A 60,948-nucleotide genomic window follows, 5' to 3' on the forward strand; every position below is an offset into this window, starting at 1 on the left:
TAAAGTGTAGTTTTTGCTTATAAATACAGCTTCATTTCCTTCTAACTGAGTTGGTCTGGCAAAGTTAATGCTGGGGGTGAAATTTCAACCCACCACACACATATGTGGGAATTTTGCTTATTTGTAACATTTGTTTAAGTTATGAAACAGTCATATAAGAATTTCCCAGAACCAAGCAGCATTAGACTGAAGAAATAATGTTGTCAGGCTTGCAGAACTTCAGAGAGGAATGTGGCTAATGATAACAAGTTCAAGACTTCATGAAAATTTATGGAGCTACTTTCTGAAGCCTCACATCCAGGGAGATTTTTCCTGTCTCCAAACAGATGTTTGTAAAAAGGAAACTGGAGTTATAATTTGGTTGGATAAGCAAATGTCTTCTGAACTGGGAAAGGCAGTCTTCATGCAACAAAGTCCCAGCTTGAAAAGCAGATGTGCCACTTAACCACAACTCCATTTAATTGTTCCAGATGAAAGGTCAAGATGTTTTAATGCCTGAAGTAGCACTGGGTAGCACTTGAGCATTCTGCTGTTACACCAGTTAAGCAAAGAATTAAATTTTCAGTCTCCGGTCTTCAACTGTAATGCGTGTTTCTTCTCAGGAAATAACTAAAAGTAATTGCACAAATCTGATTGTGTTTTGCTCTGACCTAGCTTCCTAGTTTCACACAGACTCATGGCGAGGCTGCAGTTGCCAGTAGCCCCAGGGGATTCATATGCAGTAGTTCATCCAAAGCAGTGAATATATTTTGTCTCAATCACATCCTCTGTAGAGGGATACAGAAAATACATGGGTGTATACAGGAGTTTAGGAGCACACACATTTTCCCTGGCTTGAAGGCTTATTTTTTTGTGTGTGTGTTTTTGTTGTGTTTTGTTTTGTTTGTTTCTTTTTTTTTTTTTTTGTTTTTTTTTTTTTTTTTTGTTCTGCTGCTGTGGTACAAACACTCAATAAATGGTCAAACTGAGTCCTCATACATGCCAGTTGAAAGAGGGCAGATATGAAAATATGTCTGTTCACAAAGTTACTTCTAAGGTTTGCCTACACGCGTAAAGAAGTCAACGAAGGGTCAATAAAGTGAAGACTTTGTTGAATAATTTTGCTTAATCCAAGTAGAGGGGTTCACATGAAACTGTGCTACAAAGTAGATGTTTGGCTTGAATGGTAACATTTTCAAATCACTTCATCAAGACAGTCACTAGCTGAACCTCTGATGTTACTATGACACAAAACTTGTTTTTGGATCTATAAATACAATACATGGCAGCTTACTCTAGGAGAACTGGAATCATGGATCCAGCGTCATCTGCTGATACAAAGGAACCAAGAAATTCTGGTGGGGTTGTTTTTTGTTTGTTGTGATTTTTTGTGGTGTTTGCTTGATTTGTTTTTTTTTTTTTTAATGCATATCTTAGAAAGCATTCATTTCTTACTATAATTTGGCAGTTGCAGAGAGGGATGACAGGAAAGGATGGAGATAATAAATTACTTCTCCACTTAGCACTGCTCCAAGGAAAAGGATCATAAGTGTTCAGTTAGCACTTGGTCATCAAGCCATGCATGTCTGCTGCCTGGAAGTTTGGACATACTCTTTGCCTGCAATCCATAGGCTCTTTAGTTACATCTGCTCTTGAGCCACATCTTCACCTTTGGCTGCTTATCACAGCACAAACTGGGGTCTTGGTGCACTAGTCCCCCACGGCACCTGACACAAATTCTGTGGCTTCCATTTGTGCTGTGTCAGGCACCTAAAAGTAAGCAGTGCTCCCAAGTTCTCTAATGTAGACTTTTGCTACACCCATGTTTAAGTTTAAGCCTGAGATATATGAATAGTTTCTATCTGGTCTATATCAAGCAATGCTGCCTGCATTAACATTGTCCACACTGGGCTTGACAGCAAAGTGCAGCCAACTGTGAACCATGTATTAACATGCTAAGGGATGTTTATAGGTAAATTCCATCATTTTATATATTTAAGGGGCACCAAACTCTGCAACTGTTTATTACAATTTTCTGGTTTCTCCCTGTGGCTCTAAACCAAATCTCATGTACAACTGGCAATGTGTTAGTTAGCATAGTGAATGTGTGGCCTTTTGTTTCTGCAAAGTAATTTCCAGAAACATGTAGTGCCACTGACAGTGTGACAATGCAGCTTTTAATATGCATATTTTCTTGGGAAAAGTAGTTGAAAAATAGCTGCAGGAGCCCAATTAAACTTTATCACCTGATGATGCATGCCCACAATAACAAGACTGTATATATTAATATGACCATGACCCCAACACATGCAGAGCTGGTCAGAGTTATACATATTATGGGCTACAACACTTCCTCCAGCATGAAACACTGCTGGAGGGAGGATACTTAAAGCAAATAAATTTCTGGAGTGTGGTGGTAATGGAACCTAAGTGCTGTCCTGATAGGGACTGCACTAATGTATTGTTTAAATGTCTTGGTGAATTAAAGCCCTAGGACTTTTTATTCCATGTTTATGCTTAACATTTCCCTTAATATTTATTTTGCTATTACATAAAAATATCTCTGATGATTACCTGTATTTGGCTGCAACTCGGACATTCATTTAATAACCATCACAACATCGGAAGTACTGTTCCTATTACACAGATACCTGTAGGATTGTTCTTGACAACATGACAGCCAGGAGTCTATGACAGGACACATTTGTGATTAACTCTAGATGTGTCCCACAATCCCATTGCCTAAACCTGCCCACCAACTGATAGTCAGGCCAGTTTAATTCAGTCACAAAGAGCTGAACGCAGACAACAATCTGGAAAATTCAAGAAGTCTGAAAGGGAAACTTTGGTCTGTCCAGAATGCTCTTTCATTTCTCCAGAGTATGCATTATTCTGAATGAGGAGTACAGGTTAGGATCTAAGGATTTCAATAGCTGTCAAATATGACGTTAAATACAAAAGATTTAAACAGCTTTTGGAATAAAGTTGATGTTTAATCCAGCAGAGGGAGACTGGAGTTATAGAGAAATGTAATGCAAACACTAAGCATAACAAGGGAAAAATATTCAACTCAAACGTATCAGCTACAGATTTTAATTTATAAGACTAGTTCCTAGATCATGAAGGCACCTAAATTTAGGCAAAATCTGATGAAAACATAAAACTTAAACCATACTGTAGTGCTCAATACTGATGTCGGATTTGTAGACTTCATCCCACTTCAAGTCTGATCCTGTACAAAGAAACACCACACTTATTCTAACATGATTTGAAAGTCCTACTGTGATTATTGATTAAATTTTAAATGCAAAAATATTCAAATCCAGCAGAAAAATTAGAACAAAAGCAGCCTTCTCTGCCTTTAAATTGTTTATTATTCATGTCACTAGCCTGAGACAGATTTCTTGTCCAACACACATTTCTGTCAGATGTTTTTAAAACCCCAGGTAATATATTCAGGAAGTGTTCAAGTTACTCACATCCTCACAGAAGTTCTTTCTCTATAGACAAATGATCCCTGAAGCCCCTCATTGCAGAGAGAGTAAAAAGAAATGTAAGGGGTTTTGATTAGTTAATAAACTAGAACCTTTAGCCAGAGATATCACTGCAGAATTATCTTCAATAAGAAATGCTGTACTAATGATTTTTTTTTTTTAAATAAAAGTTTCAGATAGTAATAGGTAACATTTTTACTCTTAGATTATGTCTTTGGTTTTGTTTTGTTTTGTTTTTTAGAAACTAGAAAAACCTGAAACCGATGCATTTAACAGGAATAAAATAAGATCTTTTAAAGAAAGTCTCACTTGAACAACAGCAAAAAGCCCATAGATCCAGGAGGTCTTACAGAAGAGAAATCATAGAATCACAGAATCAATAAGGTTGAAAAGACCTCAAAGATCATCAAGTCCAACCTGTCACCACAGACCTCATGACTAGACCATGGCACCAAGTGCCACATCCAATCCCCTCTTGAACACCTCCAGGGATGGTGACTCCACCACCTCCCTGGGCAGCCCATTCCAATGGCTAACAACTCTCTCTGTGAAGAACTTTTTCCTCACCTCAAGCCTAAACTTCCCCTGGCGCAGCTTGAGACTGTGTCCTCTTGTTCTGGTGCTGATTGCCTGGAAGCCTGACCAACCCCCTCCTGGCTACAACCACATTTCAGGTAGTTGTTGAGAGCAATAAGGTCTCCCCTGAGCCTCCTCTTCTCCAGGCTAAACAATCCCAGCTCCCTCAGCCTCTCCTCATAGGGTTTGTGCTCGAGGCCTCTCACCAGCCTTGTTGCCCTTCTCTGGACATGTTCAAGAGTCTCAATGTCCTTCTTAAGTTGAGGGGCCCAGAACTGGACACAGCACTCAAGGTGTGGCCTAACCAGTGCAGAGTACAGGAGCACAATGACTTCCCTGCTCCTGCTGGCCACACTATTCCTAATGCAGGCCAGGATGCCATTGGCCTTCTTGGCCACCTGGGCACACTCCTGGCTCATGTTCAGCCAGCTGTCAATCAGTACCCCCAGGTCCCTCTCTGCCTGGCTGCTCTCCAGGCACTCTGACCCCAGCCTGTAGCACTGCATGGGGTTGTTGTGGCCAAAGTGCATCACCCAGCACTTGGACTTGTTGAATGCCATCATGTTGGACTCTGCCCGTCTGTCCAGCCCCAGTCGAGGTCCCTCTGCAGAGCCCTTCTGTCCTCTAACTGATCAACATCTGCTCCCAACTTGGTGTCATCTGCAAATTTACTGATGACTGACTCAATCCCCTCATCCAGATCATCAATAGAGATATTGAACAGGATGGGGCCCAGCACTGATCCTTGAGGGACACCACTAGTGACTGGCTGCCAGCTGGATGTGGCACCATTCACCACCATTCTCTGGGCTTGACCCTCCAGCCAGTTCCTAACCCAGCGCAGAGTGTTGTGGTCCAAGCCATGGGCTGACAGGAGTTTGCTAAGGGGAACAGTGTCAAAGGCCTTGCTGATGTCTCTTTACCTGTTTGCTTTCTTCTAGTTTTGACTCCATTGTAGTGCTCTTTATGAAGTGACATAAAATAAAATGTAATAAATTAAAATAAACTCAGTGTGTTTTACATGAGGGAACACTTGCTAGCAGATTGTGCTTAGGAAAAAGTCAATGAATCCATCACTGCTGCCTGCTTTGAAAGCATTTTTTAAGCTGTAGGCAGTGTTTTTTGACCTCACTCCAGCTTATCTGGCACAGTGCACTGTTCATAGACTACTCAGATTCACAGCTGCAATAAAAGAAAACCACTCGATAAGCAGCTTTTGAGTTTTTCTTTGCTCAGAAACACCAGTTGATGTTTGGGGGAGTTACTGCATTATCAGAGTGGTTGCACAACTGAAAGGGGGATGAATGCTGTTTCACGCCAGCAAATGCCAGGTGCAGGTCTGAGAAGAACAAACAGAATGAGAATGGGCTTAACACAGGGAGGAAATCAGCAAATCCTCTCATGATGGACCTTGAAAGTAATGGTCACATTAAAAAAAACCCACAAAACCACAAACAGAACAAGAAATAGTATACCTTAACCACATATTCTCTACTTACTCAGTGTTATTTGCTAGTTCTGGTGTTGCCAGCCTTCAGGAGAAAATCTGGGTGTCAGAGAAAAAGATTAAGTGATTGGCTTAAAGCAAATCAAGTGGTTTTCTTGGGTTTAATGATTCTTTTTAACTTTCCCTGAAATTGTACAGGGAACACTGTATCAATTCACTGACTCCCACTGCTCCTCAGTGGGAACCCACTGCCTCTACACTGTGAATTGTGTGAGAGAAGTCATCACCCGTATGTGGTGGACCAAAGAGCAGATGGTAGTGATCCTGACCAGGAGACCATTGTACATAGAGGAGTCAGAGATCCACATCAGCATTTATCTGAGTAGGTGCAGCCTATGCTGTGCTCTACAGATCGATCCACTGCACAGCTTAGCGTAATTGGAACCTGCAGGCAGCTCCCACTTGATACCAGCGATCACGCCTCCTGCCAGGCCTTACCTTTGTCTAAAAGGGCAACAAGTTCTCCTGTGAATGTCCTTCACGAATAGACTTGTTTTCCTGTAAGAAGATTATATAACAGCTTGCATGGCTGAAAAGGAAGAGCTTCTTTCTACAGACAGGGCCTCAGTGTGCCCTGGGAAATACCCACCTGGGCTCCACGTGATGCTGCAAAGTCCCCACCATCTGAATAGACATGCAATTTACTTGCTACCTACATGACTGCAGATCTATTATGTCATTTGCGTTACTGAAACATGGTGGGTTGGCTCTCATGACTGGAGCATAGGAATAGATGGGTGAAAGCTCTTCAAGAAAGTCAGACAGGGGAGAAGAGAAGGAGCCATTGGCCTCTGCATCAAAGACCAACTGCAGATCATGTAGCTCCACCTGTGGATAGATGAAGAGGTAACAGAAAGCTTATGGGTGAGGGTTAGAGGGAAGGCAATGGAAAGTTACATCACAGTGGGGGTCTGCTACAGGCCACCTGATCAATGGGACTGAGTGGATGAGGCCCTCTATAAACACATAGGAGCAGCTTCATGTTCACAAGCCCTGATCCTCATGAGAGAGTTCAACCACCTAGATATTTGTTGGAAGGACAGTACAGAAGGGCACCAGCAATCTAAGAGGTTCCTGGAGTGTATTGATGATAATATTCTCCTCCCAGTGGTAACGGAACCCACAAGAAAAGGTGCTAAGCTGGAACTTGTACTCACCAATGACGGGCTGTTGAGCAATGCAAAACTTAAGGGCACCCTTGGCTGCAGTGGCCATGAAATTATAGATCCTCAAGGCATAAAAGAAGGTGCAAAGCAAGCTCACTACTCTGGATTTCATCCACTTCAGGGATCTGCTTGGCAGAGTGTCATGGGATAAAGCCCTGGAGGAAAGAGGTGTCCAAGAAAGATGGTCAATATTCAAGGACCATCTCCTCCAAGACCAGGAGCAGTACATCCCAAGAAGGAAGAAGGCAGGAAAGAATGCCAGGAGGCTGATGTGAATGAACAAGGTGCTTCTGGACTTACTTGGGATAAAAGGAGAGTCTGGAAGCAATGGAAGCAAGAATGGACCACATGGGCCACATGGAAGGACTAAAAAGAGGTGGTCTGAGCAGAGAGGGATCAGGTTAGGAAATCAAAAGCACAGATATAATGAAAATTGGCTAGGGACATAAAAGGAAATAAGAATTTCTTCAGGTACATCGGTGACAAAAAGAAGGTTAGGGAAGAGGTATGGCCTATCTGAAAGTAAAATGGAGACCTGGTCACGAGGGATATGGAGAAAGCTGAGGTGCTCAATGACTGTTTACCTCAATGCTCACCAGCAAGGGCTCTAGATGTACTGCCCAAGCTCCAGAAAACAAAGGTAGGGAGTGGGAAAAGGAAGATCCACCCAGTAAAAGTGAAGATCGTGTTTGAGACAATCTAAAGAACCTAAAGGTACACAAATCACAGAATCACAGAATTAACCAGGTTGGAAAAGACATTCAAGATCATCAAGTCCAACCTATCACCCAACACCATCTAATCAACTAAGCGATGGCACCTAGTGCCTCATCCAGTCTCCTCTGAAACACTTTCAGGGACAGTGAATGGAGCCTGACAAGATCTACCCATGCATCCTGAGGGAACTGGCAGATGAAGTTGCCAAACCACTGTTCATCGTATTTGAAAAGCCTTGGCAACCTGGTGTAGTCCCTGATGACTGGAAAAGGCAAAACGTGAAAAAAGGAAGACCCTTGAAATGATAGGCCAGGCAATCTCACCTCTGTGACTGGCTAGATTGTGGAGCAGATCCTTCTGAAGGCTTTGCTAAGGCATTCAGAAAATGAAGAGGAGGTGACTGGTGGTAACCAACATGGCTTCACCAAGAGTAAATCATGTCTGGCGAACTTGGTGGCTTTCTGTGATGGAGTTACAGCATAGGTGGATTAGGGAAGAACAATTGAAGTCCTCTACCTGGACTTGTGTAAAGCATTTGATACTGTCTCACATGACATCTTGGTCACCAATTGGAAAAGTATGGACTTGTGGAGTGGACCACTTGCTGAATAAGGAATTGACTGGACAGCTGCACTCAGAGAATTGTGGGCAACAGCAAAATGTCCAAATGGAGACCAGTGACAAGTGGTATCCCTCAGGGGTTGGTACTGGGCCCAGTGCTGTTTAACACCTTTGTCAGCAATATAGACATTGGAATTGAGTGCACCCTCAGCAAGTCTGCACATGACACCAAGCTGTGTGGTCCAGTTGACATGCTGGAGGGAAGGAATGCTGCCATCCAGAAGGACTTGAACAGGCTTGAGAGGTGGACCCAAGCCAACCTCATGAAGTGCAAAGTCCTTGTGACAGTTTTAGGCTGTGCCTTTATGAAAGGACAGTTACTGAATTCTCTAGCTGAATGTTTTGGTGTAGAAAAGGAAAACAAAGATAATTATAAACAAATTTCATTGGTAGATTAGTAGCAATGTAACTTTAGGGATTTTTAGTTTTAGTTCAGTCTGTCTGTGCAGTCACTCTGGACAGCTGCTGTCTTATCTTCTGCTCCTGGCAGTTCTGACCTTGGACTAATGAGATAAGAGACTGATTTTTTTTTTTTTCCTTTCCTTAACAACTGCTTTGAACTAACAGAATTTCCCTTAATATCCATTTCTCCATTTAAGGTCCCTTCCAGACCAAATCGTTATATGAATATTCCTCTTCTTATTCTCTCTTTCTATAGCAGCTGTTTTATTAAGCCATTTTTGTGTCAGGCCTTTCTTACAGAGATCCAGAAGAGCCCTGAATCAGCTTACTCACCCCTCACCCAGGGCAGAACATTTGTACTTCCCCACTGTGCCTTAAAATATAAGTGAATCTTCACAAGCTAGACATCTGTGCTCCTCCTGCATTCAACAGAGAGCAGCTAGTCCAGAGTTTATGGACTTTGTAAAGCAAATCAACACATTTGGCTAATTGAATCACTTTCTAGACTCACCTAATCATGCTGACTAGCTCTCCATATGAGACTAGGATCACTGCAAGAATGGCCACAACTTCATTTGATTGGGATATGTGATATGTCTTTTAAAAAATAACATAGCAGACAGTCTTTTTAGATACAAATGTTGCCACACCGTCCAAAGGATGACCAAAAAGGGCTTGAGTACTCCCAGTGCTTGCATGCCTTCAACCAAGCACAGAAGCAATACCTGATAGCTACGCTGTTTCAAAATCTTTTTCCTATGTGAACACAACCATTCAAACTTGCCTGAGTTCAGCTGCAGTGACTTACCTTTTACTGAAACCCAGCTTCTCCTGACGAAGTCAAGCATTTCAGGATGACTACACAGCTGGAAACTAGATATAACAGTGTCATTGGCATAATTTTGGCAGCCAATGTTACCATGCTGTTTGTGACTACACTGGGGCTTGTCATTATCTCTCCCAGTATCTCATACAGACTTAAAGATACACAGGGTATACAGGGACTTAAAAATACATTACTGAGCATGTAGTGATCCCTAATCCTGTAATGCCAAGATAGTTAAGATAGGAGCTTGTCTAGAAAGTGCTATTAAACATAAATGGCTGGCCCCAGTGATGAAAAGGACCTTTAGACAACTATTGAATGAGCATGGTGCAGTACATGGTAAAAGTAAAACCAAGTTACTTTTAATTTATTCTTACTGATCTTAGGTATTAACAAATAACACACCATTTTGCAATTTAGATTAGATATTGGTAAGAAAAATAGTTATTCCAAGACTGTTGACAATGACAGAGGCAAGTTAAAATAATCCTGCTGGAGCTACTAACTGACATTTAATGTTGTTGCCAGTAAAGAACCACTCTTTAGATGAGAATTTGAAGTTTGTTTGGTTTTTTCCTTCACAAGATTAAAAAGGAGTTCACAACCCAAGCCAGAAAAACTGTTCAGCTGTTGGCTGCTGCTACACCTCCTCCTTTGCTCTCTTCACTCTCATAGGAGGAACAGAAGCTCCACCCAAACTTTCATTCTACTTCTGCCTGAAGATCTATGTTGGCGCACAGTCATCAATACAGCCAAGAACTGAGACATTCAAGCAGGAGAATTATACAGCAAGTTTCTTTTTTTCTCCTTTTTAAAAATTTCTTGGGTCATTGCCCAACCAACTCAACCTCTTGCCCTGCTCAGCGGAATCTGTGTGAAATCAGATGTGAGTAAACAAGGAAATGAAAGGAAATATTTTTGCAGTGCTTGTGGTTGGGACTGAAATGTCTTTTCTGCTTTCTGGATTATGTTTTTAACTGAGATTATTTCTGTAGCCTCTTAAGCAGAACTTTTCTCTAACCAGATCTGAAGCTCTGAAGGTTATCACTAAGGTGAGACCTCCTTGAAAGAAATCCAGAGATCAATAATAAGTTACTGTAAAACTACACAATATGCAGTAGACTTAACTAGAGTATTTAAATAATTAAAGTCTAACAACTGTCAGTTAATCATCTATCTAATCCAGATTATCTATCTGCAACAAATGTCCATACACAGCAAAGAGCTCTAAGAGCAAAAAGCTCCAGGAATGAAACACAGAGAAGCTCTGTGAATATTTGTGTGAGTATGAGGCTCAATGGGTGTTAGCACATGTGTTTATTTTCTTTAAGAAGGAAGGGTTGGGTTCTGTATGCTGACTTCAGTGGTAGCTGTTATTCTTTGTCTTCTTTTCAGGCACACCTTAGTTTACTTTTTGTTGACTTTCAAAGGCCACATAGTTACTTAGAGTCAGGATTTTACATAACTATGTGTAAAGATGGGAATAATGGCGCTTTTTTTCTCTTTTTGTATCTGGGTAAACAGTGGTTTTTAGAGACGCTGAGAACCACCAATATATACCAAGCACTTCTGAAAATAAGATCCAGGTTTAAGGAGCGCATATATATGGATCCAGATAGAATAGAATAGAATAGAATAGAATAGAATAGAATAGAATAGAATAGACCAGGTTGGAAGAGACCTTAAGCCAAATGATAGCCAAAGAAATTAGAGGACATGGAATTCAGTCAGTAGAGGAGACTTCAATAATGAATAAAGAATCTAGATTATTTTTTTCAGAGCAATCATGCAAATGCATGGTTTTAAGCCCTTCTTTCTTCATGCAGTGCTCAATGGCCCTGGATAAAATGGAAAATGTGAGTTCAAAAGTGACAGTGCCCCGAGGTGAGATAGTTGAATTTGAAGGTGTTCCCCTCACAAAACCAATATACAGCACATTGGACCGACTGTGCAAGTTCAAAGCCAGACCTGATGATCTGCTCATCGCAACCTATGCAAAAGCAGGTTGGTGTGTGTAGGAAACACAACAGAAAAGTTGGGATAGGGCTTATCATTGGAATTTTAAATTATGATTTTCTGTTGTGACCAATATTTGTTTAATCCGAAATCGGACATGTTCTTAAGTGCCTGGTAACTTCTGACTTCTTTGGCAGAAGTAACAACTATTTATTATTATAAAAGTTCAAATAGTCATAGTTTAATTATCTCTGCTTAAATGTTGCCTTTGGTTTAGATTGTATACATATATAGTAATGGAAAAAATAGTTTTCCACCAATAGGTGATGATTCAACAAAGCCTAGTAAAAAGTCGTCATCACTAAGAAATAATAGAAACTGACTGATAAGCTATGGATTTTATTGTGTATTTGGGGAATGACATGTGCAAATCAGTTCTGATTTCTGGAAATGGGCTAATTATTTTAAGGAAATAACAACATTCATTTAATAATTTCAACCAGCAAAATAAAATACCCACCATTAACACTGGCTATCTGGTATTTTATTCAGTGATTAGCCACTCCACTCATTATTATTTGTCCTCTTGATCAGACCTTTTATACTTAGTGCAAAGGAAAAAGATTAATGACAATCAATATTGTTCTTGGATGAATAAAAACATGTACAGTTTAGGGGATTCAGGACCAGATTTATGAACATTTGATGATCATTAAAATACAATTATGTGAATTAGCAAGATTTTTAAAGAGTTTTTTTCAACATTAAAAAAAGAAAAGGAAAAAAAAAACCAAAACCAGACACCAAACCCCACTAACATTATTTTTGCAAAACCAGAAATCTTTTAATTTATTATGCTCTCTTTCCACTTTGTCCATCATCTTCTGTGCTGTTCCTTCCTCTTTTAATATGGAAGTCATCCTTTTGGCTTTCAGTTCCCTAGCAAAAAAGAATCTTGGCTATCCCTGAGGGAAATACCTAAACACTGACATTTTCAGGTACCACATGGACTCAGGAGATAGTGGATATGATCCAACAAAATGGAGATGTTGAGAAGTGTAGACGTGACACTACTTACAGACGCCATCCTTTCCTTGAGTGGTCCATCCCAGAGCCTCCAGCTCTACGTTACTCAGGTGAATATTATATAAAATGATTTGTGTTTTAGATGAAATGACACAAAACAAACACCCAGTGCTGATGCTACAGGTTTCCTGAGAGAGGTCCCTCTTGCTTTGTCACTGAACTCTGCACCATGCTTGGTACTAGGGATCAATTTGCTTTAACATAAACAAGCTAATGCGGATGTGATCCAGGCACTACTGAAAACTGTTTGATGTTCTACAGTACCTAAATGAGCAGTAGATATGCATAAAATGGCAACATGGGGTCAGTTGAATCCCATTTTCTGATATGGGGTTCTATGGAAAAGAAACCTGTGCTATGGATGTATTCCCAAAAGGTGGATAATGTTTTCAATTGTTTTGCTACTGTTTTGAGTAACTGCTGTTAAATTCTAGAGTCTAATCATCTAAACAAGTTATAGGGCACTCAGGCAACCAGTAGGCCCATTTTGCAAAGCCAGTTTCCTACAAGACTCTTCCTCCAGCAAGTGCTCCCATTCCACACAAATCTTTAATCTAGATTCTCTTCATATTTGAAGCTAAAGAGCTTGACTAACTCTGCAGTAGAAGCACTATTTTTTTCTCCTAATCTAGACTGTGCTGACACACAGAGAGGCAAAAAATGACAGAGGATGATAGCCAATGATATGAAAGGAAGAATTACAGAGGTCATGATAGATGTTTAAAAAGGAGGGGAGGAGGTGATAACACATCTCCGCCTATCACCAGATGTTCCCAAGCATTCCCATATATCCATACCTACTCAAAATCCACTACCCATCATTCTCCTAGTTTCTTTTTGCATAATGTCTAGAAAGTTTAGCCAGCCAGTCTATTCTTCTCATGTCCTAGAAAGAAAGGAGATCATTAAATATCACAAAGGAAAAACTTCGATTGGGTAAATAAAAATCAGTATTCATCATTAGCTTTTGGAATGCAGGGGTCAGACATGCACCTAAGAAAACAATAAAATATGAATCAGTGTTCCCCCTTTTCTCCTTGAATACATGGACAAACATTTCTGTAGAAACACTGAGGACACTTATGCAATTTTGTGTATGTTACACCATTCTGTAATTGCTTTGGAGATGAATGGTTGTTGAAAGGTAAACTGTTGAAAAGTCAGTCAAAACCCGACATATGAGAACAGCAAGAAAAGAGCTAGTGCAATTTAGAGAAAAGTCACATCTTATAATGAAACATCCCACAGGCCTGGAGTTAGCTGAAGCTATGCCTTCCCCAAGAACAATAAAAACTCATCTTCCTGTGCAGCTGGTGCCTCCCTCCTTCTGGGAACAAAACTGTAAGGTAAGGCTGAAGAGGTAGGACTCAATTCTACTTCACCTGAAAAGCATCATAAACCAGGACTGAAAATGGTTTCCAGGATATTTGTGAAGCCTAATGGTCTCTCCAGATATTTTCTCCATATTGTGGAAAACCTGTGTGAAACTGAAGAAATCATGACTAAGTTACCTGCATTGGGTTTCAGAAAATGTCAGCTTCAAAGCAGTATCTCTTTTAAGCCTCTATCATCAGGCTCCAGGAGAAAACTCCAGGAGATGCTAAGTATCTTCATAAGCTTTTGTAAGTTAATTTTCTCTCTCTTTCTTTTCATATCAATAAAGATAATCTATGTGGCGAGAAATGCAAAAGACAACTTGGTGTCATACTACCATTTCCACAGAATGAATAAAGGATTGCCAGAGCCAGGAACCTGGGAGGAGTTCATGGAGAAATTCATGACTGGAAAAGGTGATGAACTGCAACCAGTTGTATAAGAGCTTTTGTTCATTTAAAGAATGCATGACAGAATCATAGAGTACACTGGGTTGGAAAGGACCTCTAGAGGTTATCTAGTACAACTTCCTGAAGTAAGCAGGGTTGATTTGTCTGTTTCAGCTATGGTTTGAAATCTAGTGCTGACACTTTATGAATCTCTATCTATTGAAAGTGTTTCAGTAGTAATTTATATTAATTCATGGATTTTTATTAGGACCTAAAAAAACAATTCTATCTTTATATTCCTATTTTTAAAAATATAGGGGGGGGGGCGGAAGCTACTCCTTATTTTATTATCATTTTCAAGCTTAATCTCATCTCTCTGAGATTAAGAGAAACTTGCTTGGAAGCCAACTGGGAAAGAACAGATGTTCCATTTGGTTTACTCTAGCCTGGTATACAAGAAATGAAGGTTTAATTTTGTGCAGAAATGTTTGGTGAGCATTTGAGTTAAGGGAGTCTTTTTATCTAAATTCTTCTGCATAAATATCAGGTATCTGAATAAAGCCAGTCATCTAGCTAAGCACAGTCAAGCCCAGAAGCTGATTCTTGTCTTAAAGCTGTTCAGGTGAAAGGCAGTCTGCATTTTGGTCAGCAAAGCTCCACATGGCTTTAATATTTTTTGCCACCGTGTAGGCCTAGAAACATCCACTTTCTGGACCAGCATGAGAGTCTCACATCTAAAGGAAACCTTGTGCATTGTGTTTGTCTTGGCATGGGGGCCATCCATCCCAGCACGGACATCTAGAGCCTAGCCACCTCTGTCCAAGCCAGTCATCTTGATACTTGCTGGAAAGAAAAGTATATCAAGTATTTAAAACAGAATTAAGGAACACTGAAAGTCAGAAGGCACTTTCTGTTGTTCATCTGGTCCAATACGCTGCTTAAAGCATGGCCAGCTAAAATCAGTCTTGTCCAACAAATCAGATGAATAACTCTGGCAATGTCTGTTTCTCTACATAAATCATATCAACAGGCTGGATTTTTCATTCACTACTAAGTATCTGCATTTGTTACCATCTAAAGGTACACATGAATCCTGCTCTGAGCATCCATGTGCCTGAGGGATTAACAGCATGAATGCTGTGATACACACAGAGTACAGCAGTCACGGTGATTCAAAACCATCTGGGAAATGTCCAGACACTGGTTATGAGGGAAATGTGAGGGCCACAGACAGCCACAGATGATTTTGCCATTCATAGCTGCTGCTGACATTGCTCCTTTTTCAGTGCTCTGGGGTTCCTGGCATGACCATGTAAAAGGATGGTGGAAGGCAAAAAATAAGCACCGTATTCTCTACCTCTTCTATGAAGATATGAAGGAGGTAAAAGTCTGAATGTATGTCTGCAGAGCTTTGAAATCTGAAAGTCCAATAGATACTACCTATAATCAACAGTTTTCTAATATAATGGTAGCTGTATCAGTAAATGTTCAGATAGTTTGGTCATTTCACCCTGACAACCATTGTGACATTAACACTGTTTGATTTCTTTGCTTTTCCCACTTCTGTATCTTATTCCATGTTTCTCTCTCTGCAGAACCCAAAGAAAGAAATTCAGAAGATTATGAAGTTCCTGGAGAAGGATCTGAATCAGGAGGTTCTAAACAAGATACTTCATAACACCTCATTTGAGGTAATGAAGGAAAATCCCATGGCAAACTACACTAAGGAGTTTCAAGGAGTAATGGATCACTCTGTTTCCCCATTCATGAGAAAAGGTATTGAACTTTGTTACTGGCATCAAGTCTGTCTTCCTAGTTGTCATTTGGTTTTGAAATAAGCCTGGAAATACAGATATCTAGTCATGGCTAATGGGCTTTGGGAAATACAGGTAGATTAATATTCTTTTTTCTGCTTTGCTGTTTCTTAGGGGCTGTTGGGGACTGGAAGAATTATTTCACTGTGGCACAGAATGAGAAATTTGATGAAGATTATAAGAAGAAAATGTCTGATACCTCTCTTGTTTTTCGCACAGAATTGTGATTATTAGCAATGGGGGTTTTTCTCTATGATCTTCAGCTATTTCCATTTTATATGTTTTGCTTTTCCTTCACAAAATGCCTGTGCTCCTAAGATTTCAATATCTCTTTCTGACACACCACTGATTTATCATTATTGCGAGACTCTACAAATGATATAAAAGTTGAGGTTGGTCTCCCTGAGGAAAATAATCCCCTGGATACTTCTCATTCATCCCTCCCACAGTAACTTTCAGCATTAACAAAAGTACTTCAGAAATGCTTTGACATTTTGTCTTTGTAAAAATGCAATTGTTATTGATGGCATTTTCAAAGCAACCTCTAATATGAACTATGAAGTAACAGGAAAAAAAGGTGTTAAAAGAGTGCAGCAGATATGAGCATTACATCTTATTCACACCTTGTACAAACATTAATCAGTACATAACAATAAACAAATTTAAAGTATAAACAGAGCAACAGAAGTGCACACAGTAGAATCATTTTCTTTTTCTCTTGTTTTAAGCTAGACATCATAAATGCAATTGAGATGAAACCAACTTTTCCAAAGCATTGCTTCCTCTGAAAAAACCTGTTAAAGGGCTACATAGAGCCATTTATCTACAATCCAGATGTGGAGGCAGTAACCCCTACTGCATCAAGACCTGCTTGCCTTTGGAAATTGGTAGCATAATTTTCTGTTAACATTTGGAGAATTCTGGAAGTTGGTATGAGGTCTGTAGTGACAGTTTGGACTTGATGCTCCTCGAGGTCTCTTCCAACCTTAGTGATACTGTGAAAATAAACTAGGACAAGAGTCAGTACTATCTCCTTCCCCATTGTAAAAGTGTTCATCATATGCATCATGTTGTTACCTCCTTCTTTTCTTCACTCTTGTTATTCAAACATACAACCATCCTGTTGAGGTCTCTTATTCGCAATAGGACCTGGTTGTGATGAGCGGTTCTGCTTTAGCATTAATACCAGCACTATAGCCATACATTGAGCTTTTGGGAATTACACTAAAGTGATTTGTAGCCCATTTACTTACAGACAACTGTCACCAATCCACTTTTGGTTTTAAAGTGATACCATTGAGCTTGGCACACAAAGAAGGCTCTAAAGAGTTCCTGCTTAACTGGCTTTGTACTTTGGATGTCAGAGGGAAAACAATGTAGACAATAGCTGCAGGACAAAATACAGTCTTAGTCTCCTTTAGTCAAGTTTAGTCAAGTTTAACACAGAAAAATTTTGGCAAGGGTAATTTCTCTTTGGCCTGTAAAGAGTTTCATGGATTTAGTAAGAGAAGCAGCTATCAAACTGCATGTCCATTTCAGGGAACAGATTTAATTCCAGTATCTAAAACAAGTGTAGTTCTTTAAAGGGCATCAAGTTTGAAAACAAATCATAAGTTTCCTATTAAATGTAAAAGTTACTGTATCAGTTCTTGGCCTACCCAGTTTCCCCCCAAAATGCAGGAAACACTGAAACCAGAAACATACACTTGCTACACTAGTGAAAACCTAGGCAATTCAAGGATTTCAGGTCAACAGAGATTCCTGCCCTCAAACAAAAGATGTCTCAGTAAACTGACTATCTTGTGAGGAAAAAATCATCTGGGAAAAGTGCTGATGTTATCACAGCAAGGCTAAATATCAGCCTGGGGAGCTTTCTGTTACTTGCTTGGTTTCTGCTTTTGATTAACTTCACTTGCTATCTTACTATTGCCAGTATGCTTTCTGGCATAATTCCCATCCGCTGAGATTGCTCCATGAAACCACATGAGTCAGCTCAGTTTGTCAATCTAATCCTCATTCAGTGTCATAAGAGCCATCAGTAAATAGAAAATATCTTTAACTCAGTAGCTTGGTGACATTTTATGAGTGGTGCCGTACAAAAGGTCACACAGATGACCTGTTTGTTCCTCTTTTTAAACCTCTGAATCTATCAAAAGTGCAAAATGCTGACAGAGGCTGAAGCCTGGTCCGAAAGGGAGTTGCGCAGCCACTGCAAGGACAGAGGCACCATATAATAAGAGGCTTGCATCACATTGGGAAAGTCACCTTTGCTCTCACTTCCTTGAGCAGCTTCTCTGAAAAGGAGATAAGAAGTAACAGAGGTCAGAGTGCAGTCCTAGGGGGAAAAAATGGAGTAAACAAACACTAGATGTGTAGTTACATAAAAATTGGCTTTTATTATTCAATTGATATTATCCTCAAATATATTCAGACAGAAATGTTAACCTTTAGGGCAAAATATAGGAGGCAGGGAGACAGAAAAGTGGAATGTTTCTGCTTTTTACATCCTCTCAAGCCATCACAGCTGAGAGAGGCCAACCTGTGGATTCAGTCATAATTTGCAAAATGTTATTAATTACACTAGTGAACAGTGAAATTTATTGGATCTGTGGTTTCCAGGGAATTTTGGGAAAGGGTTTAACAGGCTGCATGTATCCCACTGTGGGCCTGAAGACTGCTGTGCTTTGGTGTCTATTATGACAGTGTGTCAATAGAGTTGCATCTATGCTTCTAGGTAAATGACTGAGGGTGCCTACATCGAGAGCATCTTTAACCTATATATTTTTAAGTTTGTCAGTTGCTATGTACAGAAGAGCTTTAAATGATGCATTTGTATACAGATTGCCTACTAAATACCAACATAACTGGGCAAGAAGGTTTTGTTGTTGTTGTTACACACGATACTATAACAATGAGCACCAGCAGAAGGAGATTGTACATGTTCAGCTAAATTATTTCAAATTGTTTTAAGCTATTGTCAAGCTTCTGGTGCAAATAAGTGACTTCTTACTATAGCAATGGAACTCTGTACAAAGCTCTATTAGACACATGTCCAGAAAATACACCTACAATTTATTTTCTAGGTGTATGACTTTGCTAACCTTCTTACACAGGTGCAAATTCTTCTATGTCAGTTTAGTAAGGACTTGTAGCAGTTTAGCTAATGCAATCCCACAGCAACATCTTTAATACTGCATGTCATGTCTTTTATAAGAAAGTGAGCCTGAAGTTTTGGTTGCTGAGAATCGTCGTTCTTCATCTAAGTCTTCACCTTAATGTACAAGTCTAAGTGCCGGGTTCTACACTTTGGCCACAACAGCTCCTTGCAGCACTACAGGCTGGGGACAGAGTGGGTGGAGAGCAGCTAGGCAGAAAGGGACCTGGGGGTAGTGATTGCAAGTAAGCTGAACATGAGCCAGCAGTGTACCCAGGTGGCCAAGAAGGGCAACAGCATCCTGGCCTGTATCAGGAATAGTGTGGACAGCAGGAGCAGGGAAGTCATTCTGCCCCTGTACTCAGCATTGGTCAGGACACACCTTGAGTACTGTGTCCACTTCTGAGCCACTCCATTCAAGAAAGATGTTGAGATGCTTGAGCGTGTCCAGAGAAGGGCAACAAGGCTGGTGTGGGGTCTGGAGCAGAAGCCCTATGAAGAGAGGCTGAGGGAGCTGGGGTTGTTTAGCTTGGAGAAGAGGAGACTCAGGGGAAACCTTATTGCTGTCTACAACTACCTGAAAGGTGGTTGTAGCCAGGTGGTGATTGGTCTCTTCTCCCAGGCAACCTGTGACATAATGAAAGGATGCAGTCTCAATCTGCACCAAGGGAGGTTTAGGCTGGATGTTAGGAAAACATTCTTCACAGAAACAGTGATTGGCCATTGGAATGTGCTGCCCAGGGAGGTTGTGGAGTCACCATCACTGGAGGTGTTTAAAAAGAGACTGGATGAGGCACTTTGTGCCATGGTTTAGTTGATCAGATGGTGTTAGGTAATAACTTGGACTTGATCTCAGAGGTCTTTTACAACCTAGTTGATTCCGTGATTCTGTGATTCTGTGATCTCTGACAAATGTTTGAAAATCGGTGTTGATGAATACATGGTAATCACTCACATAGCTCTGTTTTGTAGTTCTGCACTAAAAATTACCAAAACAAATCCTCCCATGGGAATGACTGAAGTTTCCAGTTTTGATACAGACTTTTTAACAGAAACTGCTGTATTAATTCTAGAGTAGTCATGATCACCCTCTAGCTTGACTGTCAATACCAACTAGAAGAGCCACTTTACTTCCATGTGGAATGCACCCATTTGCACAATAGAATGGAAGAAGCACCAAGCTTCAAAAAATTAAAGAAAGGAACAGACAAGGGAGCTGCTCTGTCTTCTTAAAGAGCATTCAAAGACAGAGGGACACTGCTTTCCTTTCCAGTAAGGTTACTGAGGATGATTGTTTCATGCTTGGATTGAAAGTCAGTCTTTCTCCAGTTAGGAAACAGACCAGGAACAGGAGTTAGTTTTTATTTCTTTCATCCTACCCATACAGGATATAGATATCCTACCATATAACATAGACATTATGTTTTTATAATGGTTTATGACAATATATTCACACAGAGTCTTATCTTTACCACAAGGTTACTTATTAATTATGGAATTTTCCAGAGGTGCATTACACCCGAGCTTCATGTCTTGGATGATGGATGCAAGCCTTGTTTCAGTGTATGCTGTAGGTGAATCTAGAAGCACACTGAGAAAGTTAAGCCCTTCCTACTCATAAAATTCAATCAAACTGTGCTTCCAGACCTAAAGCCATAGGCTTAGGGTGGATAACAAGACTGTGCCTGCCCTCCAGACCAAGCACAGACTTAGGTTCTGTGTAGGTGGACCAGGAATGTTTTCATGCAGCAGTGCCCCATGGTTAATGCTGAAGAAGCGAATTACTCATGGATTATTTTACAGAAGAGCTTCAGGATAGCCTGCTGCAAGGGCAATTGGTATTTATCAGCAGCAGGAGCTCAGTTTGCCTTTAGGACTATGTGAAGGATCACAGGTGAATTATAGCCATCTACCATGATTGTGGAGACAGAATGATTATGTCAAAAGCAAGCCACACTGGGTCCTGCTCTGCTACAGGCAATACAAGCATAGTTAAACTCTCCAATGAGACACCTAAAAATTAAGGTAATTGATTTTTAAAAAAATTTGTTAAAATTTGGTGTCTTGATTCACAGTAATTTGTTATTGTACCAATAACCCTCACTCTATATTTGCTGCTACCTCTGTGTGTAGTTTAAAGGGCTTTCGTGTTCTGTTAACACCAGAACAGTGTTTTCTAGCAAGACCCAACCCTAGAGCGCAAACAAAATGTCAGTTTCCTTGTTTCAGTTTCACACTTACCTTCCAACAACGTTAGTGAGCTTTGCAGATGAGTAATAGAATATCAAACTTTTTACTTTTCAGGGTTTTACTGCAATTCAAGATCAGAATTAAGGCCTACATATACATTTTTGGGTTTTAATATCTAACCAAATCCTTCAACACACGAGATAGTTTTGAGGTAAATAAAAAGGACGGCAGTGCCCTTACATCTTACACATATCTGGACAGGCTGGATCTATGGGCTAAGGTCAGTTGTATGAGGTTTAACAAAGCCATGTGCCCAGTCCTGCACCTGGGTCTGCCAATCTCAGGCAGCGCTACAGGCTTGGGGCAGAGTGGTTGGAAAGCAGCTCAGTAGTGGGAGACCTGGGAGTGTTGATTGACAACTGTCTGAACATGAGCCAGCAATGTGCTCCAGTGGCCAAGAAGGGGAGCAGCATCCTGGCCTGTATGAGGAACAGTATGAGGAATAGGGAAGTGATTTTGCCATTTTACTTGGCACTGCTGAGGCTGCACCTTGAATACTGTGTCCAGTTTTGTGCCCCTCACTACAGAAAGGACACTGAACTACTGGAGCATCTCCAGAGAAGGGCAACAAAGCTGGTTAAGGGTCCAGAGAACAAGGCTTACAAAAAAATGGCTAGGGCAACTGCAATTGTTTGTCCTGGAAAAGAGGAATACCTCATTGCTCTCTACAACTGCCTGAAAGGAAGTTGTAGTGAGGTGGGGGTCAGTCTCTTCTCTCTGTATTAGATAATGGAAAGGAGGAAATGTCCTGAAATTGTGCCAGGGGAGGTTTAGGTTGGGTATTAGGAAAAAATTCTTTATGGAAAGAGTGGTCAAGTGCTGGAATAGGTTGCCTAGGAAGGTGCCTAGGAAGGTGCCTAGGAAGGTCACTGTCCATGGAGGTGTTCAAGAAATGTGTGGACATAGCACTTTGGGATGTGGTTTAATGGTCGTGGTGGTGTTAGGTTGATGATTGGACTTGATGCAAGCGCTATGAGGAGAGACTGAGGGAGCTGGGGTTGCTTAGCCTGGAGGAGACTCAGGGGTGACCTTATTGCTCTCTACAACTACCTGAAGGGAGGTTGTAGACAGGCAGAGGTTGGTCTCTTCTCCCAGGCAACGAGCACCAGAACAAGAGGACACAGTCTCAGGCTGCACCAGGGGAGGTTTAGGCTGGAGGTTAGGAAGAAGTTCTATACAGAGAGAGTGATTGCCCATTGGAATGGGCTGCCTGAGGAGGTGGTGGAGTCACCATCACTGGAGGTGTTCAGGAGGAGACTTCATAGGGTGCTTGGTTGCATGGTCTAGTTGATTAGGTGGTGTTGGATGATAGGTTGGACACGATGATCTTGAAGGTCTCTTCCAACCTGGTTTATTCTATTCTATTCTATTCTATTCTATTCTATTCTATTCTATTCTATTCTATTCTATCCTATCCTATCCTATCCTATCCTATCCTATCCTATTCTAATCTAATTCTATGATTCTATATAAATATTCAGATTCAGCTCCTCTTTTATGCTTTTTTAACATTTTCACTGCAGCCTCTAACATTCCACTCCAGAGGGAACCTACTGAACTTAAATGCAGTCCAACAAAATGGTCATAGCCAAAGAATTTATGATTCATTTGCATGGAGCGGGAAGAATACTTTAAGTTTCCAAAGAAGAATAGTTAACATGCCAAAAAATCATACCTTGTTTTCTGTTTTACTAATTTGGCACACAGAAAGGCCACTGAGGTAGCTCAAAGCAAGAATGCTGGCTAGCCTGACTTGGTACACAAGTCAAAGCATTTATGATCTGCAGAACCTGTTGAAAAGGCAGATTATGCAATGACAAGTATTTAAAGCACCAGCTCTTGAATGCTGGAAATGCATTCCGCAGTTGCAAAATTACAGTAATTTTCTCATTCTGTCCTCTTCAGAAAATTTTTCCAGGTCTAATAATTCCCATGACAGTCAACAAGCATTTGTACCCTGCCTTGATGGAAGGGCTAATCACAGCCCTGTGGTACCTAGGTTCTCAATGAAAGCAAACTTTTAATGTTGTTATGCTTTGCCCCAACACATCTCATAAACCTCTTGGCAATCTTGTTTTACATAAACAATGCTATTCAAAGAGGTGAACTAATTATCTTTTACAAAGATAATTAAATGATAGAATATATGCAGCACAAAAAAAAATCTTGCTTTTCTAACTTATCTTCTCTCAAATTAGCTGTATGCCATATCTATCAACTTACTGGCTCCTTCTGCATAGGTAAGAAATACAGTTCATAAACTGCTCAGGGTAATTATGTAAGACTATTGCAGCTTCAAATCGGCAGTTTTCCCCACAAAATATGGATCAACTTATATTTTACTGTAACAAACTGAAATCATCAACAGTCAAAATCCTCAATCTTTTTTCTTCTAGTTATTCTAGAAACATTTGTCATTCTTCTAACTACAAAGAACTCATCCCAAGCGGAATGCTTTGCAATTGTGTTGAAGTTTGGGTCCAGAATGAAAGACATTCAAGACAATCTCAGTTGTTGAATACACCAACATTTTTGTGCATAAAATGGAGGGGAGGACAGGCCTCTCTGTATCCAATACCTATTGCACAGAAGCAGAGAGCTTCCTAGCCAGGAAGCCTGCGATGACTGAGCCAGTAGTTCATTGTCCTCAGTACAAACACATGTGAAAACCATTTGTGTGTCCGCCTTGGATGATTTCTAAAACCAGCTTCCTCATTGGCAAAGTCATGAGGTGACCCAAGAATTGGATCATAACACCTATTTCCTGAGGACAGACAGAAGGAACAAATTTATATGAAACATTGTTTTCTCTGGTGTTTTCCAAAAGAGAAGGTAAGTTTACCAGATAATCCAACTTTAATTGCAGATCTGGAAAGACAAAGCAGTGCATATGGCATAGTTTAGCATCAAAATTTCTTGTCCTTTGGAAGGACTGTATCTATAAAGGCTCTTCTTGACATATGAACCTCCCATGTTAGACCACAGCAGTCTAGACGTAGGTACTTAAGAGTCTCCCAAAATGGATAGGGAAAAGAAAATGTCATTTATTTACATTTCACAGAATCACCAAGGTTGGAAGAGACCTCAAAGATCATCAGGTCCAACCTGTCACCACAGACCTCATGACCAGACCATGGCACCAAGTGCCACATCCAATCCCCTCTTGAACACCTCCAGGGACGGTGACTCCACCGCCTCCCTGGGCAGCACATTCCAGTGGCTAACAACTCTCTCAGTGAAGAACTTTCTCCTCACCTCCAGCCTAAACTTCCCCTGGCACAGCCTGAGACTGTGTCCTTGGCTAAGTGAACAAACTGCCTGCTGAACAAGTTGTCTGCTCCACCAATTCTGGTTGAAATGGATGTGGTAAACTGCCACAAGCAAGCTCTCTACTGATTCTCCTAGCTGAACACACTCCTCAGGATTCTCTGGGAAGCACAGACAGGGCTAATTGCATGTTCTCAGACGCAAAAAACTCAGCTGAAATCATCATTTGCTGCCATACTCTGGCAAAGTGAAGACCATCCCACACTGATCTTGGCTAGGTACAGTCAGGTGCTACTCTATCCTAGATAAAGGGCCACACCCTTGGGAGCCCAGCATTGCAAAGCAACCCTCTTCAAAGGCACAGTCACGGAACACAGCTATTTCTACAATAAAACCATAGAGAGATGGGGCACTTCAACCCACCGCAAGACATAACCTGGACCTGTTGGTGGAGGAGGCAGAGTGCCTTGTCAGTCCCTCCCCTCCTGCGATCTCGAGCCAGGGCAGGTACTGAATCCTCGTCAAGCTCTACTCTTTCTGTCTTTCAAGAGCACTTGGCTAGGATCAGGGTCACGTAAAAGTCTTCAGTTTACCAAACCATTCACCTGACGAGGCTTGTCACCCGCCTCGGGTCCGGTACCGCACACCGCCCTGTGTGGCTTCTAAAAAGTATTAAGAGTAGAAGTTATGGAAAACCAACTTCATGTGGTTAAGTTAGTGAGATCTGTTCCTTGCCAGCAACCTCTGTGAGAGCATCGAACCATATGTTTGTGCTGCAGTTGCGCACTTGCACATATTATGATATAAAATAACATACAGTGAATACATCAGGAGAAAAAAATGAAATAACTAGTGACTTTAATGTGAAGAATACTCTGCCTTCTGTCACTAATTTTTAAAAAATGACAACAAGCAAACTTAGTAAAATGCAGATTATTCTTCTGAGAGCAACATTTTGACTAACATGACTGCCTTATATTTTATTAAAATTATGTTCTCTCATGACACTGTAATTAATTCAGTGATATTCTGTATTGTCTGGTGAAATGTAAATAAAATTCACCTAAAGTGATTCTCCCAGGCAGCTTCTCATTAAAAATCAATTATTTATCACAGATGTCAATAATCCAGGCCCTATCAAGGTGCATCCATGGTTACAATAAAAAAAATGAGTGCACTTTGAAGTAGCTGTAAAAATGGCTCTTAATTAGAAGAATGGAACTACACACCCTAACACCTGGCTTTTGTTATTTGCTCTGGTACAGCCCTTCATATCCAATGTTTGGTAAATTAATCACTCTGTGCTTCCACTGAGATATTAAAAAAGGGACCCTAAATCTTTAAATTCCTGTTTGAGCACAGAGCTAGCTGTTCATCTCATATTCTGCTCATGGTGACACGGATAGATTTGCCTAGAAACAGGCTTTCTGTATGCTGAGGTGAACTTGCAGCAGTGTGAACCCCTAACGAGCCCTTGAGAAACGGGCAACGGTGAGGTGTTGCAGCCATACCCCTTCCATACCGAGCTGTGTGGTGCAGCAGACACGCTGGAGGGAAGGGATACCCTCCAGAGGGGCCTTGACAGGCTGGAGAGGTGGGCCCATGACAACCTCATGAGGTTCAACAAGACCAAATGCAAAGTCCTACTTCTGGGTTGGGGCAATCCCAAGCACCAATATAGGCTGCGCAGGGACTGGCTTGAGAGCAGCCCTGAAGAAAAGGACTTATGGGTACTGGTGGATGAGAAGCTCAACATGAGCTACCAGCGTGCACTTGCAGCCCAGAAAGCCAATCACATCCTGGGCTGCATCAAAAGAAGCATAGCCAGCAGGTCAAGGGAGGTGATTCTCCCCCTCTGCTCCACTCTGGTGAGACCCCACCTGGAGTACTGTGTCCAGTTCTGGAGCCCCTATTACAGGAAAGATCTGGAGGTGCTGGAACATGTCCAGAGAAGGGCAGTGAGGATGATCAGAGGGCTGGAGCACCTCTGAGGACAGACTGATGGAGTTTGGGCTATTCAGTCTGGAGAAGAGAAGGCTCCGAGGACCCCTAATTGTGGTCTTCCAGTATCTTAAGGGGGCCTACAAGAAAGCTGGGGAGAGACTTTTCAGGGTGTCAGGTAATGATAGAACTAGGGGGGGTGGAACAAAAATAGAAATGTGTAGATTTAGATTGGATGTTAGGAAGAAGTTCTTCACCATGTTCACTGGAACAGGTTGCCCAGGGAGCTGGTGGAAGCCTCATCCCTGGAGGTTTTTAAGGCCAGGCTGGATGTGGCTCTCAGCAACCTGATCTAGTGTGAAGCGTCCCTGCCCATGGCAGGGGCGTTGGAACTAGATGATCCTTGAGGTCCCTTCCAACCCTAACAATTCTATGATTTCCTCTGCTCCAATAACAGCGGCACAGCGGAAGGGACACGGCTACAACGGCTACCGCCCGAAGCCTCCACTGTGGTCAGTTTTGCCGTCGACGCGGCCTGCCCGTAGCTGGAATGCCGCCAAGGGACGACAGCACAGCTTCCGCTCCACCTCCGCCCGAGCGAGGGGGTGGGACATGGACCCGAGGGGGCGGGACTCAGGTGACGGAGCTTCTGCCGGCTCGGGGAAGGGGAGGTCTTGCGCTGCCGGCGTGAGGGGATGACGGAGGCGGAAGTGGGGTGAGGGAAAGGTAGCGGGGTTAACAGCTTCTGCGGTGCCGCACTCTCCCCGCCCCTGCAGGCAGCCGGCGCCGACATGGAGGTAACGGGAAGGCGACAGCGTGGCTAGGGAAGAGGGGGTGCGGAGCCGGTGGGGAGCGTTGGGGAAGGGGATCCTTTGCCGAGGGCGGTGGGCGCGTGACCTTGGTCTGGAGCACGCGGGAGGGGGCGGGGCAGGGGGAGGTCTCCGACAGCCCCCTGTGCTCCGCCGCGGGTCTCCGGGCGTGGTTTTCGGCGGGTGTTGGCAATGCCTGGGCGCTGGCGGCTACGGGTTGCGCCGCTCGCCTCGGGGCCCGTCGCCGGCTTCTGCCTGGGACGAGCGCGGCGAGCAGGGTAGCCCGCGGGCCGCTGCGCGCCCCTTCTTTTCCTCCGCACCCGCCGCCGTGTGGTGGTGCAGCCCTACTAGGTGGCAGCTGTGAGGGGGAGTGCTGTGCGGCCCACCGCGCTCCTGCCTAGGCGGGGGGTGGGTGCTCAACTTCTGTCCTGCGCAGTGTGCGCGTCGCTGAGGGGTTGAGGGGTTGCATAGTGCCTGCTGCTTGAAAGTGAGGATGTCATGCTGTCTGCATGGGCTGGGGGACATCAGCCGGTGCCGACTCAAGGGAAGTAACACACAGATGACAGACCGCGAATGTGGTGTTACTCTTCAAAAGTACCCACGAGTGAACAGGCATTCCTGTTCTGCTGAAATGGCCAACCCAAATAAATAAAATCACTAATGTATGTATATTCAGTGGAGCTTTCCTAACCACCAAGGCAAACCTAAAGGCAATGTTAAAGACTTCAAAATGTGTACATGAAATGAACCCTACTGGTAATTTCTGAGCTGTGCACCAAGTAGGTTTTGGAGCGACTTGGTATGATTTGGGTTAGTGATGCCTGAAAGTTAAACACTGCTCAGGTCATAATGGTCTGCCACAGTTCATGTCAAAGTTTAATATATTGCACTTACATACTGGTTAGGCTTTCTCAGAGTGTGTTTAGCAATTGCAAAAGTAAAGCATAGATAGCAATTAAAATACACAGAACATGCTAAATTGTAGCTTGCAAACACCTTTGTGTAGATAAAGTAGGCTTTAAATTAATAAAATATCCCAAACTATTTATATCTCAATAAAGCATGGAAATATACTCTGCTTTCAGAAGTGTGTAATAAAAGCTTGAAAACTCTTGCAAGATTCAGTGTTGTATTTAGTGTGCTTCCTGGCTTACAGCTCAGATGCACCTAATCAATGAAAAGCTTGGGGTTTATTAGTAATTCATCTTCCTCATTGTTCTTCTAATTCAAATGGATGAAGCTCTCTACCCAAACTGCTTCTGGTTTCTGTTTCCAGAACAGCAGAACTGGATGTGTATGTGGTTCTGCCTCTCTGTATTAGCTCAAAGGAGAGTAAAACTAATGGATAGGTTCATCTGACCTTAACTGTAGTATGGAGGGACACAAGCTATCATCTTCTAAACTGTACATGCAATTTATTCTACTTAGTTGTACTGTGTAAACATACATGCTGCTTGTAGTGACAGTGGTTTTATAATTGCAGTGCTGAGATATTAAGAATGTAAATGTTAACAAAGTTTTGCATGCCAAAAAATCTGAAACTTACGCTTCATAGTTTAAAAAACAGCAAAGCAATATTTCTGTTTAATGGGCACATTGTCTTCTAATGTTTGCTTTGGTAATCTCATAAAAACACTAGCCCAAGTGAAACAGAGTGAGATAACTAACTGCCTTTGTCCTTGGTCTGTAGTTGAACTCATGTTTCTAATTGTGGTCTTTCTTATATTCTGTATCAGTTGTTCTGTCTAAATTGTTAGTGATTCTCCATTCTAAATAGTATTTAGATTCAGTTTGATTTTTTTTGCTTAGTGTGTTACAAGGATGTTGTTTTTTTTGTCAGAATAAAGAGAATGCCAAAGAAAAGTGAAACTGTGTGTACATACATGCACATAATCACTGAGATACCTGAAAATACAAGTATTTATATATACACCCCTTCACGTTTATACACAAACTAAAACTTATAATAATATGGAGGAAAAAGCACAGTGAAGGTCATAGCTTGGAAACACTACCCTTGATATATTGGAAGTGTCTGTTCCTTTGTTCTTTGTCCTATCTTAGTAATGTATGCTTCTTCATGTTCCCAAGTATAGGTAAGCATGTGTCATATAAACCACGGTATAGTAACATGGAGTCTCCCTTATTAGATCTGTGGAAGTTTATGGATGAAGGCTTTATGCATGTCTGTTAGAAACAGGGAGAACGCTGAAGTATGTTGTGTCAGGCCAGCACTTCTAGTACTAAGCAGTGTGCTTAAAAATAAAAATAAAGAAAGTGGGGGTGTGGTGGAGCAGGGAGAGAGGGTTATATTTTGTTCAAGAGTCTTAGTTTTGCTGTCTTTTTTAATTTAGTTATTGAGCCAATAATTTCAGCAATACCCATTACATTTAAGGAACAAAAAGTTGGGAGGTGTATGTGGTTCAAAAGTTCCCAAAGTTTGGTTTAACTGCTACTCCTCTACATTTTTTTTTTTGTTCATGCCTTTTTTTAAAGTGAGCCTTTTAAGAACAAAACACTGAGTCAAGCCTTTGTAGCTCTTGTAAATACAATAATTTCTCAGAAGTATATCAGCTCTAGATGTCAATTGAGTAATGGAATTATAAGATCATATTGGTTTGGAAATCAGTAATTCTCTGTTCTGCTGTTGTGTTGTACTAATGACAACAGAGTATCAAATTTCTTTCCATTATTCTTCAAACTAATCCCACAAATACTTTTTCTGAGCTGTCATTGTAGTTGGTTATTCTCAGTGTTTGCAGATTTGCAGCTAGTTCCACTGGCAGTCTTACATTAAAAAGTCAATTACCATGGATTGTGCTTTTATTTTGTTGCAGGTTCAAGATCCTGGGCAAGAAATGGTGGCATCTTCTGGCACACCAGGATCAGGCAAATCAAAGGTTAGTTAGTCCTCACAAATCTAACTAATCTAACAGTTATGGAAAGGGTTATAACTTAGCATGCAAGCTCTAATAGAAGACATAAGGGTATTTTTTAACAACTTCCTGTCTTCTACACTTCTTGAAAATTTGATTTATAAACACTAGGCTAAGGTGTTTTGGAAATCTGGGAGAAAAAAGTTCTTAACTGATATGTTAATTTCCTGTTACATCCAGTTCTGGCAGTGGCATGCTTCCTAACATACACAGACTTATTTGTTGGAAGTAAATTTAAGCAGTGTCAACATTAGATCAGCATGCTATTTTCAAGACATTGTTCAAATTATACTGGTGAATTGTAACCCTTCCCAACCCTTCAACTGATGCTGCTTAGCTGTGTGCTCTAGAATGATATTGGAAAAGCACAGATTTAAACATAGGTTCTGTTACTGCACTTGAAATACCAGATTTGGATAACAGAAGAGCAGTAACTTAGACTGCTAGTGTTCTTGAAAATGTGTGGTAAGACAGTTTCATGTCCAAAGGTTTAACTTGTTGGAAATCAGATGCTAAAATACCCTGTTTTCTGTTTACCTTTGTGTTAGAGGAAGCTAGTTTCTCTAATCTGTGTTTTTCTACAGCTTGACACATTGTCTAAAGAAGATCTCATCAAGTTTGCAAAAAAGCAGGTGATGCTTATACAGAAAGTGAAGTCAAGATGCACAGGTACCTTACTGGAAAGAGAAAATTTTCTGCCTTAATGCTTGGTGCTATCTGACCTTTCCTAATTAACACTGCATGTTTTTGCTAGGTAGATTTAAATTCTAGGCAAATATCCTAGATATTTTTTTTTCCTGCAATTTCACTTTTTTTTTTTTGTGTGGAAGGATAAAGATTGAAGTTATTAGAGCAAGGAAGGGAAGGGGAAGAACCGTTTATTTTCTCAGGTATTAAATTAATTTTGATCTGGCAGTATTGGCATGATGGAACAATGCAGCTTGTGCAATTCTTGAAGTGGGACTTGTTGGCTGTTTCCTGTAGCAGTTATGAGGATACCTGTTGCTTTTCAGGAAGCAGTTAGGAAGGGGAAGGTCTCTGATAGATTTTTGCATAAAATAATTTTACTGCTGTAGAGTACAGTGGATTTTTTTTTTTGAATGGTTAGGTACTTTGTATTTGGTTGTTTGCTGCTTTAACAAGAAGTTATGGAATATACCAAACAAAATTGTGTTGATCACCTGAAAGTAACCTGGGTAAATCTGTGCTCTCATGCTGTCCCTCTACTGTCTGCTGTTCCTTCCCCTTCAGTGGCCCATGGATTGGACTGGTGTCACTTCCCTGTGTTTGCGGTCTTATTCTTACGCTGACTGCTGGTAGCTGCCCAGAAAAACAATAAGGGATGGGCTTGCTAGGGTTTTCCTCAATGGGGCTATTCATAAGATGTTGTTCTTCTACTTGCTGCTTGTTTTTAGAGAACCAGTAGGAACTGAGTATCTTTTCTCTCACTTAAATTGACCATCACATAGAAGGTAAGACTATAATTAAAAGACAATCATTAAAAGAACTTCTATCTGCTGTCCTTCTACCCTAACAAGGAAACTTTGCTTCCTCAGGAAACCATGCTAAATGTTAGGATTGGACAAACAATACTGAAAGTTTATTCTTTTTCCATTAGCCCTTTCTAGCACTCAGTAACAACCAAAAATGAAGTGAAAGACATCTCTGATGTGAACAGGAGTGGTGTTAGGCACTAGATTTACAAGTAATTTGCAGCTGTGATGAAACATCAATGCACACTGTGAAATTTCTGTACTTTTTTAAGAACTAGAGAAAGAAATTGAAGAACTCAGATCCAAAGCAGCTACTGGAGGAGCTGATGATATTATTCAGGTAGGAATATGTAATGGAGTTCTAATGTATTACATAATGTTGACTGAAATACATCTACAGAAATTACTTGGAAATAAGCTTTAAAACTCTTACTCAAGTCAAAGTTAAGAAATGTTCAGGAATTCAAGATATTTTCTAAAGCCTCTTCCTCCCCAACCCCCCCCCCCCCCCCAGCTTACTCCTCATTCTGTGAGGTGTACAGCATGGTGCAGTTTCTTCAGCAAGGTTTTTCGTGGTGTTGCTGCTTAGGCAGGCTTTTGTTTATTTTATAATGACCACTGCAGGAGGACGTCAGCCATTTAGAAAATGTATGAAGCAGTCATTTGAAGAGCTCAGAAACATATAATTACAGTTATGCGTCACAAGAAACAGTTTTTGGATAGTAACTGGATTTTTATTTTTAAGTGGCAAGGATGTCTGTCTTACTCAAAGTAAGAGTGTTAGCATATGAATGTGAAGATTGATAGCTCAGAGGAAACTATCAACGGAAAAATTGAGTTTAATAATTTGGATGGAGATTTCTCTTCTACAGAAGTAGACCTTTCCCTTCCTGCACCTGGTAATAAATAACTAGCTCATCAGAAATTTGATTTTGAGCAGGGCCTTCTTTTAAACTTTGGAATAGGACTCCACATTGTTGTTTTAGTCTAATATATATTCTGTATCTGTCATATTTGGGCTGATAGTAACTTCTAAAATCAGACTGATCTGTTTAATTAACAACAGAATGTAATGACCTCAATATGTGAGTTCCTATGGTTTGCAAAAATTGTTCAGACTTTCATTGTTAAGAAACTACTCTTTCAGTAATATTTCTCCCTTAAAATTAGGCTCTCACAGAAAGGCTGGATGTTGTACTTCTGGAAAAAGCTGAAAGTCAGCAGCAGTGCATGGCTCTGAAAAAGGAAAATATCCAAAGAAAGCAAGAAGCAGAGGTACTGAAACAAGCAATAGATGATTATTAAAATACTTGCAAATTACATTTATTTTCTACTTTTGCTTGTTGTTTATTTCATTTAAATCTTTTTCTTCAGTTACCTGTTACCTATCACCTCTCTGAAGGCTTCATATCTTGAAACATATTCTCTATACCCCCTATTTTATGTTTCTTGTAGGACTGACAATAAACTTAACATTAAATGCACTGGCTGTTCAAAAAAGAACTCAGTCTCTGTGTTAGTAGCCTACATATGTGATGGATTCAATCAGTCAGCTTTGTGTTTCCATTGCAAATAAGAAGTTTGCATTTAAATACTCATATTAAATAGCCTCTCAGCCAAGGCATCTATATTATGTCAGTAATATCAATTAATAATAAAGTGAAAGGTGAACTGCTTGCAATGGACGATCGTTGTTATATTCCAGATACTGGAATTTGATGCACTAAAAGTAATTTTGTCTTAAATACATTATCAGAATAGTTGTTAAAGCTGAAGTCTGTCATGAGGATTTTGTGAAATGATGCTGGTAAACAGGATTTCAGAACTAATTTTCCTTTCTCATTCTGAAAATGTTTTTTGTAATTTCTGTACTGTCTTCTAAATTGAGTCATCCTAAGATAGTTTAAAATTGCCATAGGTTTATTATATCTAAAACTAAGGAATGTCAAGTCTTCTAGTTCATTATTGTAAACTGTTTATTTGGAAATTGCTATATTACCAGTATTAAATAATTTTCATGTTTGTTTAGGCTGCAGTGGCTAAGACAGAAGAACTGCAGAAGCAACTGGAGCAATCAAGTATTGACTCTTTGAAAGAAATAAAAGCTCTGAAGAGTGACTTAGAAAATGCACAATGCCAACACAATGAGGAATTAACAAGGCTGAAAATTGAATTAGAGGAACAAATGAAGAAACAGGTGGTGCTGGTAGAACAGATTGAATGTCACAGTGATAGCCAGAAAGAAGTTGAAAGATTACAAGATGATATCCGAAGAATTAAATCTACTTATGAGGAGCAAATTTTGTGTCTGAGCAAGCAATTGGAAACTGTGAATGAAGACAAAACCAAAGAAGTGACAAACCTGCAAGAAACTATTAAAAACAACTCGCAGAGTTACCATAATGAAATAAAAAGTCTGAATGAAGAGCTTAAAAATTTAAACATTGCTCATCAGCAAGAGGTGTCAGAATTGATGCACCAGCTTGAATTATCCTCTAAAGAAAGTGAAGAAAAGCAAAATCAGATTAACCAATTACAGCACAGTTTGGCAAAGGAGAGCTTAATAAGAGAGAAAAATGTGAAGGATAAAATGTGTGCTTGTACTAACCAGCGTGAATATGACTTGGAACAGCTAAGAGAAGTCTTACATAAAAATGTAGAAAACAAGATGGATGTTGTATATGCACAAGAAGAATGTGCTATAGAAGTGAATATGGAAGAAAAAGTTAGGCACCTGGAACATAGGTTAGAGGAGCTCCAGTCCCAACATAGTATATTAAAAGATGAGTTAACTTACATGAGTAATGTTAAAGTAAAACTGGAAGAGGAAATCCATCGCATAAAGGATGAGTACTTTCATGAACGGGAAGACTTGGACTTTAAGATAAATGAACTTCAGCTTACTAAAGAAGATTATTGTTGTGTAATTGAAAAACTAAAATTGGAGCTTCAAGCAGTGAGAGAGCACTGTGAAACCATTATGAAAGAGCACAAGTTAGAGATTCAGACTTTGAAAGAGCAACATAAGAGAGAAATTTCTGAACTAAATGAAACTTTATTGTCTGGTTCTGAAAAAGACAAGATGGCATTAGTATTTGAAATGCAGGAACTTAGAGAACAACTTGAAAAGCTAACTCAGGATAAAGAAGAAGCAGTGTCCAATTACAATAGCCTGAGAGAAACAATGGAAACTCTACAGACTGAGCTAGGGGAATCTGCTGGAAAGATCAGCCAGGAGTTTGAATCAATGAAACAGCAGCAAGCTTCTGATGTTAATGAGCTGCAACAGAAACTCCGAGCTGCTTTCAACGAAAAAGATGCTCTTCTTGAAACTGTGAATCACCTCCAGGAAGAAAGAGAAAAATTGTTGTCTAAACAGCTAGAGACAGAAGAACTTAAATGTAAAATTGTTACTCTTCAGGAGGAGAATAACACAATAATGAGCTCCATCAACCAAAAAGAGACTGCTATGAAAGATCTGGAAGAGAAAATAATTGTTCTAACTGATCAAAATAAGAATATTTTAAATGAAGTCAAATGCTTGGGTGAGGAGAGAGAAACCCTTCAGGAGAGGTGCAGGCAAGAACAAGGAAAAGTTCGGGAACTTCAGGAAGAAGTAGATAGTGCTAACCAATACAATAGTAACCTGGAAAAAAAGGTAGAGGAATTAACAGAGAGGCTGAATGAAGCTCTAACTAGGAAGACTGAAAATACTCAAATGCTGGAGGAACTGGAAAACCAGATTGAATCTCTGGCACATGAAAGAGAGAACCTTTCAGTTGAAGCATGTCATCTTCGTGAGGAAAACAAGAAAATCATTCATGAAAAAGACGAATTAAGTGAAAAGCTGGAAAAGATTATGTCTGAAAAAGATGGTTGGTTAGCACTGAAAGAGCACTCTGAAAGTATAGAAAAGAAACTACAAATGATGACTGCAGAAAAAGACCGTATATCAACATTATTTGAAAGTGAACAAATGCACAGGTCACTCGTGAAAACTCAGCTGTACCACTTACTTGAGCAAGTGGAGTGCAGCATTTCAGATTCTGATGAGTATGATTCTCTTAACTTGTTACAAATTGCAAATGAATCCTTGGCTAAAATGAAAGAAGAACGCTGTCTTGCTCTACAGAATGAGGAGAAAGTTCTTCATTTGGAGTGGGAAGTTGAGAGACTAGAGGAAGAAAATGCAGCTCAGTATAGAGATCATAGGTCCCTCATTCAGGATTTTGAAAAAGAAAAGATTCACTTGAGAGAAGAGCTGAAAGGAGCGTGGTCTGAAAAAGAAGCACTTCAGTCTGATATCCAGGAGCTTACAAGTGCTAATGAAAAAACAAGGATTGAAAATCAAGATCTTAGAGCTAATATTGAAGAGATTACTCAAAAACTTGCTCTTTATGAAACTCAAATACAAGAACAGCAAAAAGGATCAGAAAAACAAGACGACTTAAATTTCATTCTGGAACAAAAGGAAACTGAGCTTAGAAATGTGAAAGACGAACTGAGTTCTCTAAAGGTTATATTTTGTTATTGAAGTATACAGACTAAACCTCTAAAGTCTTCAGAATTAAGGTTCAAAAAATACTTTCAATTATCTCTCTTCTTTTTTTTTCTTTTCTTTTTTTTCTTCCCCTTTTCCCTTGGCCTGAAAGTGAGTTTCCCTTCTAAAAAGCCAATTTCTGAGTTTCCTAGCACCTCAGAATCCCCTCCCTCCCCCCAGGAAAACAAACAGACAAAAAAAAGACCCCCAAAACACCAACAACTGAATCAGACAAAAGTTGTTTGCACTTGAACCTCTCTTCCTATCAGTGCCCCTCAAAGTCATCATTTAACTAGATGGACTAACCGACCTCATAATCTTTCACCTCTAATTTTCTGTGATCTCCATCTCAGACAAAACTAGTGCATGCTCTGCCTTAGCTGCTGCTAACTTCAGGTCCTGGGAACTGATAAACCCAGCAGGTGCAGAATTAATGATCTCCCATTTTTTGTTCCAGGATGGAAAGCAGCTGTTAAAAGGTTGGAATGTTTTGCTTTCAACATAAGTACGTTTTTCAGTTAGCAAGTTGATATCAAATTGCTCATAAAGACTTTCATGGTAGTAAGAACATAGACATGAGTCCAGCTGTAGCTGAAACTTGTGGTGGCTTGTTAGGGGAAAGCCAGTTATCACAAATAAATGTTGTAATACAAGTATCTTTCTTTGTAATACAGAATTTAATGGAGACACTGACTGAGAAAACTGATCAACAGTCTTCAGTAGCAGAGCTTCAAGAAAAAATTGGTATCTTTCTCACTGTTCTCTTTTATTTAAAGTTTGGGGGGTTTGGAGGGATAATTTTTCCTTCTCTGCAAAATTGTCCCCTATTTCCTACAAGCCAAGGAAGGTGGGGAAGTAGATATCAGTGCAGCTTCCTGCAATACTCCTTCCATTTGGGATTTGAAATACTGCTAGCAATCTTAAGTCAGTTATAATTTGGTAATTCCTAAGTTTGGGGGTTTTTATTTCTTGTGTACATTTGGCTATACACAGTATAGTGTATTTCATCTTTATTTTTTAAAATTTGGGCAATAATTGTGCCAATAATATTCCATAATGCTGCCAAGATGACACAAAATAACTCTTTTCTAAAACTACTGTTGCCTCATTACACCCAACACATTAGAAAGAAAATGTTTTGGAGTTGTTAGAATTGTATGTGGAGGTAGACAGGAGTAGGGCTTTTAACTTTAACTATGATGGAAGCCTCTGAAAGGTGGAAAGATTGCCACTAAGCTGTCTGTGAGGCTGGATGTTCTAGCTTAAAATGAAATTGAAATTCTTAACTGAATGAAATACTGGAACTTCTCCCCTTGCTTTATATCCTGTTTCGTTTCAAAGTTGTGAGTTGTGTTCTAGCTGAATTTAATTTGGGGGGGGGGGGAAGAGAGGAGGCATATTTTTACACTTTTTATTTATGTATTTTAGGAAGGCTGGAAAAAGAATCTGCAGAAAAAGGAGAGAAACTAAATAAAATCAAGGTTGTTGCTGTGAAAGCAAAGAAAGAGTTAGATGCCAGCCGAAAAGAGGTACCCTGACTGCTGGTTAATATGAAGAACATTCTGCGTGTGAGGTTCTGTTTTAATGATGCACATTTCTTTTCAATAAGACACAGGCTCTAAGGGAGGAATTGGATTTGGTTCGATCAGAGAAAGATCAGTTGTCGGCTTCAATGAAAGATGTCATTCAAGGAGCTGAAAGCTATAAGGTAAGAATAGTACTATATTTACAGCAGACAGTTAACTGTCTGAAAATACTTTGCTTTTGAAGCCTGGCCTGGATATGTATTGCTCTTTAGCTGCACAGGTATGATTGGCAAAAGAAATTATGTCAGTGCAGTTGAGCATCCAGGTGAAGAAATGTAAGGTTCTGGTAACAGAACTGTGTGGCTGCTGCCAGAAGCAAGTAAGGATTTTTGCTTTCTACTGCATGGTCATCTTAAACCATTCAAATCTAGTATCATACATAGCAATGTCTTGCCAAGGCAAAACATAAATCCGTATGGATTCTTCAAAGTATGTTTAACTGGGGGTCAGTTAGAAAGTCCTTCCATTATGAAAACAATTCCCTGGGAGTGAGTCCTCTTGAAACATATCTCTGGATGCATGAAGCAAAAGCAGGTGACTTGGGACAGTCAGCATTGATTGACCAAGAGTAAATTGGTCTGACTGATTACCTTCCATGATAAAACAGTTGAATGAGAGAACAGTAGTTGTCATTTGTCTTGATTTTAGGAAGGTTTTAGTGCTCTTCTATGGTACTTCAATATTCATGATAGGACAAGACAAACTTAACTAGGTAAACAACTGAATGAGTGCTTGGAAAACAAAACAAAAAAAGTAGTTTTATGTTTGGTTCAGAGAGTGTCAAATAATGGCCAATAACAAATAGAGTACCAAAGGGGTCTATGCTGAGATCTGTCATGTTTAACAGTGACCTGGAGAAGGTGATGGAGGATGTACTTCCAGGATGGCCAAGGGATCAGGCCCAGTCAGCATGGATTTAGGAAGGGCAGGTCCTGCCTGACCAACCTGATCTCCTTCTGTGATCAGGTGACCCACCTGGTGGATGTGGGGAAGGCTGTGGATGTAGTCTACCTGGACTTCAGCAAGGCCTTTGACACCGTCCCCCACAGCAAACTCCTGGCCAAGCTGTCAGCCCGTGGCCTGGACAGGAGCACTCTGAGCTGGGTTAGGAACTGGCTGGAGGGCCAAGCCCAGAGAGTGGTGGTGAATGGTGCCACATCCAGCTGGCAGCCAGTCACCAGTGGTATGCCCCAAGGATCAGTGCTGGGCCCCCTGCTCTTTAACATCTTTATTGATGATCTGGATGAAGGGATTGAGTCCATCATCAGTAAATTTGCAGACAACACCAAGCTGGGGGCAGGTGTTGATCTGTTAGAGGGTAGAAGGGCTCTGCAGAGGGACCTTGACAGGCTGGACAGATGGGCAGAGTCCAACATGATGACATTCAACAAGTCCAAGTGCTGGGTTATACACATTGGCCAAAACAACCCCATGCAGCACTACAGGCTGGGGTCAGAGTGCCTGGAGAGCAGCCAGGCAGAGAGGGACCTGGGGTTACTGGTTGACAGTAGGCTGAACATGAGCTTGCAGTGTGCCCAGGTGGCCAAGAAGGCCAATGTCATCCTGGCCTGTATCAGGAACAGTGTGGCCAGCAGGGACAGGGAAGTCATTCTCCCCCTGTACTCAGCACTGGTTAGGCCACCTCTTGAGTCCTGTGTCCAGTTCTGGGCCCCGCAGTTTAGGAAGGATGTTGAGCTGCTGGAACGTGTCCAGAGAAGGGCAACAAAGTTGGTGAGGGGTTTGGGGCACAAGCCCTATGAGGAAAGGCTGAGGGAGCTGGGGTTGTTTAGCCTGGAGAAGAGGAGGCTCAGGGGAGACCTCATTGCTCTCTACAACTACCTGAAACGTGGTTGTAGCCAGGAAGTGGTTGGTCTCTTCTCCCAGGCAACCAGCACCAGAACAAGAGGACACAGTCTCAAGCTGTGCCAGGGAAGGTTTAGACTGGATGTTAGGAAGAAATTCTTCATAGAGAGAGTGATTGCCCATTGGAATGGGCTGCCCAGGGAGGTGGTGGAGTCACCATCTCTGGAGGTGTTTAGAAGGAAACTGGATGGGGTGCTTGGTGCCATGGTTTAGCTGATTAAATGGTGTTGGATGGTAGGTTGGATGTCATGATCTTGAAGGTCTCTTCCAACCTGGTTTATTCTATTCTATTTATCACGTTCTTAGATTATTCCTAATTGAGAACAGACAGGAGGGGCAGGGCTTCTGTTGTGAGAGACATAGACAGGCTTGAAGACTGGAACAGAAATCTTTTGAATCTCACCAAAGACTGATGCAGATTTTATGTGGGAGAGAGGATCTCCTTGATACAGGCTGGGAACTATGTGGCTTCTGAAAAGTGTCAAGGTTCGGTAGGCATCAAGAAGGAGAAAATTGTGGCCTGGTATGAAAGGTAGCAGGAGCATCCTGGTCTGTAAGAACAGGAGTATGGCCAGTAGGTAGGTCAAGGGACTCCCATGAGGATGAAAGTCTTATGAGGAGCAGATAAGGGAACTGTGGTTGTTTAGCCTGGAGAAATGGAGGCTGATGGGACACCTTATTGCTTTCTGCAAGTACCTGAAAATAGGCTGTGGTAAGGGGGGATTTAGGTCTCTTCTCCCAGATGACAGGAAATAAGAGGAAATAGCCCCAAATTGTGCTAGGGGAGGTTTAGATTGGACATGAGGAGAAACTTCTCCAGGAAAAGGGTTGTTGGACATTGGAACAGCCTGCATGAGGAAATGTTTAAGTCACCATCCCTGGAAGCATTTAAAAGAGATGTAGCCATGGCACACAGGGACATGTTTTAGTACTGGACTTGGCAGTATTAGATTTACAGCTGGGCTCAATGGACTTTTGCAACCTAAATGATTCTATGACATCACATGAGAGTATTGCAACAGTCTTGTCTCTCCTCCTTCCTCCAAATACAAGAAAGACATTAATAGTCATTTTGGTGGAGGGTGACCTAGATGATCAAGGGACTGGAATAAGTGATGTGCAAGGATGAGAAATTTCTCCCCCCGGAGAAAGCTTCAAGTTGAGCTAATAGCAACCTTCCAGTACCTGCAAAGATGCTGTTAAGGAAACAGAGCCAGGTTATTAATGGAAATGGTAGATGAGAGACACTAGTCCTAAACTGAAATGAGAGATGCCAAGTAAGTATGTAGATAAACATTTTTGCCTTATGGAGGATGGTTGAACTTCAGAATGGGTTGCCCAGAGGTGTAATGCCATCTCTGTCCTTGGAGGCATGTCCTTGAAAAGACCTGACTGGACAAATCTCTGAATGAACTTGTCTGATCTCACTGCTGACCTGCTGTAAGCAGGAGGTTGAATGTAGACCACTTGAGGTCTCTTCCAACCTGAATTGCTCTACAATTTCATGAACTGGAAAGGATTTCTCCCAGAGCTTGTAACAAAACAATACTTTAACTCTGATGTTGTTCAGGTTGCAGTAAGAGAACTCATATGATGAAATACTAGCAAGCTGTGTTAGAGGTATAGAATGTGCTTATGTGATCTATATGTTAAAGTAATACAGTTTTATATTTGTATGTATTAAGAATCTTTTGATAGAGTATGATAAGCAAGGAGAACAACTGGATTCTGAGAAAGGAAGAGCAAATAATCTTGAACGTCAGATTGATGACCTCACAAGACAGCTCCAGGTGTCATCCCAACAGGTCAGTTCTGTATATGTCTGATCTAATTATAATTACAGCAAATTATTTTACTTACTGAGTGTAAGTTTCAGTCTTGTTCTTGTTACTAAATACAGTTTTATAACTTAAGTGCATTTTGGATAGTGACTTGGAATTCGGGGCGGGGGGGTGACTTTTATATGGGCCATGATGGATAAATACATCTAGAACATCTGGCATTTCCAGTAGAAGGGGGTTAATTTACCCCATATCAACTCAGAGTAAAGACCAGGTGATCACCTGTGGCAGTTGCTGGGTTTTTTTGTTATTTAATCAATGTTTGAACATACCAAATTAACTGCAGGTTTTTGCATCTTTCACAAGGATGAGGCTGCATTGTAGAGTACTGTAGTGCTATTTGGAAGAGTCTAAGATGGCAGTTAAGAAGCTGTGATATAACATTTTTTGCAAAGCTAGTTGCAGTTGTTTTGGGATTTAGGAATTAAACACCCAGGCCCAATTCATACCTACACTGAAGATCCACCTAGGCCACTGTTTCCTTACAGCAGCAGCATATATTCTTCTGATTATGCAGGTGTTGATTATTTTTTTCCAAGTTAGTTATGAAGCATTTTGTAGATAAAAACAGTTTGGGTAGTTGTTGACATTTTTCACTTCATTCTTAACCAGCATAAAGATAGAACACTGAAGATGTTGAAATCAAATCTCTTAAAATCATTGCAAAAATAGCCCAGATACAGGAGTTCTTAATATGTACCAATACCATTTCATTGAAAACTTAGGGGTGTTGCAGTTAAATCTTTAGGAATTAATAGTATGAATATTTATTTATAAATACAGCAGCTGTAGTTGAAGTGGTAGTGCATTTGCAGATGACACCAAGTTGGGAGCAGATGTTGATCTGTTAGAGGGCTGAAGGTGCTTGGTGAGAGGCCTTGAGCACAAGCCCTACGAAGAGAGGCTGAGGGGGCTGGGATTGTTTAGCCTGGAGAAGAGGAGGCTCAGGGGAGACCTCACTGCTCTCTACAACTATCTGAAGGGAGGTTGTAGCCAGGAGGGAGTTGGTCTCTTCTCCCAGGCAACCAGCACCAGAACAAGAGGACACAGTCTCAAGCTGCACCAGGGGAAGTTTAGGCTCGAGGTGAGGAGGAAGTTCTTCACGGAGAGAGTCATTTGCCATCGGAATGTGCTGCCCAGGGAGGTGGTGGAGTCACCATCCCTGGAGGTGTTCAAGAGGGGATTGGACGTGGCACTTGGTGCCATGGTTTAGTCATGAGGTCTGTGGTGACAGGTTGGACTCCATGATCTTTGAGGTTTCTTCCAACCTTGGTGATACTGTGGTACTGTGTGATACTGTGATTTCATTGTGGGAGGAAGGTGATTCTTGCAGAAAGCATAAAGGTTAGGATTTTTTTTTTTTCATATTTCTTATAACTCTAGCCATCTTACAAGAGAGCTGGGCAAATGAACTCTGATCAGAATAATCAAATTGTACTAGTGATTTTAATTTAGCCTATTTCTTATTGTGGTTTAGAACATGGACCAGACTCATCTGTGGGAATGCTGTTTGTAAGGAAGTTAGCTGGAAATCAGTGTTTGTTTTTTAAATGTAGACAACATCTTCTCTCATACAAATTTAGCTTACATTTTTATCTTTCCACTGTGATAATTTCAGCATGATCAGTTACACTCTGCTAATGAAGACCTCTTGGCTCGTGTTGAAACACTGCAATGTAATGCTAAGCTGCTGGAAACTCAGCTACTGGAGATACAAAGAGCAAAGGCAAAGGCTGACAAAGAACTAGAAGCTGAAAGGCTTCTGAAAGAGCAGAAAACAAAGGTAATGATCTGCATAGATGGTGAATGGGCTGAAACATTAGTTCCACTGGATGTGATTTCTGGTAGATCTTTGTAAACTATGTTTTCATAGAACAAAGTCTCTACTTTTCTTGTTACTTGATTCAGTCTTTTTTGAAGGCTTCGTCTCTTCATGGAAAGGATTTTGCAGGGCTGTCACTTAGACTAGATTGAGGATTGTTATAGAATGGGAAAAGCTGACATGTGTTTTGAAATTGCACTGCATAACTGAGAAGTATTTCAATTTCAGGAACACAGTGGTGCTCTCCGAGAAATAGAGGAACTTCAGGTGCAACTTCAGAAAGAAAAGAAACATCTGCAGAAAACTATGCAAGAACTAGATCTGGCAAGAAAGGTACAGTTCATGATGGTGCAGGCTGGGGTCGGAGTGGCTGGAGAGCCAAACAGAAAGGGGCCTGGGGATTGACAGCTGCCTGAACAGGAGCCTGCAGTGTGTCCAAGTGGCCAAGAAGGCCAATGGCATCCTGGCCTGCATCAAGAATAGTGTGGCCAGCAGGAGCAGGGAAGTCATTGTGCCCCTGTACTCCACACTGGTTAGGCCACACCTTGAGTGCTGTGTCCAGTTCTCGGTCCCTCAGTTTAAGAAGGACATCGAGACACTTGAATGTGTCCAGAGAAGGGCAACAAGGCTGGGGAGAAGCCTCGAGCACAAACCCTATGAGGAGAGGCTGAGGGAACTGGGATTGTTTAGCCTGGATAAGAGGAGGCTCAGGGGAGACCTTATTGCTCTCTCCAAATACCTGAAGGGAGGTTGTAGCCAGGAGGGGGTTGGTCTCTTCTCTCAGGCAACCAGCACCAGAACAAAAAGACACAGTCTCAAGCTGCACCAGGGGAAGTTTAGGCTCGAGGTGAGGAGGAAGCTCTTCACAGAGAGAGTTGTTAGCCATTGGAATGTGCTGCCCAGGGAGGTGGTGGAGTCACCATCCCTGGAGGTGTTCAAGAGGGGATTGGATGTGGCACTTGGTGCCATGGTTTAGTCATGAGGTCTGTGGTGACAGGTTGGACTTGGTGATCTTTGAGGTCTCTTCCAGCCTTGGTGATTCTGTGTGATTCTGTGATTAATGGACTACCAAAGATTAGGGCCCATCTTGCTGTGTTGAATCCCTTTCTTTCTAGTCTGAGGATTTTAAAGCCCAGGGCTTGCAAAAAGGAAAACATAAGGGCTTTTACCCCTGTTTTTGTGTTTGGAGAGTTGATGTGTACTTCAAGGTTTGGTGGTTTGTTGCCTTTTGTGTTTTGGGGGTTTTTTTTTAATTTTAATTTGTTTTAGCTTGGGTTATGTGGCCTGTCCTGAGTAGAAACAGTAATAAAATTCAGATGTCTGGAGTACTAGTACAGTGCACTATTCTGAAGCTGCCCTTGTAAGGACATGGAGATGGCAGAAACTAATTGTCTGCAAATACCCGCCGGTAAAACTTTAAAAGTGGCAAGAGTTTTTCCAAAGCCTCTGGTTCTTGTTTGAAAACAGATTATTTACTGAGGGTATGGAAACCTGATAGATGGATGTCTCTTGTGGGTATGAATAGTTCTGAAGTGTTTGTTAGAGGGCTAGTATAGGTTTTTTTATGTCATTTTTGAAAAACACTAATTCCTTAGCAGTCAAGGCAGATTGTAAGTTGTGATTTCATTATGTGTCACTTACAGGATGCTCAGAAGAGTACACTTATGGATATGGAAATAGCTGATTATGAGAGGCTAGTGAAAGAACTTAATCAGAAGATTACTGATAAAGACAGCAGAATAGAAGATCTTGAGCAAGAGACAGGAATTCAGAAACAAAAGCAAGACACTCTACAGGAAGAAATAAGTGAGTAAACTATAAACAGGGAGAGTCACTACAGCATAGTTAGTAATGGTAAAAAGCACAATTCAGAAGCAACCTCTTGAGTTGTTCAGTGAGAATAAGCTTTGCAGGGAATACTAAACTTTTCCATAAAGGAAACTTTACTAGGCTATCAGTCATTTGATCTAGTATTGAGCAAATTAAAGCCAGATTGCCTGCCTGATAAACTGTGGTTCCTACCTGGTTAAGTTAATCATAAGTTCTGAAGGTCAGTGTCTGACAGGAATTGTCATTCCTACTACACTCATAAAACTTGACTAATTAGCATGTGGTTTAAAATCCTTAAGTGCAAGTCTTAAAGCAATTTCATTTATTTGAAGATCTTTGTGATCCCTGGAAATATAATACCAAACTTACCATAAGCTACTTGTTTGCAGTGCTTAAGAAATCTGTCAGAATTTGCTTAAATAATTTCTAGTGTTTTTAAGGAAATATAGGAGGGGAAGTTTCCTTTGCATGTAATGGCTGTTTTCTGCATTAGAGTCACTGCAGTCAACTATGCAACAGGATGAGGAAAGAAATGCCAAGATAAAACAACTTCTGGTGAAGACCAAAAAAGAGCTGGCTGATTCAAAACAAACTGTAAGTCCGGATGTTAATGACTGTGTATTCCATTTTTAAACTAACCTTTTGAAAATGAGCTGGTAGCTCAAAAGCTGCTGAGGTTTGGCTAATTTTAATAACCAGATAACTTTACCATGCAGGAAAATGACCATCTAATGTTGCAGGCATCATTAAAAGGGGAACTGGAAGCCAGTCAACAGCAAGTGGAAGCCTATAAGGCAAGAAACTTCCCTTATTTCTTAGTATAAGGTTTATTATTTAAGTAGTAAGTGTGTGATTTGTAGTAGGCAGACGAATGAAGATGTAATTTTAATACTGTGTTACTGGTTTGTTCCTCTAAATGAGTTTTGTCTGTTTGCTGCTTTCCCCAAATACTTATTTCCCATATGATATTCTTTAAACAGGTTTAACCTTTCCTGTTCCTCTTTCCTTTCTACCAGAAGAGAGGACTGTGTTGTTTGAAGCTTGTAACTAGGATAATGTTTTAAAATAGTTTCTTTTAAAATGGAAGTTGTTCCAGTTTAGAAACAAAGCAGTGTAATATTGTCAGCAAAAATCTTAAGTGTTGTCCATCTGTATAAATTTGATTGGTTGGGCAGAATAGGAATTGAATGTAATGAAAGGTAATAGGGAAGGGAGAGAAGTTGGCTTTATAAATGCTGCCATGCCACTATTCTATTTTTATCTTCAATTCTGTCTTCAAAGAACATCTTTTTTTCCTTAATTGGGTGCATGTAAACCCCTGCCTCTTTTTTCATTGCTGTTCTTACATTGGATTTTCATTTTATATTCACTAGGTCTGTACAGGAATTAATGTAGTAGAATGCTATGTTCTTTTTTGCACATCCCTGTGGAGGGGGAAGAAAAAACTTTGTCATAGTGACGTTTTCTACTGACTTTTTCAGATACAAGTGTCTGTGCTAACATCAGAGAAGCATAAACTTCAGGAACACCTGCGAACTTCTTCAGAGCAACACCAGCGTACGCTGAGTGCTTACCAGGAAAAAATTGCAACCTTGCAAGAAGAGTGCAGAGCAGCCCAGGTACTCTAGTGGAAGGCCTAATGTTAGAGACTTTAGGGATTTACTACACTCTTTTGTCTGCTTCTGTAGAAATATTTTGCAGATCTTTCATTCTTCTCTTTTTGTCTGTCAAGAATTGGAAATTACCTCAATGCTTAATGTATCTGAGTAGTGGTATAGGGGACAAGCCAGACCCTGTCCTGTGTGTCATGTATCACTTGTGCTGGAACCTGTGTATCACTTGTGCTGGAACATCTAGACTGCTCTCTTATATTTCCAGCAGGGAAAACCTTGTGAAGGTATTGGGCAGTCAAGAGTTTATTTAAAATGACCAGCAAATATACACTGCAAAGAGAAGTTCTTAAAGAAAAGAGATGAAAACCCAAGAAAGGACTATTTATTTGTTCTATGTAAGACCAGTTAGCAGAGATACACTGTTAAAACGTTTCTCACAAGATTTTTTTTTTTCAAGCACCTTTTGATATGCTGCTGTATGAGCAGCATCTTAATTGGTAGCTGACCTAGATGTGAAACTGACTCTGTTGCTGAGGCTTTTATTATTTCTGTGGATTTTGTCCACAGATGTTTTGTCCAGGTGTTCCTGGAGTCTAGTGTTCACAGTGAAGACAGGCAGGTTCAGGATATAGTGGGACTGTTACGTTCAAACTGTCTTTACAGAGATTACTGCACCATACTGGCCCCTCTTGTGTGATAGGTGTGCAGCCTGCAGCCTCTCAAACTTATGCATTTAAAAAAAGATGAATTGAAATGGACAAATGGTTGCTGCTGCAGGAGACTTGCTTGAGTTGTACTGGTTGATAACAGTTTTACAAATCTTTTCTTCCTGACTGGTACTTTTCCACATTGGCTTGCTCCTTGATGTTGTGAAACGGTGAAGGATTGTAGCTAGAAAATAGATGTTATTACAGTGTTAGTAACTAAAGAATTGTCTGGAAGCAAACATAAAGATGGACACCAACACAGCTAGTAGAGGCTAGTAGAAGGCAAAAGTCATGCTGATGTTTAAGGCTGTGTATCTGAGAACTTTGGAATATTCTGTCTCACATAACCTTACAGCAGGAAAAGAAAAGGATTAGTTTGAAGAACCTGCTCACAAATCTTAGGGACTCTGGAAAAGGTGGAGCAGTTAGCAGGGTTAGCACTGTGGAATTTCACTCGCCAGTTCAGCTGAAGAGAAACTGTCCAAAAGTCTCTTGGAAATGAGAGCCTTTTTGTCATCACAAGGCTGCATCTGTGTTTTCTTAAAGGAATGTTCCAACAGAAGTATTTGAAGGATGGGGATAATTCTTGCTATGTAGTGCTACTGTGTTGTGAGGTAGTTTACTGTATGTCCACATAAACTTGTCTATCAACTGAAATTAGAAGATAAGAGAAACTGCCTTACAATCAGCTTGAACATTGTATCTTGTACTGTGTACTATTACAAGCCAGGCTTAACTCCTCAGAATTGTGCATGATGTTAAGGCACATTAGATTTTTCTCACCTGGGTAGGATAGAGAGGAAAACAGAATTGTCCCTTTATTTTCCTTTACCTTCATTTAAAGACTAGAACCCCTTGCTTGTGAACCACTGTTGAATGTATTTTCTTTTTTTTTAATACTGGTATGTTGAAAATTAGTGTCTCTGTGTTAAGTTTCACATTCTATGATACTTCAAATCTAAAGAAACAAGGTTTGTTACGGTAGTCACTGTTACCATTTAAAAGAAGAAAAATCATTGAATCATAGAATCAATAAGGTTGGAAAAGAACTCAGCGGTCATTAAGTACAACCTGTCACCCAACACCTCATGACTGACTAAACCATGGCTTCAAGTGCCACGTCCAATCCTTTTTTTGGGCACCTTCAGGGACAGTGACTCCACCACCTCCCTGGGCAGCCCATTCCAATGACGAATGACTCGCTCAGTGAAGAACTTTCTCCTCACCTCGAGCCTAAACCTCCCCTGGCACAGCTTGAGACTGTGTCCCCTTGTTCTGGTGCTGGTTGCCTGGGAGAAGAGACCAACCCCTTCCTGTCTACAACCACCTTTCAGGTAGTTGTAGAGAGCAATGAGGTCACCCCTGATCCTTCTCTTCTCCAGGCTAAACAATCTCAGCTCCCTCAGCCTCTCCTTACAGGGCTTGTGCTCCAGACCTCTCATCAGCCTCATTGCCCTTCTCTGGACAAGTTCCAGCAACTCAACATCTTTCCTAAACTGAGGGGCCCAGAACTGGACACAGGACTCAAGGTGTGGCCTAACCAATGCAGAGTACAGGGGCACAATGACCTCCCTGCTCCTGCTGGCCACACTATTCCTAATACAGGCCAGGATGCCATTGGCCTTCTTGGCCACCTGGGCACACTGCTGGCTCGTGTTCAGCCTACTGTCAGTCAGTACCCCCAGGTCCCTTTCTGACTGGCCACTCTCCAGCCACTCTGACCCCAGCCTGTAGCACTGCATGGGGTTGTTGTGACCAAAGTGCAGCACCTGGCACTTGGACTTGTTAAATGCCATCCTGTTGGACTCTGCCCATCAGTCCAACCTGTTAAGGTCCCTCTGGAGATCCTCTCTACACTCTGACAGATCAACACCCTCTCCCAACTTGGTGTCATCTGCAAACTTACTGATGGGGGACTCAATCCCCTCATCCAGATCATCAGTAAAGATACTGAACAGGACTGAGCCCAGCACTGATCCCTGGGGAACACCTCTAGTGACTGGCCTCCAGCTGGATGTGGCACCGTTCACCACCACTCTCTGGGCTCAGCCCTCCAGGCAGTTCCGAACCCAGCATAAAGTGCCACTGTCCAAGCCACGATGCAATAGTTCTTGCCAAATGCAATAGTTCTTTTTTTGTTTGTTTGTTTGTTTTCAGTGCATGATGCATTTAATTTTAGAGAAATAAGGAAGAAGTAATTAATAGTATAACTTACTAAGGGTTTGTTTTCTCTGTGATAGGCTGAACAAGCATCTGTTACATCTGAATTTGAGAGCTACAAGGTCCGTGTTCATAATGTTCTAAAACAGCAAAAGAATAAATCTGCTTCTCAGACAGAATCTGAGGGAGCCAAACAAGAAAGGTAAACCTGAAATTTTTATAAGCATACAGAAAAATACAGGTATTCCAGTTACTAAGCTTGCCTTTGCTAACTGCTGACCAGCAAGGGAGTTCCACTATTTAACTCTTTGATTCAATAAGGAAAATACCAGAAGAGAGATTATTTTCCTCTCTAGTTACTTTGTTGTTGTTGTTTCTAACAAACACAGACCTCTTTATTTATATAAACTTTATCTCATCTGTTACCTAACTGTGACTGCCTGTCAGAACAGAAGAAAGTTCAGTGATTTGTACCATGCTGGTGCCATGTTGGTTTCTAATTCCTTGAGTTCTCTATTTTAACATTTGTTTTTGTTTAGACTGTTGTACAGTCAGAGGATGCAGTAAGATTTTTCAGAAGATTTGTGTGATTCTTATGAGATTAGATTCTTATGAAGTTAGCAGGCGTTCTTCTGTGTGGACTTGATGCATTGTGTTCTCTTGACATGAAGTATTTAGCAAAGTGCCATTTCCAGCTAAGAAGGAAAGAGCAGTCTGGCTGAGCTCATTTCAGACTTTTTCAGGAGGGAATGGCTTAGTGTAAGTAAAGCTCTGGTTGTCAGTTCAGTTGTCAGTTCCAGCAGATTTATCAAATGCTGTTGTCTTATCAGCTGTTACTTGAGTAAAGACTTGGGAAAAAACCTAACACTGCCAAAAGTTCCCTGAAAGTCATTTAAGTATAGTTATATACTAGGTAAATTCATTGTCACTTCAGAAAATGTGTGAAGACACTGCAGAAGTAGATCAGTTTCTGTTATTTATTTTTGTATGTTACTGATAGCTGTCCTTAGGGTTTACCAGTATGATGTCCAAATTAATGTCTGAAGCAGGTCTTAAAACAGAGCGTGCAATTGCTGCTGAAAATCCACCAGAGGGAGACTTGTGCTCTGTTAGAGGACCAGATCTGCGGTTGCCTTTGTTTTTTTTTAAGTACATCTGCCTCATCTTTTCCAAGGAAACAGCAACAGTTGCATTTCTTTGTCTCTCCTTTTTGCAGAATCATAACAAGTTCTGGCATTAGGTTTTTGTGAGAGAGGGTTACCTGGGAAGCCAAGTGAACAAGTGATCAAGCAATAAAGAGATGACAAATAGGTGTCAAATAAATGGTTTAAAAGTATTAACTTCAAGGATTAATGAGATATATGGTTCATGATATAATGAAGATGTCTACAATACAGAAAGCATAAAACAAGAATGTGTGTGACTTATTTTTTTCCTGCTACTGTATCTGATTTTGATTTATTTCTGACCAACAGAGTTTGTGTTTTTATGGACTGATACTGCTTTCTAGTCCAATGCTTAAAATAGTCTCTCTAGATTCAGTCTCACTGAACTGATGTGTATTTACTAAATAAACAAAAAACTCTGCACCACTCTGAAGAAGAAATTTTCTCCCATCTGTATCCCATATAATATCTCCTTCTGTTTCTTCCTCCAAATCAGCTTGAAGTAGAAAATTATATCAGTCACACTTTTTAATCACAATAGATACATTCCCAGCAGTTCATATGGGATTGAATAAACCTGTTTGTAGCTATACTGCAACAGGATCAGAACTTCTCTAGTTGTTTCTTCTGCAGCCACATTCTAGGATTATTTTGGTCATGGTGCTGTATTGGATCAGCTGGCCATACGTTGTGGATATCACGTAGGTTCTGAAATAATGATTGTTGTATGTTGTTTGTTTTGTTTCTTCCCCCTCGTAGAGAACAGTTGGAAATGATGATAGATCAGCTTAAAGTTAAGCTGCAAGATGCTCAGCATAATTCACAGATGAATGCCTCTGAGCTCCAAGCATTGCAGTCTGAACATGACACCCTGCTGGAAAGACACAATAAGATGCTGCAAGAGACTGTTGCAAAAGAGGCTGAACTCCGTGAAAAGTATGGTCTGACAATGAAAAAATGTTAGATATTTTATTTTGTGTGAACTTCAGGGCCTGGGTGTGTAACAGCCTATAACTTTACTCCCCAAAGAAAGGGCATTATTGTTGAGAAACTTAGAGGAATTTGCAAAAGGAGTGTTTTGCTGGGTTTTTTTATGAGCCTTCACAAGTTTCAGCAATGAAAATGTAGCTGATAGGGAATGTGAAATTTCTGCAAGCTTTCTACCTCTTATCTGTCAGATTCTGAAATTAGTCCTTTGACTCTTTTTGCATCCAATGCTCAATGCTATGTAAGTGTTCAACTGCTTGACTAGATTTTATGGATGTTTTCTATTAGAAAAATAAGGTAGTTAAGTCCTGTGCAAGTGATTCCACTGACAATATCCACCAAGGGCCTTCCTTACAGAAAGTACTGGGGTTTGTCTGTGCTTGACACAATCTTAATTTGCCATTTCTTTCAGAATTAAAGGATCTGTTTAATGTGTGTCACTTCTTGAAAAATCACAAGTACCTAATACTTCAGCTCTTCAAAAATGATCTTTCCTTCTGTTTAGGGAACAAAGACATTCACATGAAATATTCATTAGAAATTGCAGCTAGTTTTAGGAACCCTTTACTTCCTGTCACTGTCTTCATACTGTTTGGTCTGTCACCAATAGCCACATGATGATTCATTGTAATCAACTAAATTGTGTCCTGCATTTTTCTGGAAACTACCCATATCACATTGGGTTCCCTTCATGCCCAGAGAGAGCTACTCTGGTTACATTTAAGTGTGTATACTTATAAGGGCAAGTCTTATGCTTAGCCTTTCCATACATGTGCTTGTTTCACTGCTTGTGATAATTTTGGTGTGCTTCTGGAGTGCCTCCAAACCAAGTGTAATTGATGCGTTACTGATAATTTTCTTGCTAAAAACTACATTCTTCTGCTCTCTTTTGTGCTGAAAGTTGAAGCTTAAAAACATTAAACTTGGCTTCTTCAAAAGCCTGTTTTTGAAATTCCTATGTGTTTGGTAAATAATTGTGTAAGAGAGTATAAGGTTAGTTACATGCCATGTATGACTCACTTGAGCGTGTCCAGAGAAGGGCAACAAGGCTGGGGAGAGGCCTTGACACAAGCCCTATGAGGAGAGGCTGAGGGAGCTGGGATTGTTTAGCCTGGAGAAGAGAAAGCTCAGGGGTGACCTCATTGCCCTCTACAACTACCTGAAAGGTAATTGTAGACAGGAGGGGGTTGGTCTCTTCTCCCAGGCATCCAGCACCAGAACAAGAGGACACAGTCTCAAGCTGCGCCAGGGGAAGTTTAGACTCAAAGTGAGGAGAAAGTTCTTCACTGAGCGAGTCGTTCGTCATTGGAATGGGCTGCCCAGGGAGGTGGTGGAGTCACCGTCCCTGGAGGTGTTCAAGAGGAGATTGGACGTGGCACTTGGTGCCATGGTCTAGTCGTGAGGTCTTGGGAGACAGGTTGGACTTGATGATCCTTGGGGTCTCTTCCAACCTTAGTTAGTTATACTGTGACTCTATAAACAACTCATGTTGCAGTTTTGGAATTTCACAATGTTGGGTCAGCAGTGTCTCCAATCTTTCATTTTTTCTCTAAAACGTCTGAATTTTGAGTTGTGAAATAAAAATCAAGGGTTTATATAGCAGAGTGAATTCATGGGGTAGGTATAACTTTTTACAGGGAAAAATCGAAGACTGAAAAAGAGGAATTTAAATGGAAAAAATTTGCAGGGTTGTTCTAAGATAATCATACCCGTGAAAATGAAAAACTACTTGAAACAACAAATTCTGATATGTATAAACAAGAGTGTCTTCTTGTCCATCTCTTACAGTTTGTGTATTTACTGTTTGCAGGCTCTGCACAATACAGTCTGAGAACATGGTCATGAAAACAGAGCATGCCCAAACTTTGAGTCAGCTGACAGCCCAGAATGAAGCACTCCGGAACAATTTCAGAGATCAAGTCAGGAACCTGCAAGAAGAGCACAGGAAGACAGTAGAGACACTTCAGCAGCAGCTGTCCAGAGTAGAAGCTCAGCTCTTCCAACTCAAGAGTGAACCAAGCCCTAGAGGTAACTTTCAGTCCTACTGCCAGGTTTTCTTGGGTTAGATAAAATTTGCATACCTGAGTCTGAATCTAATATGTGGTTATAGTGTTGTCTTCTGTAATACACCAGAAACCTTTTCTGGAACATGTTGTATCAGTCCACTGACAGCACGTAAGGAATGTTTAAGATTCCAAGGTGCTTGAATGCATCCAGAGGTAGGCAACAAAGCTGGTGGGAGGAATCTCCTGTGACAGGTGGCTAAAGACTTTGTGCGTGTCTGCTTTGGAGAAAAGGAGGCTGAGGTGCGACCTCATTTTTCTCTTACATTTTCATGAGGTGGGGAAGTGGAGAAGGAGGTGCCGATCTCTTCTCCCTGGGATCCAGTGATAGGACACATTGGAATGGCTCAAAGATGCACCAAAGAAGGTTCAGACTAGACATCAGGAAGCAATCCTTTACCAAGAGGGTGGTCAAACCCTGGAACAGGGTTCCTAGAGAGGTCCTCAATGCCCTAAGCATGTCGGTGTTTAAGAGACATTTGGACAATGCTCTTAGCAACGTGCTTTGACTTTGTGGCCAGCCCTGAAGTGGTCAGGCAGTTGGACTAGATGAGCATTGTAAATCTCTTCCAGCTTGTACTATTCCATTCTGTTCTAGAATCTCCACCACTGTTACCTCTTCTGTAATATCTGCATTGTCAGGCAGAGGGAGGGAAATTACTCTGTAAATATTTGTTGCTTTTCCTATCGGTTTGTCTCAGATTTTGGAGCATACTGGCCACCTGTCTACAGTATGAGGAGTAAAGCTATGGAAAAGTGTTCTGAAAGCTGTCCTAACAATGTTTGTTATTGGTATACTTGCTATTTGATCCCTCTTCTAATTTAAGATCTTACTGTGTTCAAGCTCAAGTGCTGGTTTTATATCTAAAGCTGCTAATTAGGATCTAGTTGGACATTAGTCCAGCAGCAGTAACAGTTTAAGAAGTTTCTATTTCCCTGTGTTACTGAAGCAGCAGCGTAATGCACGTGGTATTAAAACAGAACAATTTACACCTCCTACAGGACAGGTTAAAAGAAAATCTAATTCTATTTTGCATTAAAAACGTTTGATGCTCTTATAGCTACAACATCTTCAGGGAGAGTTGCATAAAGGTTTCATTGGCAATTTTTATTTCAGAGACTATCAAATTTAGGTTTAGAAACAGACTTTGATAGGAATGGTCATATGGAGGTGAAAGTCGGTATTTTCTGTTATAGATGTCATGTGTGCATCTGGATTTCTCCCTGTTTCTTCACCTTTCCTACCTGTTTAATATATTACTCTCCAATCTGAAAGAGACACCTACGAAGTAGCTCTACCAATTGAATGACAAACATTAGTAAATACCTTTCAGGTCCAGCTGTTTCAAATCCAGCAACGAAGAACTTAAGAGAACGGCGGAACACTGACCTTCCGGTTCTTGATGTGCACACTGTCGCTAGGGAAGAGGGAGAAGGTATGGAAACAACAGATACAGAGTCTGTCTCTTCAGCCAGCACCTATGTTCCATCCTTGGAACAACTTCTGAACTCCCCAGAAGAAAAACTTGGTATGTATAATGTGACTTTTTGAAGCGCTTGCCTCTGTAAGGTGCAGAAATTCGTGCCCTCAAAATATCTGAGGACATTGTGTTTTCGTGTGTTTTGGTTCAAGACCTAAGTCTGCTTAAGTGCCACTGAGCTTACACTCAATTTCTGTAGGAATCTTGTCCTTGAGTAAGGACTAACAATAAAACATTGCCACAGGTCCTAGTGATTTAAAGATAGATGAGTTGTATTCCAGACCAGTTTATGTGTGAGATAAGTAATTGCTGGTTTAACTCTTATTTATGAAAGGATAAAAGTGTTCATCTTGGTGTGGCTTATTAGAAAAGGTTACTTACAGGCTTTTTTTTTCTAGGAAAAGGAAAGCCAGGATGAAGGACATGCCCCCAAAGCTTACAAAAAAAAAATATGATAGCATCTAATAATGTTTTAAAAGTCTACTGAACATTTTTTGGAGAACTGTTCAAAATGTCCAACTATGGGTAGGAAACAAGAAGTAAATTAAAACCATTTATCTTGACATACTTGGAACTGATTTGCCAGTGTCCTAATAGACTTAGATACACAAAACCAGATCACAAAACAGCCATGCAGCGGCAGCAATGATGCCTGGTAATTTTGCAGTCTGATTTTGCATGGATTTTGTTTCTGAGAAACTACATTAATCAAATCTTAATGTTAAGTTAGTATAAGGCAGATGCAAGTGCTTTCTCCTTCTCTCAGTTTTCTTTCCCAATTAATTGTAGAACCACCTCAGTGGCAAGCAGAAATTACAAAGGATGAACTCATTCAGAAACTGAACACAACAGCGAAGAGTGCTGATCACTTGAATGAATTACTTCGTGAATCAGAAGCAACCAATGCCATCCTAATGGAACAAATAAAGGTTAGCAAATACACAGGGAATGTGGAGACAGCTCTAATTTCTCTGGTCTCCTTCCTAGACCAGATGTTCAACAGCAAATATGTTTCAGAAAATCCCATTCTCTAAAATTTTTGTGATGCAAAACTTAATTTTGGAAAGGCTTTTATTCCACAGGACTAATTTGTGCTTCCAGAGTTAACTTCAGTTTTGGTTTTATTTTAATTCCCTACAGTTTCTAGTTGGGGTTGGGGGGGAGGTAAAAATTGCTACCAAAAAAACCCCCCACCAAACCCAAACAAAACCAAACCACAAACAACACCCCCCCAAACAAAATTCTTAAATTTGAGTGTTTAGTGAAGTGCCTTTATTTTCACTCAGATAAAAAGCAGTAAATCACAAGGGAAGCAGTGCCTGGTTTCTCTTCCTCTAGGCCCTCTTAAGTGTCTTAAGTTAGAAGAAGAGGCACATTTGGAGACGCAAGTGCTAACAGGGTTGGTTTGGTTTGATTGTACTTCCCTGAGTTTTCTGAACATCTTCTCTAGACATAGTGAGCCTTCCTTTATAAAATTTTCTTGATGACAATATCGTTAAATCTTTGATCCCCATTGCTTGTTTTGCAGTTCAACTCTTGATCACTGAGATTGAATAGGTAGTGCCATATAACCATTGTAACAACTGCATAGATTTAATAAAAAAAGTTGGGGTTTTGATCAACGGAATGTTATTTCTGGACAACATTATCACATGCTCAAAGTCCTCTGAATTTCTGCCCAGAATATTGCTGTGTACACCTTCTTTCTGAAGCAAGCCGCACAATTCACCTTGTGTCTTTTCAAAAGACCTTTGTTCTGTTGCTCGTTATGGAAAGCAAACAATAGTGTGTAATTTTTTCCCCGCCTGCAGCTTCTTAAGAATGAAATAAGAAGATTGGAAAGAAATCAAGAGAGAGAGAAGTCTGTGGCTAATCTAGAATACTTGAAGAATGTTCTGTTGCAGTTTATATTTCTGAAATCGGGAAGTGAGAAAGAAAGGCTGCTGCCGGTAATAGACACCATGTTGCAGCTCAGCCCTGAAGAGAAGGGGAAGCTAGTTGCAGTTGCACAAGGTAGGTGGTGTTCAAACATTGTTGCAAAAAAAAAACCAGGAAGAGTGGCAGCAAAGGTAGCTGAAGTTCTGTGCTTTCGTTTTTGTAAACCCTTGAAGGAAAACATAGTGTCGTAATGCCAGTGAGCTAGCAATAAAACCACCTTGCTCTATTGGGAAGTTACTAGTTAGTTTTCAGAAGACAGGACAAAGGTCCACAAAGATAAATAAAATTGCAACAAAATGTAATTTCTTTTGAAACAGACATGATTTAGGAAGACAGTAGTAAGCTGTAAAAATTCAGTGTGTTAATGTTTTAAGCAGAGTTAAAAGATTTCTGTCAAACTGATACTGTACTGCAGGTTAATGTAAATGTCTTTCTTGGCAGGTGTTCTGAAAAGATAATTAAAGTGGGCTTCTCAAGGCAGTACTCCAGATCTAATACTAGTTTCACTAAGTGAACTTCAAAAATCTCTTTGAAGAAAATAGACTTTTTGTTTAAGAAATAAGGATCCAGGGAAGAAAAGAAAGAGTTAATCCTCTGTGAGAAGTTAGCCCAAGAGCTGACTGTATAATACATACATACATATATATATGAAAAGATGGGGGTTTTAAAAAAAAAACCACACAAAAGGCTTTACTTCAAATGCTGTGAATGTTTATCCCCTTAAAAGCTGTTTTTAAGGTGCTGTCATGTCTCAGTATAGCTTCTTGTGATGGTTTAGAGGCTAGGTGCCTTTAAGAACCAGAGAGACTTCCAGGAGGTCTAGACAGGTGCAGGAGGTGGACTAGGTGTATTTTGTTCCCATAAGTCCTGCATCCCTATAGAACTGGCTGCAGAATCAGTTTTCTTCCCTTTTCTCTTCCTCTCTCCTCCTGGGAAGGATGCACGGGCTGTTATCTATTGGAGGGGAGGCCTAGTGTTGGCCTTGGCAATGCTACCAATTGGGCCTGGAGCACCCTAATTGTGGCCTGGAGCCGCCAAGCAGAGTTTTTGCTGCATCACAATGGTGTGGTTATGGAGGGTAGAGAGGCTTGAGTAAGGAATGGGCATGAAGGTTTGGGTTTATTGGCATGGTTTAAAGGGAGGTTTTGCATGAAGCTTTGGCTTAATGAGGTTCTGTGTCAAACCCAGACGATGGACTTTTGTGTATTTTATATGCTTTGTATTGTTTTATGTAATTATGAATAGCATTTCCATTTAAACTTTCCAATCATATCCAATTCATTGTGTGAGCAGTTATTTGGGTTTTTTTTGCCCCTTTTGGAAGAGCTAAAAGAGCAATCTGTCTTGCTGTAAACTAAGACACCTCTTATACTTCATGAGCAACTGACTTATACTTCATTTTGAAATTAATACACCATGTGTGCAGACCTTAACTCATGAACAAAAGCACATGAATAAGGGTAGTGGTATAATGCTGCATTGCGTGATAGGTTTGCATTTGAAAAGATGAGATGTAAATTAACTCACTTAACATTTGGTTGCGTGGTTTAGTTGGTTAGGTGGTGTTGGATGATAGGTTAGACACGATGATCTTGAAGGTCTCTTCCAACCTGCTCTGTTCTATTCTATTCTAACTCCATACCATTTTGGTGTTCTGGCACTGTGATGAACACATATTGGACTTTCCTGGAGAAGAGTGATAAATGGCCTCTTTAAAATATCCTTAAATACCTAAAGTGAAGTGAATCTGGCAGTAAAAATCCATTCATGTGTCTATGACAGCCCAAGGCTTCGTATTGAATGTTACCTTCTCAACAAGTTTACAGAGACAGCATTTGAAAAGGGGCAGAGGCAGGGAAAGAAACAAGGTCTTGTAGCCAAATGATGCAATATCTAATGTAATAAAATACGGTTTTTCATTCTCCTTCAGGTGAGGAAGAGAGTACCTCACGGCCCTCTGGGTGGGCTTCATATCTGCAGAGCTGGTCAGGACTTCGCTGAGACAGTGGAAATGCTCAATCTTTAAACATTCCATGGTTGCGGAAAGAGACATCTTAATGTAGCAGAGCAATCTGTTGGTGTTATAGCATTGAACTACAGGTTTTTATTTCTGTGTGTTGTTTTCAGCTTTTTAGGGTCTTCTGAGAAAGAAACCTTCAGTAGCTCTAAAAGACTGTCCTATTCTATGCTGTGACAGTACATTCATCTTGTAATTGTTGAAGATGATGATCAGAAGTGAGATGTGACAAACCAATTGCGAGTTGCTTGGAAACAGGATTTAACAAACCTGTGGTGACTCTTGATGGAGATTTAAAAATCTGATCTACCACAGTAACTGGAATAACTAAACTTTAGATTTAAAGCATTTTCAAGTGTTTACAGTTTCTTTCACATACTTTTGTCAGCTTGCTAATCGATATGGTTAGTGTTACTCTCTGCATGTTGAAGAAATTAAAATGCAGTTATTTCCTCTCCGTCAGTGCTTACAGAATGTGACATCATTCAGAAACAGAAATGGTATTTTTCTGATATAACTTGACTAAATTTCAGTCTGTTCTGTTTTGTTTTCCCAAAAGCTGGATTGAAATACATGACAGCAACAGGCCACACAATGTAGAGGGTGCCTAAAGATAGGAGAAATGCAATGCCTGGCACATGTGGGGCATGATACTGCAGTAGAGATTAATGGCCCCTATGGAAGTCTTTGGATAGTATGCCAAGAACTGGAGGTCATAAAGTGAGCTGAACCTTAGGGAGAAAGGGATTAAGCTATGGTGTTTTTCCCTAAAGTTGGAAGTTTTTGTTCAAGACCAGGGAGAAAGGTACTTTCACAAAAAGACTGCTCATACTGACTTAGTCATGCTGAAGACACTAAAGGAAGACTCTGAGTTCATAGGTCAGACTCCTAACAGCTTCTGAGAGAAAAGGACAGAACTTTAGTCTATAGATGCATCTTTTAAATACTGTAATGATCAAAGATGTGACATCCTTCTTTCAATTCTCTGTTTTTGCATACATCATTTGCACAAATCTTGTGCACAGATGAGATCATCTCTGTTCCAAGTTAATCAACAGAATGTCTGGGTTTCTTCAAGACAAATGGATCTGTGTTACACAATTACTTCTTGCATTATCAGCACAGCACTTGTGTGTTTGTGTTTATTTAGCTTTGGTCTTTTTTTCCCCTTTTATAATCCATGTGGCCTTTCACCAGCTTTTAATTTATTTGTAATTTATTAAAATGCACATACATGTTTTTAAAACCTGCTTACCTTTCAACCAGAGTATTTCTGTCTTTTTCACTCATTCTCATGCGCTCTGTGCTGTTTACAGAGAATCATTCCCTGATACATACATCCCAATACTAAGTAGTATACATCCTTTCCTATCTGTCACAGTTGAAGCCCTGAGGAAATGATACTAATTCCTTTAATATTGCCTTATTTGGGGCTGAGATTAATCTGGACATAACAGCAGGAAGGTAGCACTCATTGAGAATAGATTGTTCAATTTGGTTGCTTTTGGTTTAATTTATTCTCTCTTACATGTATATCACTCTAAAATCAACAAAGCCACAGGTTTTCTTTAGATATT

At 40.6% G+C, this 60,948-nt stretch overlaps 2 protein-coding genes across 2 annotated transcripts; both read left to right on the forward strand.

The window, feature by feature from the left end:
* Window positions 1–11,120: 11,120 nt before the first annotated feature.
* Window positions 11,121–16,134, forward strand: SULT1C4 (sulfotransferase family 1C member 4). The gene is made up of 7 exons (XM_009911431.1): window positions 11,121–11,292; window positions 12,243–12,380; window positions 13,579–13,676; window positions 13,994–14,120; window positions 15,380–15,474; window positions 15,689–15,869; window positions 16,022–16,134. The coding sequence occupies exons 1-7, from the start codon at window positions 11,121–11,123 to the stop codon at window positions 16,132–16,134; spliced, it is 924 nt and encodes a 307-aa protein (XP_009909733.1).
* An 11,080-nt stretch (window positions 16,135–27,214) lies between these two features.
* GCC2 (GRIP and coiled-coil domain containing 2) lies at window positions 27,215–60,505 on the forward strand. The gene is given in 23 exon segments (XM_054162860.1): window positions 27,215–27,316; window positions 30,166–30,228; window positions 30,849–30,933; window positions 32,030–32,097; window positions 32,928–33,032; window positions 33,787–36,273; window positions 36,972–37,041; window positions 37,726–37,826; window positions 37,907–38,005; window positions 41,432–41,551; window positions 43,206–43,370; window positions 43,638–43,742; window positions 45,053–45,215; window positions 45,733–45,833; window positions 45,956–46,033; window positions 46,721–46,858; window positions 49,800–49,921; window positions 51,645–51,821; window positions 53,683–53,900; window positions 55,270–55,464; window positions 56,206–56,345; window positions 57,228–57,429; window positions 59,285–60,505. Coding segments are annotated over 23 exon segments (5,175 nt in total). The 3' UTR covers window positions 59,356–60,505.
* The last annotated feature ends 443 nt before the right edge of the window (window positions 60,506–60,948 follow it).

This window comes from Dryobates pubescens, chromosome 7 (genome assembly GCF_014839835.1).
Source record: "Dryobates pubescens isolate bDryPub1 chromosome 7, bDryPub1.pri, whole genome shotgun sequence".
Lineage (NCBI taxonomy): Eukaryota > Metazoa > Chordata > Aves > Piciformes > Picidae > Dryobates > Dryobates pubescens.

What these genes read in the sequence shown, in the direction of transcription:
- SULT1C4 (XM_009911431.1), top strand. Translation starts at nt 11,121, where the DNA reads ATGGCCCTGGATAAAATGGAAAATGTGAGTTCAAAAGTGACAGTGCCC. An exon ending in CGCAACCTATGCAAAAGCAG is followed by an intron (nt 11,293 to 12,242) that starts GTTGGTGTGTGT and finishes TGACATTTTCAG; the next exon opens with GTACCACATGGACTCAGGAG. An exon ending in TCCAGCTCTACGTTACTCAG is followed by an intron (nt 12,381 to 13,578) that starts GTGAATATTATA and finishes AACATCCCACAG; the next exon opens with GCCTGGAGTTAGCTGAAGCT.